The sequence below is a fragment of the Punica granatum genome, chromosome 8 (assembly GCF_007655135.1).
Source record: "Punica granatum isolate Tunisia-2019 chromosome 8, ASM765513v2, whole genome shotgun sequence".
Classification (NCBI taxonomy): domain Eukaryota; kingdom Viridiplantae; phylum Streptophyta; class Magnoliopsida; order Myrtales; family Lythraceae; genus Punica; species Punica granatum.
Genome location: NC_045134.1, coordinates 12,050,835 through 12,118,550, shown reverse-complemented (window position 1 = coordinate 12,118,550; position 67,716 = coordinate 12,050,835). Strand labels below are relative to the sequence as shown.

Here is a 67,716-nt window from a genome sequence, read left to right as displayed (position 1 = left end):
CCCCAATTAGGGGAAGGTGGCTGGAATCGAGGCCCCCAACCCCCGGAATTGAGAAAACCCTAAAATTGGAGATTTTTCTGATTTCGGCGGGTGAAGACACGACCCCAGTCATCACCCCTGATTAGAGTCACTGGCGCCCTCCCCATGATTGGGGTCACCGGTACCTTTTGTGGCCCCGATTCCATCCAAATTAACAAAAAAATTAACATTGAGTTAGAATTGTTATCAAATCGAAAGTTTGTGCATTTTTAAATTAAGGAAAAAAGTTTGTGTTAGAATTGTTAAAATGTGAAAATTTTGTTTTTTTTTTATTAACCTTAATTTTAAATGCTAATAATTGGAGTTTTAAATCCATAATGTACTCGCCACGGACACAATAATTTAGGGCCTACTCACATCATTTGTGTCAAACATAATTACTCCAACAAAAGACATAATAATTTATATCATTTTGGCCGTACCAGATAGCAAATCATGAATCACTCTCCCTACACCGAATGGTCCCCTCACCAATCCAAAACACCCCCGTGACATTGTTCATAACCTGGACCGTGCGCTAGCTGGTACACTTTCATTTCCTTCTAGTTGTACTTTTCTATGCTTCGGAGGCAGCTTCGGTTTCAGCGATCGAGTGACCTAACCCAAAGTTTGGCCTCGAGAAATTATTAGTAAGGTGTCGAACGCTGCGTTGACATGCATGATTAGCAATTATAATCTATTATATTATGAAATCGTGGGGTACATATGGGCTCCACTCCGATAGCATTCAAAAATTACCAATATATTCTCATGAATGACAATATCTAATCTCAAATATCTCAAATGATTTTAAATTAATTTCGAGACTTGTCATTTTAATCTGATCTAGTATCTTATGAGAGACGGTAAACGATCGCCTATATTGACTTAAGAAGACTCACAATCTGATGAAATTAATCAATGGCAGTGATTGATCGATCGAGTCAGACCTTTAACACATGAGCTGAAATCTTTTGGTGGAGGGTGCAAAATGAAAGAGAGAGCCGAGAAGGACAAAAGCAGAATACAGTTGGGCCGATGTGGGCCCAGCCCAGGAGAAGGAGAGAGATGGGCCGTCGCATGCTGAGGGGCATGCGCTGCCCTGCTCTCACCGGGCAGAGGGCCCCACAGCACGCTGGTTGTCCAATCGCTGTCGACATATTCAGTACAACGAAATAAGACAAAAGCCAGTGCCGGAAGTGAACCGACATCGTGAGATGCCACGCCCTGCTCCCACTGCTCCTTCTCCAATTCTCACTGATTGTCTACTAAACCCGACTTATTAGACCAAGCATCGATCGAATCATACGCTTCGGGGCCATTACGCGGTTCACCAAAGTAGATAATGTTTACTTGACATATGTTTGAGGACCGGCCAGTGTGGGATCGGATATCAGATCTCCGTTTTCTCATTCATTGGATCGGTGTTTACTTAGCTCCACACTTGTTGAACTGGAATGCCTGATCCATCTCGTCCAAATCGATCAGCAGATGTGTGCAAATTTACGTGCCGAACCGAGATGACGCTTTTTGTTGATCGATGTGTTCACCAAAGTAGATAATGTTTACTTGATATATGTTTGAGAACCGGCCAGTGTGGGATCGGATATCAGATCTCCGTTTTCTCATCCATTGGATCGGTGTTTACTTAGCTCCACACTTGTTGAATCGGAATGCCTGAGCTATCTCGTCCAAATCGATCAGCGGATGTGTGCAAATTTACGTGCCGAACCGAGATGATACTACCAGCAGATGTGTGCAAATTTACGTGCTGAACCGAGATGATGCTTTTTGTTGATCGATAGAGATTGGACTCTCGAAAACTCAATAAAAAGGTCAAATCGACAAGAGGGAAAGAGAAGTTTGCACCTTCGCGCATGTAGTTCGGGCCGGAGATACGGTAGATGTACGTCCACGTGCAAAGGAGGACTACATTATTTGTTTTAATAAGATGTATTGTGATTCGAACCCATCTGTGTCCATCTTCGAAATTTCTGAACATATCCGTGAATTAATTGTATGCCAATGCAAAATTTTCATAAGTTTAGTTCGCCGAAAAAAAAGTTTAAATAAACAAATATTATATCTGTAAATGAAGCTTTTTCTTTTTGGGTAAGGTGATAAATAAGGAAGTAGAAATATAGGGATACGAAGATAATGCGATCGCAGCAAACTCCCTTTTTTGTAAATGCAACTACATGATGTGAATTTCGAAAAGCAAACGGCAAAAGAATCTTTCTAAGAAGAAAAGCAATTTGCCTTTTTTTTTTTTTTTCTGGTTTACTCTTTTTCCCCCAGACGAGCGTTGTCTGGTTGACAAAATTTGCAATAAGATCCTTTTTCTACTTCTTTTTTTTCGATGAATAAAAAAAAATCCTTTTTTTTCTATTGTAAACATTTTTTACACCACTTCTAAAAGTTGATATTTTGAAGAAATTATTCCATGCATCTATATATAAGCTTTTCTCAAAAAAATAAAGATAGAAAAATAATTTCCCCCCGGCACGTTTTTGTCAGAAAGCACAGATGCCTTTTTCCAATTATTTGCCGAGACAAACTATAGGTTCATTTATAGATTTTCTTTGTCTAATAAGAATTAGGTATAGTGCAGTAATAAATACTTTTACGTGGAATGAAGATGTTTTTTTTGCTCAATTTTATTAAAAAAATAGAGTAAACTAATAATTTTGTCCCCGAATTATCGAGTTTACGTCACTTGGATTCCTGAATTATTTTTTCGATTACTTAGATCCCTGAGTTATCGGTTTTACATCATATAGGTCCCTGATCACATTAGTTGGGTCATTGTGACTTCAGTTAGGTCATTGTGTTCATTATTTAGGTATTTGTGATCATCACTTAGGTCCCTATGTTCATTAGTTAGGTCCCTGAGTTATCGAGTTACATCCATATGATACTTTGTTAAATCATTTCAGTCGATACTAACATCAGTTGAGTCCCTGCAATTTTCCATATTAACGTCGTTAGGGACCTAAGTAATGTAACATATTTTATGACTTTTTTTCCCCATTGGTTTTCAAGAACATTCTCTCTCTTGCTTGTACAGTATATTCTCGTCATTACACTCTCATTTCAACTTTTTCCTATCGACTCTTCATCTTCTCTCCTCTATTCAACCATCGCATGAACAGAGCTTGAGCTCTCGTTGCCATTGATCATGGTGAAGTTCTTCCACTCTTACATTGTGGACACAAATGATTGGAATGACAAGTTTGTCTGCAAGCCCAGGAAGACCCAAGCAGCAGAGCAGGAAGGCACCAAAGAAACATGCTGACCTTAACAAGCTAAAAAGGAAGTTGGCTCAAATAAATGTGTTAGGTGTGAAGAAATTGACTACAACAAGAGAAGATGCAAGGGACAATCATCACCTACGGGAAAAGGGAGGCAATAAGCATAGCCCTTCTTCATTGGGGGAAGCTAGCACCTAAGGGAAAGGGAAAAAGAAAGGGAGGCAGTAAGCATGGTCCTTCTTCATACTGTGTGGGAATATGCAAGCGGAAGAAATGGAGATACCATGACTCAAGCCTACCCCCACTATCATAGTCATTACAACCATCCCAAATGCAAATACAAAAAAGAACATTAACTACTTGAGATTCTTAAATTCATCATAAGGGCAAATATTGAAATAGACTAATAAATGCACATACAAAATAGACAAGCATTCACAATTTCATTTATTAACTATTACAGGAACAAAAGATATCATTAACTATCACAGAAACAAAATAAACATTAACTATTACTGATATAAAAGAGAATAAAGGATTCACTAATCCTTTTGACATGGTCACTTTTACACTAAATCCTAAAACCATCATATGCCCCACTACTTCTTAAGAACACATTCAATCAACACTAATAATAACAAAGATGCCAATATCAAGCATCCATTTTGTAGCATTTTTATCCTGTCTTGATAGTTCAAAATTTTCTTTTACTTGTCAATAACCACTTTATCAGTTGCATTTATGGTGCCCTCTTCATCAGCATCGATCACAGAAATAGGCACATCACCTGACTTATCTAACAAAATGAAAAAGCATAATAAACGTAATTATTAGTAAACCCATTCAAACCAAAAAAAAAATTTCACTAGAAAGGGAGAAAATCCCCTTCCCCTTCCCAAGCCTTCAAATTTGAGAATTACCTCAAAGAAGGGACACCGAAGAAACTATCTGCCATAGTTTTCTACTGTTCTCGATGTGAAAATTGACACGTACCTCTCGTAACCACATATGAATTGTGAACTATCTCTCTAGTTGGTCATGCTCAAACCACCAGACCGACTCAATTTCACAATCGAGCTTGCTCCTTGCCTTTGCAGTCTATATGTCCTTGAATCAGCGTTCATGGGTCTCGATTAGGTTTAGATGAAGGAAACAAAGGCGTAGAAAGGAGGAGGGTAGTAGAGAATGAGATGATGAGGGAAAGAGATGGTGAAGATAGAAAGAGAGATGTGATGGATTTGGGATTGCGGATGATTTAACCATTTAACATCGTTAGCCTCTCAATTTAACGGAGGGACCTACCTGATGTAGCAAAAAGACTTAATTGATATAGCAAAAGGATTGCATTGATTTGTCATGAACTTTAGGGACTTCATTGATGTGGCAAATGACTTATATGACGTAGCAAAAGACCTAGATTATGTAGTAAAGGACCTATATCAAGTCAATGGATTGACTTGATATCGTTAAAGGATTTAAGTGATGTAAAAAGGACCCAACTGATGCAAATATCATAATTCAGGGATCCAAGTGATGGAAAAAATAACTCAGGGACCCAGGTGATGAAACTTGATAACTCATGGACCAAATTGTTAGTTTACTCTAAAAAAAGAAGAAGCTCATATTCATTTATTTTCTTTTTCTTGTCCATTTACTAATTTCGGTATATTTTTATGGGTAAATTGCACTGGTGGTCCAAAATTTTTACAAATGTTTTATGATGGTCCAAAAAGTTTTTTTCGCTACATGATGGTACAAAATGTTTCAAAGTTGTTTCATGATGGTACAAACCGTCAACTCGAGCTTGACGCCGTCAAGCCGACGCTGACGTGGCTACTACGTGTCACCCCCTTACTGACGTGGCCGAAAAATTTTAAATAATTCTAAAAATTTTAAAATTTTAAAACTTTTAAAAATAATTTTAAATTTTTAAAACTTAAAAATAATTTAAAACTTTTAATTTAAAATTTAAATTTAAAATTTAAAATAATTTTAATATTAAATTTTTATAAAATTATTTAAAATTATTTTTAAAAATAAAAAATTTAAAAAAATTAAAAATTTTAAAAAATAATTTTAAAATTTTCAAAATTTTAAAATAATTTTTATTTTTTTCTAAATTTTTACTCTTTTTTTGTTTTTTAATTATTTTTTGTATTTTTTTGGACTTTTTAAAATTTTATTTTGTCTTAAATGACGTGGCGCACTATGATTGGTTCCACGTAACAAAAGTGACACATAGGACGCGCCAAGTCAGCAAAATGTTAACGGCGTCAGGGCCAATTGACGGTTTGTACCATCATGAAACAACTTTGAAACATTTTGTACCATCATGTAACGAAAAAAACTTTTTGGACCATCATGAAACATTTGTAAAACATTTTGGATCACCGGTGCAATTTACCCTATTTTTATTGATGTATATGTGCTTGGTCCTTTTGGATATGTGAGTTTATGTTTGGTTTGCGCAATTTCAATTTTGTTCATTATCATACAATTTAAATCTCACTCATGAGAATTCAGTTCTCATGAGTGAGATTTTACTATTAGTATGGGTTGGTCATTAGTATAGATTTTTAAGTATAAGCAACCCCTAAAGATCCATTGGACTAATCCTACACCGATATAATTGTTTTCAATTGGTTACTCCTGACTGAAGGCATAGCCTAAAATAGTGTTTTACCGACGAATATCCTATAATTGCAAATAAAAATTGCTTGTTAGTGTGTACATGTATATACATATATACACACGCGCGCATATATATGTACGATATATATTTTAGTGTAACTGACTTATTCAAAATGTGCTTCATAAGAAATGGGAGATTAAAGTAGGTCAAAAAAGTAAAAAATTTGAATGACATAAATTGACCCGACCTTCTTTTATTTAAATTGCTTTATAAATTTTTGGTCTCGATTGCTATGATGGCAAGCAGAGTTCGAGATTTAATATTTTATAATTTCTATGTAAATGGGAGATCCAGACTAAATTAAAAAGAGCTATGATTCTATACAGTGAGCAAAGGAGTCTTTCTTGTTGGGCGTGCCGAAGAACAGAGCAATGATCTTTGTTCAACCTTTTGGGTGCATCTCCAAATTAATCCGTGCAGCATAAATTCATTAGAATGCGATGCCACATACACCCTCCTTATTATTTCTAAACATAGGTTCTTATCGGGTCATAATAACTCCAATAATTAAGTTAATTACTAATGGCCCTCCATCTAGTTCACCACGTTTTGCTTCGTAGAAATTATCCCCAAAATAATCTAATAGAAATATAAGGGCGGTATTCACCAAAAATAATATATATATATATATATATATATAGTCACCCAATACATACATATATATATATATATATATATATATATATATATCAAAGGGCGGTTGATACAGTAATTAACACTCCACCCATCCTGAACTAAAAGAGAGCGGATTCTCGTTAGCGGGACTCTTACTCTGCTTTAATTTCTCTTTTTTTTCATTAGATCATAACCCTATCTTATTAATGAAAAAATGACTTAGTTGATTCGAGAAAGGGAATTTATAAGATAGCTAACTCTCAATCAGGAACCAAAAAGTTATGTGATTTGATTCTCATGAAACAGACGTTTTCTCTATTTTTTACGTTGCGTTGATGATTAAAATTGAAAAACGAAGAGAATTTGAAAAATTAAAATTGAAATTCTGATTCAAAAACATTGTTCGATTGACCCTCATAATTAGCATGGAATAGAATCGAAAAATTATAAAAGGATTAAAATACGCACATTTTCAAAAATTAAAATGTAAAATTAATAAATTAAAAAAATTTTAAAAGGGGCGGTGATCATCTTTATGCGCAGATGAACAGTGTAGCAGCTCCATTCTTCCATGGAATGCCATGGTTCCGGGAGCCACGTGGATAGCGCGCACCAAGGGTGGGTTCGCCCAGCCCTCGTGAACCAAGACCAAGGGTCCGACCCTCAGTCTAGCGACCCACTGTTCTCGGCGGAGGCAGGAGCACCACGAGTGGGTTCTGGAAGTTTCAGAGGTCTCAACAAGGTCAGGCCCTCGACGAGCCTCGCCGGTGGGCTCGAGGACCTCGTCCAGTGTCGACCTGCCCTCGCGAGCCATGGGCTAGCCTCCAGGACCCTCGCCGAACGTCGCCCCGGTGAGGCTTGCGATGTTAGGGTTTCGAGCCGACCTCCCACCGGTCGAAACTCACCCTTGCCGGTGAGATATGGTGATGGCATGGCAGATTTGGTCTCTTCGTGCCGAGGCTGGCCCGAAGATGTCGGTATGATGGTCGGGGTTGCAGATCGGGCGGCGGGGGCGGCGATGGGCGGTGGCAATTTGTGTAAATAAAACAAAGACCCAATTCTTGATGGGTAAGAACTGCAAATATGATTGAAATGGGGGGAGTTACAATTCCCCGTTCCTACGGAATCGGGGTTCCTTCGGAATCGCGTTCTGACCCAATTTGCGCCAAGGAACGCGGGAATAGGAACGGACCCGGAATCAGAATTCCGATTCCCTGTGATTTCCTTGAACCAAACGTCACGTTAATGTCCTTCGAATCTCCTACTAAACTCATGGATCATTTTTTTGACCAGTTATAAGAAAGGTCAATGAGTCTAATATAATGATTTTTTTTAAAAAAAGCTAAATTAAAGTGAAAGAGATAGTTTCATTACAAATATCAAAACTATAAATTTTTTTATTATCGAACAATAGCGTGCTCTACTGTGTTACACTCATGGACTTTTTTATAATTGCGAGCGAAATGCTAGTTTAACTAATGTTGATTAATTTCTTTTTATGAAAATTTACTTTAACCAAAATTATAAAATGTTGTCGTTGTTGTTCATTAACTAGTCAGGATGTTTAGGGTGCGTTTGTTTTTCGAATCAAATACTTATTCTACCCAATTTAACTCCATTTTTTTCCAAATTCAACACTGTAATCATTACTGTTTTATCTTTTTATCTCATTTAATAATAATTTCTCATTTATACTTTTTTTCTAATTTTTTATAATTAAATTTTTAATAATAAATTTGAAACATACTATCACACATATATATACATATATATTCTCGCACATCCATAAATTTATCATCACTTACAATAATTATTTTTTGTATTTTCTTATTCCCTAAACTAAAGTTAAGTTGAGTTGAGATGAATTCTTATTCAAAAACTAAACACAAGCTTAAATTTTTATGACAGATGTGGAGCTCCACATACCATATATGATTTTCTCAAGACTTTTGTATAGGAAGAGAGTATAGTACAATCACACTTGTTGTTGCTTGTAAATTAAGATATTTCAAGTTTGAGTTTTATTATTGGACTATCTGTGCCCTTTTATTTCTCTTTTTCTTCCATTTACTAGGACCATGAGTTTGCTTTATAATAAAATAGAAGAATTCGGTAACTCTGAGTTAATGTTATGTAGCTCAATTCTTTTGGGTTATAAGGGACGTCTATAGACATAGTAAAAGATATGTAGTGAAGCATCAATAAAATGCCTTGATAAAGAGAATTTAGTACAGTGACATTCCTCTCCACTTGAAGTCTCAGTATCATTCTCATTAGTATAATTTGGTGCAAGAATTTGGCTCACTGTATCCCTATATTTTCTTCCCCTATCTATCATGTTCTAGGTCGATAGACCAAGTAAATGCCAGAAAGCCATGGTAGCTGATCTTTGTTTAACAGCACAATGCTAATATACGGACTATGACACACTGTAATTAATATTATGCACCGTTGCTATCATAATTAAAAATTTTCAACGTGGCAAAATTAGACAAACTCTAGTTAGATGGTGCCTAACAACCTTAATCATCAAGCCCACCAACCGCAATTCTCCTAATTAATCAACTGCAAAACTGTCAAGCAAATTAAGCCGACTTTATTATAAAAAAAACTAAAAATAATTATTCCAATTTCTACTGGGAATTTTCGTCCGGTAGCTCTTTCTATATATATAGTAGCCTCATTCACCATGCACACTTCCCTCTCATACATTACATTCTCTCAAACCCTCATAGACACTTTCTCTTCGTCTGCACAGACAAGGAAAAACTGTGCCAACAGAGCGGAAAACAATGATCACCTCACAAGATTTCTACAATGTCATGTGCGCCATGGTCCCGCTATACTTCGCCATGTTCGTGGCTTACGGTTCTGTCAAATGGTGGAAGATATTCACGCCTGAGCAGTGCTCGGGCATAAACCGGTTTGTCGCTGTGTTCGCAGTCCCGATCTTGTCCTTCCACTTCATATCCCAGAATGACCCCTACCAGATGGACACGAGGTTCATACTGGCCGACACGGTGTCAAAAGTCCTCGTGCTCCTGATCCTGTCCGTCTGGGCCATCGTTTCCAACAGCGGGTTGGACTGGGTGATTACGCTGTTCTCGGTTGCGACGTTGCCGAACACTTTGGTGATGGGGATCCCTCTGCTGAAGGCCATGTATGGAGATTTCACTCAGAGCCTCATGGTCCAAGTTGTTGTGCTTCAGTGTATTATTTGGTATATTCTCTAGCTCCATCACCATAATATTGCCATTTTAATATGATAAATTATTAGACCATGATCTAAACCCTTAGGATCGTGTTTGTCTAGTTAAATTTCGAGATGTGCAAATGTGTAACTCTCACTCGAATGATCTCCACATGTTCTGTTTTCGTGCTTAACGAATTTTCCCATTTAGCCAATTGATACATAGAACTTGTGTATATGATCGAGGAAGTAATAAATACATCTCATTCTCATCTTTTTCGACGCAGAGAAATTATGTAAAACAGTTGATATATGGACTATTTCTAGGGATGGAATATACAGTTTTACTAGTCGAATACGAAAACTTGCTTAAAGAATCAAGATGGAGGATAAGGTTCATTCATCAATAGTAAAAGAGAGAAAAATAAAAGGAATTATTGATAAGACCTAAGAAAAAGATAATTATATATAAATATATATTCTTTTCTTCTTTTTTTTTCAGTGAACTCACGTCTAAGACAAATATAATTCGTGCTTCAAGTAGCGACGAAGTGCTTTTAGTGGGTTTAATTATTGCCATGGTCAAATAATTATATCCTTTCTCTAGATGCCAATGTAAAGTAATTTTGTAATGCAAGCAGGTATACTCTTCTGCTGTTCCTGTTCGAGTACAGGGCTGCAACCCAGCTGATCAGAAACCAATTTCCTGGCCCTGCTGCCGCGGCTATATCGAAAATCGAGCTCGATGGGGATGTGATATCACTCGATGGGAGGGACCCGATTTGCACCGAATCTGAAATCGATGGAAATGGGCGCATCCGGGTCCGCATCCGACGATCCACATCGTCTGCCCCCGACTCAGCTCTATCGTCCACTGTAGCTCTTACTCCCAGGCCATCGAATCTCTCTAATGCTGAGATCTTCTCAGTGAACACCCCAGCACATAACCATGCATACAGTTATGGCGACAATGGCATTGCTTTTGCTAATGGGGATTTGGGTTTCGGGTACCGGGCCACGAGCCCTAGGCTATCTGGTTATGGGTCATCTGATGCATACTCACTCCAGCCAACTCCGCGGGCATCGAACTTCAATGAAATGGATGCTATCACAATCGCTACTACAGTGAATAATAATGGTACTCCAGTCTGGATACGGTCTCCAACCACCGGAAGGGTTTTGCAGAAGGCGAGTTCTCCAATGTTTCCTAGCGTGAAGATGGTCTGGGAGTCACCCGGCAAGGGTGTCAATAGTAGCCTTGACCCCAAAGACATCAACACTCCAGGTGCGTGTAAGGTTCAAGTTTGCACTAGCTATGATACGAAGTCTGAAATATGGAATTTGCAATTGACGCACATTCTCGTCAGATTTAGAAAAACTTAATTTCGTATGTTAAAAACTTAATTTCGTATGTTACGGAGTTCGAAATTTGGAATCTGGGACACCTCGTGTTAATAAAGGGGACAAAGCAATAGCTAGTAGGGCATGCAAGGGCAACATCACTTGCATGCAGCAGAACTGTAAGAGACGACATCATCTGAGGCATTCACATACGATAGATCCCCATCACAGGCATCTCAAAGAGACAAAGCAACTTTTCAGGGTTTGCTTGTACAGATTGTTATGATAAAAAGAAATCTCATTTGTCCTTTCCAAGCACACTCTCACCTGATCATATTTTCCTTTCCTTTATTAAATTAAAATAAGAGTTATCGTCAATCTATTGATTAAAATGTTATTAACTTAACCTTATTTACGAGCCTATTTTCATTGAATTTTAAAATTTCATACTGCAAGTAAAGCTTGCTAACTAATTAACATGTAACACACTTTGCCAACTGAATGAAACTTCTAAGTATTATTATTATTATTATTATTATGCCTATGGAGTGCAACCAATAATGATTAGACAAAACCTATTGAAGGGAGTTGGCAATTGAGCAATTTAGGGAAAATAGGTGATCTCATCTGCCATAACATCTGCAGTACCATCGGGAAGCTGCTCGGGAACCCTTCTTTGTCCTGTCTGATTATATGACGTATCAATTTTATCTTCTAGCTTGAAATTCTTGGACTGTAGCTTGTAAAAAAAAAAAAAACAATTCACTTGACCATGTTCCTTAGCTTTGACTGATATTAGTGAAATGTTTTGTCCTTTGCAAACCCTACGGATTGTAAATGGGATAGGATATGTATGCGTATCGTTAGTAGCTACTAGGGTTCCTTCACGCGTGGTCTTTGGTGACCCGAGTGACATGTGTGCTTATGTACAAGAACTTATACATGTGTTCATGTACTTATATGTGTTTTATGGCCAAGGGACAGTAAGCATTTCACTATTGAAAAAACTAAATAAATAGAGTAAGACTAATTGTTCCGGAATAAAGAAAGAACCGGAGCGGTATTATTGACCTTAAGATATTGGCTTTATAAAATTAAAAGAAAAAATAATTTTTATTAGTTAAACAAATCAATGATCTCAATATGAGATTTTGGTACAATTGAATGAAGGTTAACCTGTAATTAAGATCCATCCATGCAATGTATTTAGAAATCTATGTACACATACTTTTCGTGTTCCTCATAATAAATATGACCTAACTCTTTGGTCAGTGCCTCCAATAATACGGCACCTTCTACATATTGTGTACATATGACTAAAAGGGTGCAATTCAATTTCATATGTACATCTGTGACTTCAATTATTTTCACTTTCGATACTTTCACCCGAACTTTCATTTACCTCATGAGACACCATAAAGACAACCACTGGTCCACCACTCAGAAAAGAAAATTGGAAAGGCCAAATTGACAAGGAGGTCAAAGTTTCATTGGATCTTGTCGGGCAGTCTTTCCAATAAGTCAGAGCCCCAATTGATAGGAGCTATCATTTGGTTAGAGCACGTGTGTCATGATGAAATTTGTCTATAATTTGATTCCCTGATTGCATTCAATTCATAGTGACGATTCCTAATAATAAGGCCGCAACTAACTAAAATGATGCCCATATCTCCACGCTAGCACTCGTGCAATAATTATGTTGCCATAACCCAAAAAAAGATTGAAAAACCATGAAACTTTTGAAGTGGATGATTACCATTTGCCTGTGCTTCTTCATTCAGGTCGATGGTGACGTAGTCATCGGGTAGGTGAAGATCTGATGGTTGAATTTCGACGAAATTGACTGATAACTTTTCCGTATCGTCACTGTTGAACATTATTTTTCAACCCCATTTTTTTTTATCTCTACAGGGTAGTCTACTAATGCCCTAGGTTAATACCTAGCAATTTGTTTTTCGATTAATGTAATGTCTATCCCTATATATTGAGATGAATTTTGTAAAAATATTAACAAATATGAGGCTTTCGAGTATTTGGTTTTTGACATAATAATGTTGTGAATTTGTGATATTAGTGTACATTGAGGCAAAATTAGATAATTGAAAGTCATATAAATTGACCAAGGGATTTTGATTGTGACATTCTTACCGGCAGGATTTCCTATACTCTTTCTTTCTTTTTATTTACCAACCTACTATTAAGCTCATGAAACTCTTTTTGAAAAATAAAAAAATGGCCCATCAAAGCTAAACCCAGTGAGATAAAAGACAATACATTCTGCTTATAATACCTGAATTAGAAGACTAATTAAGATGATCCTTTTTTTTAATCACGAATGATTCAGAGAATGACATTGACTAGCTGGCTTGCTCATTTATAGGCAAGGCATATGCAAACCAATTTTCGAGCCGGTATATTATTAATACTTAATTTCCACCATGAGATAAGCTTACTTAGTTCGAGTACTAAACATCAAAAGATAATGTCTCTTAAAGTTTCTTTCTTTTTTCTTTTTTTTGGACGACAATATCCTTAACTTATTGACTGAAACTATTCCCGTTTAAACACACCCATCGACTTAACTTTGTCCACGAGGATTTAGAGTGTTCATTTCGGCAGTAGAAAAGCAGAGTCCTAAACTTTGTGACTAAATTTAATTACAGTTTAAGTTGATAATACAATTTTGTTTTGTTTTTTGCAGAGAAAGAAATTAGTTTTAGGGAAAATGTGAAAATTCCTGTGCTGGACCAAGCTGATAACACTGAAGCAGCAGCTCAACAAATGCCAGGACCCTATGTTATGCTGAGGCTGATACTCACCGTGGTTGGTCGAAAGCTCTCTCGAAACCCTAATACATACTCCAGCATTCTGGGCCTTCTCTGGTCTCTTATCTCTTTCAAGTGAGTCACAGTTTAATTACTAATACTCAGGCATCAACTTTCAATTTTTCTCTTTCAAAGCAGTTGATGGGAGATGAATTGGTTTAGGTCACATTCGTAATGGGTTCAATTTGATCGGTTTTTCAGGTGGAACGTGGGGATGCCAAGCTTACTGAAGAACTCAATAAAGATAATCTCAGATGCTGGGCTTGGGATGGCCATGTTCAGTTTAGGTAAACACGAAATCATCTCTTTCCTCTCTTCGAGGAAATGCTTCGCCCGATTTGTTTCATCATGAGTGATAAGGCCCCAGCCTATGCCCCGTATGATCTTGTAACTTTGCACTAGATTTGTTTATTACTCAAACTGTATGCGAAGTCGGTATACATAGTTTACTTGCTTGCAATCTAATGGCATGTTAAATGAAAATTGTAGGTTTATTTATGGCTTTACAACCTCGGATTATTGCTTGTGGCGGGAAAATGGCAACAATCTCCATGTCTATTCGCTTCTTCTGTGGGCCGTTGATGATGTCAGCAGCATCTATCGCGGTTCAGCTAAAAGGGGTCCGACTGCATGCTGCCATTGTGCAGGTCATTGCCTCTCTTTACTTCATTTACGACATTAGTTCTTCATTAATTCTCCCTCTGTTGGCACTTTGAGTAATCATGATTGACATGGTTAGATACTATAATACGACAATAATATCATTTGAATTTTAATAATGTCTGACCTAGTTAAATTAATTGATATATGTCAGGCGGCTCTTCCACAAGGGATTGTACCATTTGTGTTTGCAAGGGAATATGGATTGCATCCTGATATTCTAAGTACTGGGTAAGTAATTCATAATAAAAATTATTAATATTAGTAGAAATTTTATGCACATCTAATTACTTTACCACTATGAATTACATAATTTGGTGCACTAGCATCGTTTTCTATATGGACCGAAAAATCTTGAATTCAATTCTCACGAGCATGTAGGACTCCACATGCCCCGTTAATACCCCTTCCCCCGTTTCATTCCAAGCTCATGGCTCCCTTTCTGATTGGAATTTTCTTTTTAAGAAAAATTTAACATCATCGAGTTTCTTCTTTTGCAGGGTAATTTTTGGCATGCTGGTTTCCCTACCAGTCACCCTTCTTTACTACATTCTATTAGGCTTATGAGGATGTTCAACAACCATTAATTGGAGAGAGGAAGGAAAAAGTAGCTTCAACTAGAAAAATGATGAGAAAGACAAATCTAATTTGGGCAGCAACTATTTTACGAGCTAGCTAGTCGACGGAAGATCTCGGAGGAAGTTACGTCCAGAAAGTCGAGGATCCAACGACCTTACTTTGACTAGGTATTGTCAGATTGATGAAGCACCATATTTCTCCGAGGTGATGGTTCAACGCAATTGTGAGGGTATTCCTGGTGGTTGTAAATGACTTCAGTAGCTTGAAAAGTTTAAGGGGTTGGTTAACTTGCAAGCTATGTTTTGCTAGCAAATTATTAAGCTCTTTGTAGAGTACATAACGTCGAGTCGATCGATGGATAGAGTTAGTATCTGCAACGTGCACAAACCCAAATTGGATTGAGAGAAATCTGTAACATTTGCATTAATTCCTTGAAAGCAGATTCTTATACAAGATGTCAGTTATGTGCCTAACATGGCAAGTGTTCTAGCCTATAAAGAAAAACGATAATTCACTAACATACATGATCTCCTATAGTATGATACAAGGAATGAAAAACTCAGTCATTAGTTCCATAATACTCCCCCTCAAGTTGGAGAATAAAGGTAATGAATTCCCAACTTGCTAAGGAGAAAAATGAGTCGATCACATCCCAACACTTTGGCGAAGATATTTGCTAGCTGAAACATAGTGGATATGTGAGCGGTGTTCACTACGCCTGACCGAATGTGTCGTCGGACGAAGTGACAGTCTATTTCTATATGCCTAATGCGTTCATGAAACAACGGGTTCGACGCTATGTGGAGAGCTGCTTGATTGTCATAAAAATAACTTCATCGGAGCGGACTGAGAAATGCCTAGAGAAGCGAGAAGTGATTGCAACCAGAGAAGTTCACTGACAGTGGCAGTCATAGCCCGATACTCAACTTCAGGTAAGGACCATGAGACAATTGTCTATTTCTTAGTTTTCTAGGAAACACAACTATCGCCAAGAGTCACAAAATAACCGTGATGGACCTCTTGGTCATTGGACAAGAAGCCCAATCTGAATTAGAATAAGCCGCCAATGATAACAAAGACGGACATAGAAAAATGTCTTGACTAGGAGATTGCTTGAGATAGCATAATATGCGAGTGGCTGCATCCCAGTAGCATTGTCTAGGATCACGCATAAATTGGGACAGAATGTAAACTAGATAGCATAAATCCAACCTAGTAATAGTTAGATAGATAAGTCGCTCAATAAGTCAGCGATATTGACCCACATCCGAATACTTGGACCCTGAATCGATAGAAAGACCATGTTGTTGCGCCATGGTAAGAAGAGCAAGTCGGGCTCCCAACATGCCTATCTCAATGTGAATATCGAGTGCATACTTGCGCTGGCTGAGAAAGAGATTGCCATCCATACGAATAACCTCAATCCCGAGGAAATAAAAGAGAGGGTCGAGGTCCTTGATCTTGAAGTATTGGTGATGACATTCCTTGAATAGTTGATATTGCCGATCATCATTACTGGCTAGTATTAAATTGTCGACGTAAATCGGGACGGTGAGAAAATTATCTCCACTTGAGTATGTGAACAATGAATGATTTGCCTCTGAATGATGTAAGCCATAATGGAGAAAAGCTTGGGCAAACTTAGAATACCAATTGTGCGAAACTTGTCCAAGACCATAAATTGATTTACAGAGGCAACAGACTTGCCCTAGAGTGGACGAAGTGAAACTAGGAGGTAGAGACATGTAGACTTCTTTCTCGAAATCCCCCTGCAGAAAAGCGTTATTAACATCCATCAGTGTAGAAACCAATACTTTACAACAACCACTGTTAACAGACATCGGACCGTAACAAGCTTTGCGACTGAGGCAAGGGGCTAATGAAAACCAAGTCCCTCCACCTGTGTAAATCCGTTGGCTACAAGCCAATCCTTGCATCATTTGATGCTGCCATCAAACGCAACGGTTGATTTTATGGACCCACTTGCATGCTATGGGTCGTTTACCATCCGGTAGAGAAACTACTATCCAAGTCTCATTGTTCTTGAGAGTGCGTATCTCTTCAGCCATGGCTTCATGCTAATGAGGATCTTGGACTACCTAGCTATAAGTTTGGGGCTCAACAGTAGAATCAACAGCAGTAACAAAAGAGAGATAATGTTCATCTAGATCAGAATATGTTAAGTGATGTTGAATTGGATAAGGCATACTTGGGGAGGACGGAAGAGAGGAGCTCGAGGTAGGGGTGTCATATTAGCCAGTAGAGTAGTAGATAAAATCTTTGAATTTCCCAGGAATAGTGTTGCACGATTAGACCAACATAGTGGACGTGTTGCAGCCTCTGAAATTGAATCATTTTGGATGATGTCGATCTGAGTGGGAGAAGTGGACTGATCTATTGTAGAAGGTGCATTGGAGTCGAAGTGGGTTAGTCTATAGTCGAAACCTAGCAAACACCGAGTGAATCAACAGTGAGTAATCGACTGACAGAGGAGGGATGAGAATAGCTCATCTCAGGACCAGAAGGCTGCCGGTCCAGAGAACTCTGAGACGGGGGTTGAGACAACTAGCTAGAAGGTTACGGAGCTGAGAAGCTTCGGGACATGAGCCTGGGTGATTCTGACCAGGAGAGAGCTGGCCCAACAGAAGCATTTGCTAAATCATCCATAAGGAAAGGTGAATGCTCCCCTTGAATAGAATTGGTTCCCGAATCCGCAAATAACTGCTCATATTGTCTTGATTTTGGTTTGATTGCACGGCCGCAAATGGAAACTCATTCTCACAAAATCGAACATCTCAGGAAATAAAAACTTCATGATTCTCCAAGTTGTAAACTCTCCATCATTTCTTCCCATATGGGTATCCAAGAAATATGCATCGCCTCAATCTTGGAGCAAATTTGTCCTTTATTCTAGGATTATTATGAGTGTAACAAAGTAAGTCAAAAACCTGAAGATGTTCATAGTTGGGAGATTTCCCAAATAACATCTCATACAGGCTTTTGTTAGATAAAATCGGTGTAGGCGATTAATGAGATGTGCTGTAGTTGTCGCGCATTCTCCCCAAAACTTAACAAGTAGTGCAGCTTGGAATAGAAGAGCCCAAGCCACATTGAGAATGTGCCTGTGTTTGCTCTCCACTTTCCCGTTCTACTGCGGAGTGTCAATACATGAGGTTTGGTGAATTATTCTATTGTCGAGAAAATAGTCTTACAGCTCCTTAGCCAGAAATACGAGGCCATTATCACTTCTAATTGTCTTGACAGTTCGATCAAAGTGATTTTTAACCAAATTACAATATCCCATAAAATGTCGACAAGCCTCAGATTTATCACGAAATATATATAACCACACTCATCGAGTATAGTCATTGACTACAGTCAGAAAATAATGTGCCCTCGATAATGATTGAACTTTGTACGAGCCCCAAAGATCGTAATGCACCATTTCAAAAGGAAATTCGCTTTTATTAAAGTTCGATGAAAACTTATAATGAGTTTGTTTCGCTCGATAACATATGTCACAATTATTCAGAGAATTATTCATACTCATAGGAAAACTAAAACCAAAATCTTATAAGAAAGATGTCTGAGTCTCCTGTGCCATAGCTCGCTTTTATCGCCTTCGTTAGCTCCGAGAGCACAAACATTAGACTTCACATGGTGAGATATTACACGACACAGGTACCAGAACCCCTGCCCCTCGAGACTTACCCGTAGCGATCGTCCTCCCCGAAGTACGATCCTGTATCAAACATAATCCCAATATCTAATGAACATTGCCATCAAAATCTCTCAGTAATTGGGCCAAAAATATAAGATTGTAGCTAAAATTAGGGACGAATAAAATGTCATTGAGTAATAAGTCAGCAAACCAAGCCCTGCTAGACTGGGTGGTGCGTGTAGATCCATTGGCACATGGACCATAGGTCTCTTAATCTCAACCACATCGAATAATTGAGATATATCACCAGTCATATGGAGTGAAGCATCATAGTCAAAGATCCATTTCACATAAGAATAGATAGTTAGAAAATCATTATTGGAGAATGGGCTCTGATTGGACATTATCACTACTTGCCAGCACGAGGAGATGCTGCAACTGATCATCCAAAAGCATGGACAGCTTCTCAAGTGCATTGCTTCCTGTAACTATTGCTGGATCTGAACTGCTAATGGCTATGTTTGAGAGTACAGAGCGCTGTTGCTGCCTAACACTTTGCCTCCAACTCTGCTAATTGGTTCGATTGGTCGACCCGCCTAGTTTTTGTCCTTTCTTTCCGCCACTCCAAGACCTATTTTGACCAGAGGATTGTCTGCTAGAGAAGCCGGGCTTATTCCTTTGCTAATATGTTCCAGACTGCCCAACTGAATCTCCAGAACTCGAGTAACCATTTAACTTGTAGCAAGTGGCTCGATAATGACCCATCTTGCCATAATAATCACGATAGGGTCTCTCCCTCTAATTTGTATTCAAGTTTCCTCCCGATTTTGCTATGAAGGCCACGCCATCTGAGTTGGAGCTGGATTCTCTCCCTCGAACTACTACTTGTTGAGTTTCCTCATGGAGAACTGTAAAATGAATTTTGTCCAAAGAAGACAGTTGTTTTTTACTAAGGATGTTTGTTCTAATGGTTGAGTATTCTGGACGAAGGCCAATCAGAAAGCGATAAACCTTATTTTCCTCATGTTGAGCAGCAAGCAGTGTAACAGCTTGACATGAGCATATAGGAATGTCCAAAAAACTTTTAAATTCGTCCACAACTTCTTAAGCTTTGAATAATAACCTAAAACAACAAGTTTATCTTGCCGCAATAGGTAAATGTCAGCCTTTAATTGATAAATTCATGCCTTGTTACCTTGACAAAATCTCTATTTTAAGTCGTCCCAAAGCAGCTTGGCATCCTTGACATGAGTGATCGTGTTCTGGAGGTCTTTGTCGAGATGATTGAAGATCCAGGTTAGAAGAGTAGAATTGCAGGTTTCCCAATGTAAGGCTAGAGGATCGTTCTCATCTGGCTTGGTGATAGTACCGTCAAGAAACCTGAACTTGTGCTTGGCTTTGAGGGCGATTCGTGTAGCACGAGACCATGTGATGTAGTTTTTCCCATTCAGCATGAAATTGATCGGCTGAATGCCTAGACCATTGGAGTGATATAACTACTATGTGGGAGGAAGCCCTATCATGGTTGGGCTGATGATGCTAGTCGAGGACATAGTGATAGGTGGGGTTGGATTGATGACACTAATTGATGGATAGGTGGGAGGAGGGGGTAGGTTGTTGATGTCGTCCATGCTTGAATTCAGTTCATCACCGGACATAATGGCTGATGATCAGGAATCCAAGTGATTTGATGACGAGAAGCGGATGGCCACAGAACCACCGCATTGATACCATGAACAAACCCAAATCGGGTCGAGATTCTGTAACATTTGCATTAATTCCTTGAAAGTAGATTCTTATACAAGAGGTTAGCTATGTGCCTAACATGGCAAGTGTTCTAGCCTAGAAAGAAAAATTATAATTGACTAATATACATGATTTCCTATCGCATGATTCACTTAGTCATTAATTTCCTAATACAATGAATTGGATATTTAGGTGTTAGACTGCTTCTCATTTCCTTTTCGAAGTGGGCAAAGTAAAGATACTGCAAACTAGAAAAAATATTAGGTGATTTGGGTTCATGGTGGACTTAATTGCAAGAATAGTCCAAGGAAGTGGAAAATTTTAAGTCGACTTGATGTTATGGAAAAAGCCAAGAAAAGCCAGAAATTAATCAAACTTTCTAACCAAGATCGGAAACTGAAAAAGGCTTGGCAAAAGGCCAAGACCCCATGCATCCTTGATCCAGCTAGAAGAGCTACTAATGAAGGAGCAATAAGTTCTTCAACTAATTTGGCGCAAGATCTTAGGAGATCCCTGGGATTGGTGGAAGAAAACCGTATCAATATTGATGATAAGACATTCAATGAACTTCTTACCACAAAAGGGCTGGCTATGTATCAGTCTAATTATCCCTATAGAACAAAGACTGAGTTTGTTCCGAGAGATAATTCTCTAAGGTCGATATTAAATCATTGTGCTTTTCTAGATCTTGATTGTGAAAAGCGCGCATCCGAGAGGATCAATGAGTGGTTCACTCTGATTCTAATGACAGCCAAGGTAGGTGGCTATTAAGCAACTGCAACTTACGAGCCGTGTAAGGCAACTTTAGTCGGTAATGCTTAGAAATTATGGAAAATCTTGTTAGAGCATACCGAAATAAAGAAGCACATAGATCGAGAACTCACTTCATATTGGGGTTATGGTTATTGCGGCTGATGTCTTGAGAAGAGAATTCTGTGGATTATCTCTTTCTATTGTAACGATAGAAGTAGATCAATCCTTGAATGCTTTGATAAAGTTACAAATATGTGATATGTGTTATTTTGACAACTATGCTTGTCAATTACAATCATACTACTACAATCTGGATGTAGCATCGCAAAGGTTCATCTCAGAACTATTTTTCGCGAAGCTACCAGAGCCATGGCCAGAAGTAGCAAAGAAAGCCTTCGATCCACTCCTCAATGAAGACAAGATAGTTGATGGCCTTGGAGGAAGAATAGAAGTGGTCAAATATGCTATGCTCAAAGCATGGACATAATTGCAAGTGAAAGAAGCCGCCAAGAAGATTCCTTACTTGAACAAGGGTTGTTGTTCTTAGATTGAATATGTTCTAGGAAAGTATGGTTGCGACACTTATAACATATTTAGGAAATGTGAACATTGTCCTCGTAGGCCTAAAAGAAAATTCATAGGATACAAGAGGAGGAATGTGTTTCAACTTAAAATGAAAAGGTTGTTTAAGCTTGATAGACCTTCAAGGTTTATAGGGAAAGAGACCAACCTAAGAGACAAGAGCGAATCGAAGCATTCAAGAAGAAGCGTGGCAAAGAACCCAAATGTTCTAAGGGAAAACCCTTGAGCAGTTGTTATTGTTACTAGATTTGTAAGTCGAAAGCCCATAAAGTCAATACCCGTCCTCAAAGAAATTAGTGCTGAGAAAATCTTCGAATAATCTTTTGTCAAGATGAGGAGCTAGTCCATGAACTCGTCGAAGAAGACAAGATCTATGACTTAGATTATGAAGTTGAATCTATTTACGAAGTAGTCTCTGAATACAAGACTAACTCCGATGAAGATTCATATCTATGGATTGCATCAATGTTTATGATACACATGGATGAAGAGTTAGTTCCAATCAACTCTGTTCCAGCAATAGATGAATCATTCCAACATGAAGATCCATTTGAATCTGCATTGGAATGGAAGTTGCCGGATATAGACATCAAATCTGTTTATAAGACTTAGAGGTTTAACTTCAAGTCTATAGTGGATGTCTCACAGTTAGAAGTAACTTCGCAGGTTTCTAGTACTGAGCTAGAAACGCTGGATGTACCCTTGATAGATATGGCTAAAATAAAAGAAACTATGAGAAAGACAAAAGGAGACTTTAGCTATATTCATATTGGGTTAATCTGGGTACGACTAGTGTCATTGTTCCACCTACCGGCAAACAGTCCTGTGATAGAAGCTGTTTTAGATAAAAGATGGAACAATTTCAAAAATTAGCTGATATCTGTGAAAAAGCTTTTAAAGTCTGGGCCCAGCATGGTGAAGTATGGGAAGACCACTTATTTGGAGAGAAAAATTTGCCCGAAAAATCTCGAGATGATACTTTATAGTATGAAGAACTGACCAAGCAAGAGGTGATAAAAAGACATGTTTCTATCATAAGGAGTATCAACTTACAAGGAACTAGATGTGATAAGTTTCTTATGACTCTAGCAAATGATTTTAGTGAGGATCCACTGAAGTTATGGAGTTTAAACAACCACAAAGCCAGACTTGAGTTGAAAGATCCAAGTACCATCATCAGATTAAGAAACATCACCTATATAGAAGAGATGGTTGAGGAGTTTGGAAAACAAATTCCTGAATTGCTCTCAAAATGTTTGATAAGGGATAGCTTCAGTCCTCATTCCAGTCCGGCCTTCATGATGATAAACCATGCAGAACATGTCAGGGGAAAAGCTCGGATGATTATAAACTATCGTCAGCTAAACAATGCAACCAAGGACAATGGCTGTAAGATTTCCACTGCGGGAGATCTCATTGACATGGTAAGTCCTAGAAAACCTTTCATTTTCTCTAAATTTGATTTAAAGAGTGGATTTTGGCAAGTTAAAATGGAAGAAGAGTTTATTATATGGATAGATTTCAATGCACAACAACAAATGTATCAGTGGATGGTTATGCCGTTCGGGTTGAAGAATGCTCCGGGTATTGTCCAGCGCAATATGGATGAGGCATTCAAACATCTCTAGAAGTTTTGCGTAGTCTACATAGACGATATGTTAGTCTTCAGTTACGGTGAAGAAGAACACATGAGTCACTTAGAACAAGTAACTGATGTCTTCAAAAAGGAAGACATGATTCTATTTGAAAGAAAAATAGAATGGTTCAAGGAAAGGGTAAACTTTCTTGGTATGAAAGTAAAGAAAGGAAAAATTCGTCTACAAAGCCATATTGCCGAAGGTATTATAAACTTTCATGACAAACTTCATGATAGAAAGTAGGTTCAGAGATTTTGTGGAACTGCTAACTATGCTAGAAATTTCATGAAAGATCTTTTCAAACATCTCACTAGATTGTCTAAAAGGACGTCTAGCAAGGTAAGCTAGTTTTGGGAAGATGAGGATACTCAAACAGTAAAGAAAGTAAAAGAAAGGTAAAAAACTTACCGCCTTTAGCTTTATTACTCGGACACTGATGAGTTAGTCCTGGAGGTCGACGCTTCAAATGAGTTTTGGGGAGCAGTTTTGAAAATAAATCAAAGGAAACCTGAACCTATTTGTAAGTATTGGTCTGAAGCCTTTAAGGGGTATGAGTTAAACTACTCGATCCATGAAAATGAAGTACTTGCTTTGACAAATAGTATAAAAGCTTTCCATATCTTCCTTGCCCCTAAAAAGTTCGAGGCAAGAATCGACTCATTCTTTGTCAAAAGATTCATGGACCTGAATCTAAAAGAAACCTGACAAACCAGTCTTCTGAGATTGCAAGAATGGTTTAGCTATTACAAGTTTGATATTAAATATATTCCTTCAGAGAAAAATGTAATAACAATTATCTCTTACGTGAATTATCTTGTCTCGTAGATGGATCCCAGGACCGACCCCGAAAAAGGGCGTGCTGGGAATGCAAGAAGGTGTGATACTCCCACCAACAATGTCTTAAAAAGAAGAGAATAATCGAGGGCTCTAGGAGCCTTGGTCCCCAAAAGGGGGCGCCTGGAGTAATGTTTTGGAAATGTCTCAAGTTAGGACATTTTGTAGCATATTGCCCAATGAGAAAGAACCATGACAGAAAGAACGAGAAGGCTCTCCGAAACAAGGAAGCCAGAAAGGCTAGGAAGGACATAGTCGAGGAAATTACAATTCCTAAACCTTCAAAAGGAGTAAATCCTCGGTGTCTTCAAGAACATGATCCACAAACCTGTGCCAATGTCATCAGAAACAATGATGACCAGACCACCAAGATAATCCCTCGAAAGAGGAGATTGATTCTTGAAAAGGAGTGTCATCTCCTTGATGAGCTAATGGCTCATGCTATGATGCCCAAGACTAAGGAAAATTGGGATCAGTTGGGAGAACCATCCGAAAAGTTTGACTAAAAGGTCAAATATTCCGCTCCTCTTAGTTTTTACATGACCGAACCCCTAATTCCAACAGGATGGGGATCTGAGGGTGAAAGCCTTGAGAAACCAGAAATGGTTGATGGTTAAAGCCATGAAGAACTCGAGAGGTTTGATGGCCAATACCATGAAGAAGATGAAATTCTAGGAGACTATCAAGGATACTATTTAGACCCTGATCCTAACCTTAGAAAATTTGAAGTTTCTAAAGATTCAACGCTAATGTTTTCTGGATTAAAAGGAGGGATAACTAAAAAGGACTTCAGCCAAATTGAATATTTTATGAATGAAGCCTTTTGCAGGATCAGACTGCTGGAATGTATCCTGCAAGATGTTAAATGTCTTGTTCCCCTAGAAATCCAATGGGTCGATCACAAAAAAGAAGTGGACCCCGTGGATTTAAAAATTCAAAAAACTCACTTTTAGGAATCAGTATTGCCTTGGAAGAGGTAGGGGAACGGTCGAGATTAAGGTTTGGTAGCCTCTCAATGAATCAAGGTCTCCTTTTCATAGAGAAAGCCCTGACATACATTTTTCAGATCAATAGATCTGACTGTGAACTATATACATAGTTGCCTACTCCAATTAGGAGTGCATTGTGTTGCCTGGGATGCTCCCCAAGGTATGTGACAGCTCTTATATGCAGTAGTAACAAAGAAGAAGCCGGAGGACAAATCTATAGTTCTTATCAGTACTGAGATATCAATAGTAGGCAAGTTATAGAATTATTCCCTCAACAACTCCATCCAGATTTAGAAGTCACGGAAGAAACCTATTGGAATTCCTATCAAGTCCACAAGCTCAAGCAGAAGGCTGTGCGAATAGAGTATTTAAAGGCTATCTTAGAAAACCTTCTCTCCAAACAATGAGAGTACTTAATTTTCTATGATGGGAGTATTACAACCTCAATCCCAGCCAAATCAGTGGCATACTCAAACAAGGAAGTGATCAAAACCCACTGGAACAACGTAGAGGACTTGCTCCTAAAATTTTGGGATCAAAGTTCGAAATTGAAGATCAGGCCTAAAACTTTCAAGATCTGTAAGCAATTTGCAGAAGTCCAAGACAAGTATTTTGTTGGATCTAAGCCCAAAAGGCCATAAAGCCCAAGACTTAATGGCTCGACAAAACGTTAGCCATGACGTCACCAAAAGCGAATATATTCCCCGGTAGTGGATGACAACAATAATGATCGAGCAATAATAGCTAAGTGTGTGGTGTGTAATAAGTAGAAAAGCATCTGATGCTCTAGTGCTCTTCATTATTGTACCGGTGTGCACTTTTTCTTTTGTCACGTTGTAAACTTGTAATAATAAGACGTACGGTGCATCGTGTTGTGATAATTAGGCATGAGCTGGCTAACAGTGCAAAGGGCGCTAGCAGTGTTTGAATACATCTTCTCTCTTCCTAATTCGAGGAGGCAGAGCAAAAAGTAAGTGTGCTAGTAACATCAGTGTGCTTCAAAAATCCTCTCATCTCCCATATACCTTTATGATCTCAAAATGGTTTAATATTGTGAGGAATACTAGTAAGTCCTCTTGAGCGAGTAAGGCAATTGTGACCTAGAAGAACCTCCAACGCCGGTGACGAGCTTGAGGAAGAAGTGAAACCTTAGTGGACCCTGAAGCTTCAAACCAAGGTACATGATTATAAACGATTCCATCGTTTATGCCTTCTAGCCATAAATGATTGAAGGGAATTTCCCTCGAGCCTAGTCTTAGAGAATATTTGAGTGCTATCTTAGCATAGTGTGATTAGAAATATATAAAAATTTGCCAGGTAGAAGTTGAAACTAAAGATTCTGTCAGAAGGGTAGGACATTTAAATAATCGAGGATTATTCCTGTTTCAATTATCCCTTGAATGAGTTCGGTTCAAGAACTAGAAAGAGATGGTGCTTGTGCACAATACTTCAAAAATTATGAAGTAGAAATTACAAAATGTTATGTCAGAATGCTGTCCTTATTCTGAGTGTCCACACCGAGACCATGAAGAAGGTAAGGATATCGTTGTAGGATTACTTAATTCTATATCGGATCGATTGATTTCTTTAAACGATAAGGTAGATAAGCTATCTATAAAGATAGATCTTCTTCCTTTGAATTTAGAGGAATTGACTCTAAAACATAGTGAATTTTAGAAGTTCTTCTTCAAAGGCAAATCAAATCTCGAATTTGTGTCTTCATCCTTCTACTCAAACGAGTTCGAAAAGTTATGAAAGTTAAGGCAAGAAAGAAAAGAAAGAATACAATCTCTACAAGATTCTCAGCTCATTGAATAAATTTTGGGTCTATGAATTCAAGTGTTGAAAAGATAATAGATTCATTGAATGAGTTTCATTTTAGCAGCTTAAAACCCATACTTGAACTAAAAAAATGAAGTCATGTCCATGAAAAACGATCTCACACTTGAGTTAGAACAATTTACTCAAAATAACTCGCAACTTAAGTTGGAACAAGGTAACATATAAGATTTGGTGAATACGTTTGAAAATAAAATACAGTTTTGCGAGTTGTTCGCTGCAATGATCAATACCTTTGTTTATGAATGGTAGATCCAATGTTTATGTGAAATTGGTATAAGAGCATCTGAACATAATTTCATCGAGTTTCTTGCTCTTGTTATTCTATGTGTTTAAATTTGATATCAGAGCCTGATTGAGAGTTCTTTCTTTCTTCGAGCTCTTAATAGAAAAAGTCAAAAGTCTGGGGACTAGTTTGAAAAAATAGCTGGATAATTGAATGGTTAGTACATAGATGAGGTGGTGCACTGGGTTCATGTAATGCCATCTCTGCAAACTATGTATGTCTCACTGAGGAAAAGTTCTTTGAATATGCAAAAGGCAAAATGATGCCATGCGTTTCTTTTTCGGTGTTTTGTCTTTTCTATGTCTGATTCATGACAATTGACTAGCCTTGGTCTTGGAGTCCTGTTGCTATCATAGATTATTGAAACAAAATTGCAAAAAATTAATTACTCATTTCATATTCAGTTAAATATGTTTGGGAGATACTATAAACTTTTGAAAGTAAAATAGATAACGTAATTATACTAGAAATACAAAATAAGTAGAAATCCTCTTCGAAAAATTATCTATTAACCTGCTAAAACAAATCATTTTTTTACAGTATTATTTTACCCCAAATCATGATTTTAAAATTTTTCACCAAGTACGATTTATGCCGTAAATTAAGTGAAAAAGTGCTTACTGAACCTTCTTTGCAGATTCGTACTATTCTTTTTCTTCATAGTGCTTTTCCATCTATTTTCAGTTTGAAGAATTAATTAGACAAAGATTGTCTCAAAAGTCTGCGAAGCGTGATCGTGTTTCCATCATTCCTTATATCCCCACGACTACGTGCATAAAGCCTTTTTCCGGATATGCAGAAGTCTAAGAGCATAATTATTTGTTTGCTTTTCTTTTATCTTTTTTCCTCTGAAAAGTTGAAATCCTCTTTTCTGCTGAAGTCAAGAAAGACAATGGCACCATTGGAAGTCCCTCATGGCAAGATAAAAATGCCTTTCGATATTAGAATAGACTAATCTGTTGAATCTTGGGACCTGCAAAGCAACGGTGAAGTAAGAAGCATCAACTTTTTTTTTTTGTCCTTAATTCCAGATACATTCTCTACAAAATTATTCATTGACAATCATATGTTTTCCACCAACAAAAATATTGGTTGAGTGGCAAGCAGCTCACTCCCGTAAGGAGGAGAACACAAGTTCGAATCTCGAGAAGCGCACTTGTTGGGAGGGAGAATAACCTTTAATGCTCGATCTCCCGACTAGATTAATCAGATCCCATTGGGCTCTAGATACCAAGGTACACACCGAAAAAAAAATCATATGTTTTCCTTTCAAAACTAGGCTATTTCGGTGTGAATCTTGTTATTCAAAGTTCAATGGGCTACGACTAATCCAGTTGAGCCTAGTTGGGCCCATTAAGGCGAAATGCTCTTCCAACGTGAATTTTCTCTATCCATAAAACTCGAAACTTTGCTTAAAGAAAACAAGCGTCGAACTGATTGAATCAACATGTGGTTCAAAACTGCTATTGACCTCGTGCATTGAACAAATTTTGTAAAGAAATTTATCATGAAATATTAGATATTAAGATAATTATTAATATTGATCTCTACATTTTTTATATTATATAAACTTTAATTTGATAACTTTCATATCCACGCTAGATAATAATAGTTTAAGAGCTCATAAACAAATAATTAATGTGCAATAAACAAATTTGTCGTCGTTACCTTGATCCTCAAATGATTTGTGCCACCAGAACGGTCCATAAATGTTCATTCCGTTGGATGAAATGGTCCGTCGTCAAATTTCTCTTATAGAGACGCTGGCATGGTGCGTAGCCATTAATTTTTAATCCATAAAAAATTTTAAAAAATAAAACTAAAAGCAATATTGTTTAGGAATTTTAATTTAATCTCATTTGAAAATAATTTTTTTTTCTCTGCCGAGATGGAGGCAGCTTGATTATGGGAGCTTCTTAGTTGGTAACGCCTGGGAGAATATTCTTGAGTCTTGCAAAGAGGGATAGAGGGTGCAGCTCGGTTGATGGTCCCCAGTCGGCGACTTCCCTATAGATGAGGCTGCCGGAGGCCAGAGAGAGACCAAGGGAGGCAGCTAGGGTGGGGTCTCCCTGACCAGCAACCTTCCCCCATGCAAGGTCGGCCGCCCTCACAACCGAATTGCCCCCAATCGAAAAGAAAAACTTTTTTTTTTAAAAGAAAAAAAAATTCTTTTTAAGTTTTTGAAAGGGTATTTAATAAAAATGGCTAAACCGCGTTGTTTTTAAAATTTAAATTAATTTTTTTACGGATTAAGTTAACATCGTTACTCACCACGTTAGTATTTTCATGATGATCATTTGACTAAAGACTATTTTTCCGTTGGAATGAACATCCAGGAAACATTCTGATGGCAAAAATTTTTCAAGTGATGGACGGTGAAATTTCCGAGGACCAAATTGATAGTTAACTCATCAAAAGATAAAGTCGTTCTGCATTTTGGTCTTAAAAATGGTTTTCTTACCGCCGTAAGCTTTACGTCTACTTCCGCATGAAGGGAATTAGCAGTTGACGTGCCAATTACCCGCTTAGGACCGAAATGACAGTGTTTACTCTGAAATAAAATTGAGTTTGTCAATTACCTTTGTCTCTCTTAAAATTTATCCACCTTCCCAATCCCAATTGCACCTGCCCTCTCTATGGGCCTAACGTAACGTGCATATGATTTATAATTAAATAAATCTTAAATGTTTATCTTTACGATAATACTATTCCTTTTATATGTAGTATTAGATGAAATGATATATTGTCTTGAACGTCAATTTTATTTAATTAATTATATCATTTTTCACATTTAAATTAATAATATTTTATTATTATCTATATATCTATAATATCAATTTAAGTACCATTTATTTTAAAATAATATATTGTTTTTTAAATGTGTCATAATTATAATGTAGAACTATATATTGTCTTTGCACTTTCAATGTTATTAACATTCCTATAACTTTTGTGAATGCAATTTGACCTTATATCCTTACAAAGTTCCGTGCAACAGTATGGGGGTATCAACTAGGAATTGCTTGTACCTCCATCCCTATCAACATGGAGAAAATATTAAGTGAGACTACCACACCAAGGTGAAAGATGTAAGTCTGATCAAATGTCAAGAATTTTTTTTTTTAAAAAAGGAATAAGTGTTATGAGTTCCACATGATGATGTATCAATTCTAAATGGAGAGTTACATGATACAGTGCATATGTCAGTCTCACCTATTATTTCTCAGCTACTGAGCCCGTAAGCGCCCTTGTAATAGAAAAAGGAACAAAAAAAAAAGACAAAATAGAAAAGGTAAAGGGAAATTAAATTGTATGAAAGATTATATATTTTGAGATGTCCTTATATTGATTGAGTAATTTTTAATTTTTTAAGAAAGATAATCAATAAGTAGTTATTAATATGTGCTGATAATATGGACTAAATTAGGACGACTCGATGAACTTAAACCAAATGAGAAATATCGATAAAATTCGTTTAATCTTAGAAAGATAGAACTTAAGGGACTCTCGATGTGTCATTAAGGGTTTCATAATGAAGCTTAAATAGCACACCCATATACCGCTGGTCAGTTTTTATATATTATAACAGATGGATGAGATTAAAAAAAAAAAAAAAAAAGTAGTCTGTCACGCAATTAAATATCAATGAAGCCCACGTAACATCGCAGGCCTAAGTTCTTCTCAAGGCTCAGTTTTGGGGTACCCGCATTACACTCAGGCCGCCTTTAATGTTGGTAAAAGTAGGCCCAACAATTCTATAGTGGGCTTGGTCCATGGGCTTTTTGTCTTCAAATTTTCTTCTTTTGCGGGGTAATTTTTTGTCATGTTGGTTTCTCTACCAGTCACACTTTTGTATTACATTCCATTAGGCTTATGAAGAGGTTGAATGCAGACAATGATTAAAGAGAGGAAGAAAACTAAGCTTCTTGTAGAAAAATGATGAGAAAGACAATCTTTAATTCGGGAAAATATTTTACTTGATCATATGAAGCAAGCACATCAAGTTGACAGAAGACTCCGAAAGAATGCATGTCCAGAAACGCGATACAAGGAACCAATGACCTTACATCAACCATGTTTACCAGATTGATAAAACATAGTACTTTTCTGCGTGGTCTGATGATTCGACATTTGTAAGGGCGGCTGAATACTTGTGGCTCAGGTTACAAGGCGATTACAAATGACTTCCCTGCCTCGAAAAGCTCAAGAGGGCTAGGTTAGCTTGCAAGCCATGTCATGCTAGCAAATTATTGAACTCAATTTAGCTCAGTGAACCGTTAGGTTCAGCATGGATATGGTCAAGTATTGGGGATAGAAGATTGTAAGGTATTAGAGTACTGTTTCTCATTTCCTTTTCCAACTGGGGAAGTAGTAAAGATGCTTTTGGCTGAGTAAAGAAGTTAGGATATTGCCAACTATATGTATTACTGAGGAAAAGTTATGCGAATGCAAAGGGCAATTTTTCATAAGCATCTAGTAACATATTAAAAGAGAATCACGTTTTCAATCCTAAAAGTTCAAATCCAAACTATGGCATTAAAATATATCACCAAACAATGCCCTTTTTTTATTTTTTGGTAAATCATCCAAAAGCGTTTGTTAAATAATCTCTTGCCTGCACTCCAAAACTCTCGTCACATTCTCAATTAATTCGCTGTATTCCTTTTATTATTTCCTTCTTTACTTTTCCTCGCAGTACGAATTTGTAGAATTAATTGGACGGCAAGGTTGCCTTACAAGTCTGCCAAGCATGAGTTTGTTTGTTTCAATTTCAACAAAAAAAAAAAAGAGTTTGTTTGCATCATTCCCTATCCCTGGAAGCGTTGAACCTTTCCTGATAATTAGCAGAAGTCCACAAGCACAATTATTTCTTTGCTATTTTTTTCCCCTTTTTCCCCCTCTGAAAAGTTAAAATCCTTTTCTAGACTAAAGACAAGACAATGCCTCCATTAGAAATTTAGAAGCCCCAATTGTTGATATAATTGTAGAACATAGACCAAACTTTGAGATAAGTGAAACATTTGGACATAGAAACAATCATATGCCAGAGACTACAAAAAATCATTAATGTTGATTGACTCATCCAACTAGAGTCACATACAGTCCTGGGTATACAAACCCTACAAGCATCCCTCAGAAAACGTAAACTTAAGGATTCAGGAACATACAGCTATGTCTCCTCTTGGTCCCCACCTCTCCTAGCAAGATTGCAAAGCAGCAGTTGGCTTCACGAAAGATATGTCCGGGTCGGAGGTGCGTGAAGCGTTTGCTCAGCATCCCACAATCATCAATAAGTGATTTGAGAGGAGATTTTCGGGAGTCCGTACCCCAAATCCGATCCAGTAGTAGTATTGCATCAAATTCGACATAGAGTTTGTCAATTCCCGAGTCAAGTGCTAGTTTTAATCCTTGTCAAATGCGGCGTTGCATCTATGATGTCACTTATTTATTTCTTTATTGATTCTTTTATCACTGAGAAAAGTAGTACCTGATTAAAAGCTGTCATTGTCAACCAACCAAGAGATAAAATGCACCATTATTTTGAGACCGATTGAATTTCGATTGGTTCATTTGAACAGAAAACACGTCACACGACCAGCAAACCGTGCTCTTCTTCTTCCTCTTCGAAAATTTTATGAGGCAATTATCCAAAATGGGAGTATTATATCACAACTAATAGATGGAGAAGGCGAAGCTACCCAGCTGATCAAATGTCTTCCTCCTCAGAGAAAGGGAATCTGGCACCCATTGATTTTTAACACTAGGCAAGACATGGAAAGTTTAACCTCTCATATGACAGCAAGCAGTACAGCGGTAGATGATCTGCATATTGAAATGAGATGCTTCCGTGTATGCGCAATATACTGTGAGCTGTCGATGGTTTCAAGTGTCAAAATGCCCACTTCTTATGTTTCGCTACACGAGAACTCCATATTTTCATGCGTGCTCTGAATGATCAATTATCCAAAGTGTTGTGTTCATATATACCTACATATATTTCTATCAGTTCCAACAGCTTCAGTGCAACTCTTTTGGAATTGAAGGAAGAGAATTTCAGGAAAAGCTGTCGACAGTTTCAAGCTTGCGTTTCACATCTGACGGTTCATTTGGTAATGAAAAGAATTGATCGAGAATACGAATCTAAGCTACAAGGAAAAAAAATATTGATGGAGAATTGTATGGAATATATTTTGACTAGTATGGTAATGGGGATTAGAATTGAATAGAACGGGGCCCAGGAGGACCAGGACATGATTGCTTGGAGGACGAGCATTGAAATGTATGGTTGATCATGCCAGTGACTGCGAAGAGAGCCTTCTTAAGCTTACATACGAGATCGCAAAGCTACTATTTGGAATAGGTACTTTAGAATTGCATCCACTTGGCAAGTCTCGTAATTGATAATTTGGTAGCGTATCCTGAGAGATATTCTTGAAAATTATTTCAAGATCCTCTTTCCCTGGTAGAGAAGGCATTAGTATATCATGTGTAAGCAGTGGTCCCCCAATTAATCTAAAGATCAATTTGAGTGAGTGCCTTTTGATGAGGGGAAAGTAACGAGGACGATATGCTGCATCGACCAAGGGTAATGCTCTCATAACCCCAAGTATTCGGCCTAGTGGTTAATGTGCACTTAAGTTTGTACTGAGACCCGGGTTCGAATGCTCTTGGGGCCACCGGAGCGCTTTTGGCGTAATTATCCGCTCCGTGCGCCGCCGGGAGTTCACGGAGTCCCGGGAATTAGTCGGGTGAAGCCCGGACACTCCGGGTTAGAAAAAAAAAAAAAAAAAAAAAGAAAAAAAAGAAAAAAAAGGGTAATGCTCTCATCCCTATGAATAAGTCAATTATGAGAGTTTATCTGGCAAGACTAGGACAGGCTAGTCTCAAATTAAACATCAGATTGAGATCTACATTAGTATTGTAAAATGTGATTACATATGGATTAGTTTGAAGTACTGTTAATAGTCCAACAGTGACCTTAGCCTCGTATGATATCCTATATCACGATTCATGATCGATGTCTCAAATTGAACTGAATGATATGAATCAATGCAAGCTACTTCACGTTTCTTTGAAAAGATTATGATCTTCCAAATAATACATCTAATGGAACTCCGTTTTTCTTATAATTTCAAGCATATCCTAATGAGATTTGAGGTTAGCATAGACATACAGCCCAGCCAGTCAGGTTGGTCCCTGCAGTACCAAAAAGAAGCTAGCGACTTTAATGACTGCAGAGTACATAAATTGGACTTTCTCGTCATTTTCCCGACAAAGTACCTAAAAGAAGCTAGCGACTTTAATTACTGCAGAGTACATAAATTGGACTTTCTCGTCATTTTCCCGGACTTAAACGGTGTTTTCACACTGTCCATTGCTGCCAACAGACTTGGTCCAAAAGATAGACGAAGATTAAACAAAAGTACGCATAAAAAGAAAAATAGGAGAAGTTCATCATATGTAATTGTTTTCTGCTTTCTTTGTGCCAAATTCAAGTACATATAAGTTGGGCAAAGCACTTTGCGCTTGCCCCTGAGATCTCTCTCTCTCTCTCACACACACACTCACACAAACATGATTATAAACAGGCCAAGTTTCTTTCTCATCCTAGCTCACATCATAACGGCGACTGAAGCAGCATTTGTTTCTACAAATGAAACCGAGTACAGGGCATTACTGGCCATCAAAAGCCAGATAATTTCAGACCCATTCAGTGCCCTCAGCTCGTGGAACGATTCGGTCCCCCTCTGTGCTTGGAATGGAGTTACATGTGGGAAGAAGCATCAACGAGTGGTTGCACTTGAGCTCCCATCGCTTCAATTGATGGGTTTCTTGTCTCCTTACATCGGGAACCTTTCTTTCCTCAGAGTGCTTAACCTCAACGACAATGGCTTCCATGGGACACTATCCCAGGAATTCAGTCAGTTGTCGAGGCTACGGGCCCTCAGGATGGCAATCAATTCTTTCCAAGGAGAGCTTCCAACAAATATAACTAATCATGCGTATCTCTCGTTCCTAAATTTGAGCAGAAACAATTTTCATGGAAGAATTCCAGGAGAAGTTGGGTTTCTTGGAAAGCTCATTGAAATAGATTTATCTCTCAATCATTTCGCTGGTACCATCCCACCTTCTTTGGGCAATCTCTCAGCTCTGAGTGATCTCAGTTTACACAGCAATAACATCGGAGGAAGCATACCACCAGAACTCGGGAAGTTGTCCAACTTATTGTTTCTCCGGTTATACAGCAACAACCTCTCTGGTTCCATTCCTACAACCCTTTTCAATATCTCATCTATCCTCACATTCACCGTTGGTGCCAACAATCTAAGCGGGTCTCTTCCTTCTGATTTATTCATAACATTACCCAACCTCCAACTGTTGCTCCTCCGCCGTAGTAAATTTTCAGGATCAATTCCAACTTCGATAATGAATGCCTCGCAGCTGGAGATGATCAGTATACTTGGAAACTCCTTTACGGGACCAGTTCCAGTGGATTTGGGAGGGCTTAAGAATTTGGAGGTACTAGCTTTTGGTCTCAACCCCTTGGGAATTGAAGGACGAGACGATTTGAGATTCTTTACCTCCCTTGCCAACTGCACCAAGCTACGCGTACTCTCATTATACCAGAATGGCCTTAAAGGCACATTACCCAATTCTATTGCCAATTTCTCAACGAGTCTTACCATTCTCCAGCTGGACTTTAATTTCATATCAGGAGTCATACCTTCAGGGATAGGGAACCTCGTGAACTTGCAACTTCTCTCCCTGAACTTTAACAAGTTTGTAGGGAGGATTCCTGAATCCATCGGTAAAATTCCCCAGATGCAGGAAATCTCGATTGCTTTTAATAATTTCTCCGGAAAGTTGCCACCCTCCATTGGCAACATGACTGCACTCTCCCGTCTAGACTTAAGCAGGAATATGCTGGAGGGCACTCTACCCAATTCATTAGGGAACTGCACAAATCTGAACTTACTAGATCTCACTCAGAATCGGCTTGTTGGCCCAGTTCTGGACGGTCTCCTCCGTCTTACTTCACTCTCGCTAGGTCTGTCATTAGCGAGTAATGATTTCTCTGGTCCAATTTCCTATCAGGTCGGTAAATTGGTCAACCTCCAGGCGTTAGATCTTTCGGAGAACAGCATATCTGGAGAAATTCCACCCACTTTAGGTGATTGCCTGGTGTTGGAATCGCTCCGTCTGGGAAATAACCAATTCACTGGGACTATTCCACCATCTATGTCAAATCTAAGAGGCATCGAGGTACTTGATGTTTCCCGGAACAACTTGTCTGGGCCGATTCCACCGTTTCTGGCTGAGCTCCCTTTCCTCAAGAATCTCAATCTTTCCTTCAACATGTTCGAGGGAGAAGTGCCAAAGGGAAGAATCTTTGGTAACCTCAGCGCTGTCTCAGTTGTTGGAAATGATAAGCTGTGTGGAGGACCTCCCATGTTGCAGTTGCCAACATGTAAAGATGGAGCTCGAAAGAAACGCCGAAATGGATTTTGGTCTCAGAGGATAGTTCTGATAATTAGTGTGACTGTCCCTATTCTTCTTCTGTTAGTAGGAGGGATCATCACAACAGTTCTTTGCCAATCAAAAAGGTCGAAAAGGGAGACAACTCCAGCTTCTTTGATGGAGAATCATTGCCCTAAGCTTTCTTATGCAGAACTTTCTCAAGCAACAGATAGGTTCTCTCCAGCAAACCTGGTTGGAGAAGGAAGCTTTGGTGTGGTCTACAAAGGGGTCTTACCGAGCAATGAACAAATTGTCGCCGTGAAGGTTCTCAAACTTGAAGAAAAGGGATCAATCAAGAGCTTCATGGCTGAGTGTGAGGCCTTGAGGCAAATTCGGCATCGGAACCTGGTCAAGACTATAACTTCTTGTTCGGCCATTGATTTCAGCGGTGATGATTTTAAGGCTCTAGTGTTTTAGTACAAGCCCAATGGGAGCCTCGAGAAATGGCTGCATCCGATCCTGAACATGACAGGAGGAATTGACAATCACACAACATTCAGTGTAGCGCAGAGGTTGAGCATAGCCATTGATGTGGCTACAGCTCTGGACTATCTCCATCATCGGTGCCACGATTGCATAGTCCACTGTGACTTGAAGCCGAGCAATATTCTCCTTGATAGTGATTTTGTGGCACATTTAAGTGATTTCGGTCTTGCTAAGTTCCTCATGGCCAAAGCATCAAGAACACAGTCCAGTTCGATTGCGATCAGAGGAACTGTTGGCTACATTCCTCCAGGTAAATTGATCTACTATGAATTCTGACTGCCTTTTGTCAAAGCCACTCAAGACAATCTTGTTCAAGTCTTAATAGAAATTTGTTCAGTCAGCCTGTCCTGTTATTTTGTACAGAGCCAGATTTATGGTTCAGTAGTGTAGCCAGCGTGAAAGCATTATATGGGAGGAAGAGGCTGTCTACTAACAGCAAATTGACTTCATTTCCAAAAAGTGCAGCAGTGTCGTTACCAAGCTTGACAATATGGAGAGTTCTGATTGATTCGTAAAATGTATCTGCAAAAACCTGAGTCCAAAATCCTATGTACTTGTACTTTGAATCGTAGATCACTCCAATAAGTAGCAATAAGTTGTTAAGTTCTAAAGGGTCTCATCCTTGATGCAGAATACGGCATTGGTCGGGAGGTGTCGACACAAGGAGATGTGTACAGCTTCGGGATTCTCTTGCTCGAACTGTTCACGGGAAAGAGGCCCACTAATCCCATGTTCAGTGGCGAGTTCGGACTACATGAGTTTGTTGACAGATCTCTATCTCATGGGCTGAATCAGGTTCTGGACCCATTGCTCTGCTTGGAAGAAGTACAAGGTAACCTCCACCATTGCTTGGTCTTGATCCTCAGAGTCGGGCTCATGTGCTCAGCTGCACAACCGAATGAAAGGATTGGCATTGAGGAAGCAGCTGTAGAACTGCAAAAGGCACGGGATGTTCTACAAGTTTGCACTAAATGAAATTGAGGGTGAGTTCCATATGCTCGCTTCATGATAATAACAAAGAATCGAGCGTTCGATTGCTTGTAGATCTCTTTCATCCTGTACTTAATGCCACTAGAATTATGTAAATAAGTTTGGCGTGCTCTCCTTAGCTGATAGTTAGCAATCCACATGAATTCTGCTTACTGATAATCCCACAAGAAGTCAATTTGGTATATCACGTGATTACAAACAAGAGGGCGTACACAATGCTTAATTATGACTTAACCACTATATGTACACGACTTACTGAGTTAGATTATATAGGAGCTAGAGAAATAAGCTAAATCGGGTTGGCCGCAAACCTGCAGTAGTTGCAAACACTTCGTAAAGAAGCTCGTGATTATTTCTGGCTTCGTCTCTACTGGCTGGATTCCCACACGACAGCCCAATCCTTCGGCCAGAAGAGGATCATCTCCTGTTTCACGCTCCACACGTACTAAATTATGTCAACCCCATTTTATCGTAAAGAATCACAACTCCAAAAAGTTGCACCTGTTGCTCCCTACAAAAGACGGCTCTGCCCACCTGAAGATGGCATTCCCTCTTCCTGTTGTTTGATATGAAAAAAGTCCATGTTGCTATTTGTATTGATGAGCCACCGGGATGGGCCGAACAGGGTGCGAGGGCCGAACAGGGTCTGAAATACTAGGGGTGGCAATTCGTATCGTGTCATGTTTATACGTGTCGTGTCTAAACGGGTTCGTGTCATCGAAGTCATAACCCGTACACGACACGATTATTAAACAGGTTAGGTTTTGGAAACACATACACGACACGTTTATATCCGTGTCAATCCGTTTAAACCCGTTTATTGAAACGTGTCATAATAGGTACACGTATATACGACACGATTATAAACGTTATCAGGACACGTTAACACAACTTGTTTATCCGATTAACTTAGTTACCTGAATACATTAACACGACATGTTTATCCAATTAACTCGTTTATCCGAACACGTCACCACGACATGTGTTGGATTGGGTGAAAGAAAGGAAAGGAAATTAGGTTAGGCACTTAGGAAGTTAGAATTACATGAGGATATTTTGGTAAATTCAAATATATAAACGAGTTAATGGGTTACATGATTATAGTAACACGATTAAACATGTTTAATCGTGTATAATCGAGTTACACGGGTTCAACCCGATAAGACACGCTTATTAATCGTGTTTAAACGGGTTGGACCTGTTTAGACCGATCATCAAAAATGTCCAACCCAAACCGTTTAGCTCCGTGTCGTGTTATCGTGTCGTGTGAAATATTGCCAGCCCTATGAAATACATTGTTGGGGCAACCACTCAGCCTGTAAGACGTTGCACTGTATATGTCTATCTATCTATCTATCTATCTATCTGTCAATATATATCGATCTATCTATATATATCTATATCTATCTATATCTATATAAAAACAAATTTTCAGCTAAATTTTCACGCCGCCACATTATCAAAAATAAAAAAACGAAACTCTTACGTTGCCACGTCATCGATTTATATTAAGGAAATTATTATATTCTTACAAAGGAATGAAATATTCTCATATAGATTTTTTGAATTTGATTAATTAATTATGAAATAATAGAATATATAAATTATATGTATAAAGCTCATTGAAATATATACCAGGGAAGAAAATATGCAATAGAATATTTGCATTTTATATACATCAGCCAATATATAGATTATCTATAATGGAATGTAGTCTAATAGGGCATCACAATAACTTACGGTATAAATAATATAGTCTATATTTATTAATGTGGTATTTTAAATATTGTATTTCCTTTTATTAAATTTAGACATCTCTCTTTAGTTGACTATAAATATGTGTTAATACTACTCGAGTTTTTCGACAAGTATAAAACGGTAGTTTCTCGAATGAAGATTGTTTCTTTTCTCATCTTTTTTATTATTGAATCGTCACATGCAGATTTTCTCCTCTATGATTGAAGATCCCCAAGTCCCAATCCATATTCAAGTGGTAAGGGATTTGATGGACCCTATAGATTCAATAAACGGTAAGTTCTCGAATGAATGTCGAATTTTCTTTTTTTGTGATGAATTGTCACATGCGGATTTTCTCGACTATATTTAATAAGAATAAATAGTAGGTTCTTGAATGAAAGTTTTTTCTCCTTTTTTTCTTTGATGAATTTTAACATGTGTATTTTCTCCACTGTGTTCGAAACTCCCGAGTCCCACTCCAAATTCAAATGGTGTGGAATTTGATTGACCTTATAGATGTTACCTATAATGAGATGACGCCTTACTTACATAAGAAAAATGTATACAAGAGATGATCCAATTATATATATATATATATATATATTATTTAGGAGTTTTTATCAACAACTTGAAATTTTCATTAAGGTTTTTGTTGCGATAACAATAACTATTCACATGGAGAAAATATAGTATGAGCAATTAGTATTTATTATTATTTATTATTTTGTCCAAAATTATTATTTTTATAGAATTATTGCATTTTTATTTATTAAGAATCCAAAAGTTGTTTATTTTAATATTTAACTGTTTCATAAATAATTTTCTCACAATAATGAGATACTACATAAATATATTGAAATACTGATGTTTGATATTTTGAATTGATGATTATTTTAATTTATTGGATATTGTATAGTTTTGGAAAATTTTATTTTGCGTTATATATCATATCCAAGAGACCAAGATTTGATACACGTATGGAAGTTAAAAATATATACAATTCCAATATACACTATCCATTAAATATTGAATAGAAACATGTATTATTTCTTATGATTTTATTTTTTATAAAATAAAATAATCATATATATATATATATATCCAACTGCAAGATATAAAATATTACGAGTAGGTCTTATTTTCCTAAACTAATTTCTTAAATTTGTTTCTTCTTTTTTCAATTTAAATAGACACTTTCCAATTGTTTTACTTTTCTAAAATAATATTGTAGATTATGTGATCCCAACCTGAACCAAACAAAGTCGTGGAGGGGTAATCAACCTATATTAAACTTTTTTTTGTCACTTTTGCGGAATAAAGGTAATACTCTCCAACACAAACTAAATTATAACAATGTAATCTGATTACTATCAATATAAATATCATAACACAATCATTTTAATTGAGAAAATTAGAAACATTTCCCGTGCAACAGTGTGGGTTTTCATTTAGTATTCCAGTCGAATTCTCACGCCGTCATATCATCACAAATAAGAAACGGAGCTCTCTCACTTTGTCACGTCATCACTTAAAGGAAATTTTTTATCATTAATTATACAATAGAATATATATTAGTTGTATATAGCCCAATAAAATATATACTACGTACATTAGCTGCGATTCATGAAATTTTTTATATTGTAGCAATTGAATTGTTCATATATATTGTAGCAAAATATAAAGTTGGAAACCAATATTAATGAGTATTTATAATATTTATAGAGTTGCCCTTTGCATTATGGGAAAATATATTCTTATAATATTAACCACAAACAAATTCCCATTTATATAATAATATTGTTTGTTTATACAATCAAATATATTTATATTGTTGTTTATATAATATTGTTTGTTTATTTATTTTTACTAATCTAACATTAAATATTCATAATATTTTATTATCTAATAGATATAGTAGAATATATAGATTATATTTTCTTCATTTTAGAATATATATATATATATATATGTATTTGCAGTATATATATTATATATTGAGATTTGGGCTACTATTACCAATTATATATATGCCGTATATATCGTATAGTGGAACTTAGACGATTATCTCCTAAGATAAAATTTTCATTATATTGGAACTTTTATATTCGATGGAAAATTTCCATATTAATTTGTATGACGTTTGCTTTATATATATTGTGCATGTTTATTCGATATACTACCATCAGTATCTTACATCAATTTGGTCAATTTGCAATACTTCACCAACATTTTCACTAGGTTTTGCCAGGATTTTCCAAAATCCATAACCGTCAAATTCATTTTTTTTTATAAAAGTAATTTTTTTAGGATGTTATTTGGATGTTAGTTTATTTGGTGCATTTATTGCATGAAAATTTCTCTTTTAATCTATACCTTAATAAATTATGATGTGGTACAACAGTTTATCATATATTAAAATAATTAGGACCGAAAAAAGTATCAAAATTATCAAATTTGATATGATTTTCCTTGATAAAAAAGTATATTTTACGTGTTTGACGAAGTATATTATTTTATTAATCAAAATTAAATTTTTACTAATTTATTGTTTCTAATGAAATTAGGATTCATTGATGCATGTAACGTGAAAGTGTAAGCAAGTCTCAAATTGATCTATTTCGGGCCTTACTTTTAGTAGAAGCTTATACACAATTAATAATTATAAGATAATTACACTCTCATCGAAGTATCGCTCAAGTAAAGATATCGTTTTTGCTTAGTCGATATGAATGATTTATGTAAATTGTTGATATCCTTAACATAATTCATTCGGTTTTGACTAAATTATATTTATGCATACATGTAGAATTATTTAGATTAGTTGCAACAAAAAATTTTTCAATTGCACCTGCACAACACGGGAAAACTGCCAATCACAGATATGGATTATATATGTCAGATCTGTTTATAATCTGTCTCTAATCTCATATTAGATACGGATTATAGATAGATTCACATTCGTTCGAATAACAGGCATTGCAAACTAGTATCAGTCTATAATCTCGGCTATATTTGTTGAGACGAACACATCCATCTATATTCCGTCTCTAGGAACATATTACAGACTGAAAGAGAACCGTCTATAATTTTGTATGACGATCAAGGAGTCCGTCTGAACTTCCGTCTTCACAGACATAGACGGATTAGGGACGGGTACCTTCCGTCTCAAAGACCCTCCTTAATTTGTCTAAATTTTTTTAAAAAAAAATTCGTTAATTTTTTTTTTTTGGTTTTTCCCTGAGAAAGCGCCATCCTTGGCATATGCAGAACACGAGTTACAGATCTCAGCAAAGTATATATTGCAACGGCAACGCAACAAGAACAAAAAAGTTGCATAGATCTCAGCAAATACAACAACAAACGTCAGAAAATCTACACATTTGCTGTGGCATTCCCCAATTCACATGTAACTTGCTGTATACAACAACAAAACATCAACAAATCTACACACTTTCTTTTGGTTGAAACAAATCTACACACTTACTGAGGCATTCCCCAGTTTTCAAGTAATTTCCTTTGTCCCTTTGCACAGATTCTCCTCTGCAAGTTTTTCTACACCAAGAAGCCTGCAACTAATAGCAGAGCGGTTGTGAGAAGAGCGAGAGAGAAGCAGAGGAAAAGGTCCTTCGTCGGGGTAACAAGTGTCTACAGAGGATGAGGATGACAAGCTCATGTACAGAGGAGGTGCTTCTCGTCGTGGGGCAGCAGGTGATGCACGGAGGATGAGCAGGAGGAGAGGGCCGAGATGGAGGTTGAAGGATGGGAGTGAGGATGGCTGAAGTCACCGCGGTTGCTCTCTGATGTTGAAACCATAAAATGAACTTGTGCGGAAGAGGTGATTAGAGAGAGAGAGAGAGAAGATATACTGCTAGAAACAAATGAGGTGGTTGAGATATTAATCGAGTGAATAATAGGGCACGAAAATGGAGGGATTTTCAAAACACAAAAGTGGCGCGAGTGATGATGGGGTTTGTAATGGGATTTTGGGGTTTCGCGGGTGTTCAGTTTTTCAGTTTGAGATGGATTAGAGGCGGACCGTTTCCATCTCAAGTTACAAACGGACCATAACCCGTTTGAAATGCTGTCTCAAATTACATACGCAAAAGAAGCTCGTCTGAAATTCCGTCTGCCAATGTTAGAGACGTAAATAACTCCGTTTATACCATCCGTCCATTAATTTTAAGACAGAATGCTCGGTCTCTAAATTAGACAAGAATGGTGCGTTTGGTTTCAGAATTAAAGTAACTTTGATTTTGATTGTGGAAAAGAACAAATGATTGTGTAGTGTATTGAGTTAAAGTTAAAGTTAAAATTTTTGTGATTTTAACTGTGAAACCAAATGGAGCAGAAGCTTTTCGTCTCAAAATTCATCTATAATATTTACAGATGGACTATTCGTCTCGAAATCCGTCCCCAAACGTATCATTCGTAAACCGTCTATATTTCTGTCTCAGTTATAGATGGATTCAAATTCATCTATAATTTTTCGTCTCAAATCGACTATTTTCTAATAGTGCAATACACGGGTCATCAACTAGTTTGTTATGATAGTTATTGAACAGCTATAAATACGATAAGGAATTTTTATATGAGTTATTTTTCAAATATTATAGCTAGTGACAACTTTTTTTTTTCAAAATTTAAATATTTAGTAGCCAAAAGTTCAGGGCCTGTTTGGTTTCTCAATTGTATTTTAGAATCACAATTCTAACTTAATTCTACCCACTACAAAACAAAATAACTCATACAAAGTCAAAGAGTGGATCCCATTTTTATCACTTTTTCCCACAACAAAACAACATAACTCATACAAAGTCAAAGGGTGGACCCCATTTATACCACTCAAAATCAAAATCAAAATCTGATTTTAAAATCCTACTATGAAACGAAACACCACCTCAGATTTTTCTTTCTTTACACTTAATTATACGTAGACTCTTTTTATGGCAATGCTTGATTACATAGCAGAAAATTTTTCGCACTTCTACTTATACCATTTTATACAGATTTATATCATATATATATATATGCAATGGAAAGTTTATCATTATAAATGTATTACACACACATATATAAATATATATAATATATGGCATGGTTCTAATAAGATTGTTGAAACGTTGCTATACAAATAATAATTTAGTATGAAGCCGTAGTTATTATTATTTTTTGTGTGTACATCCTGGTATTTGAAAGTATAATATTAGATTCCAACTAATTCAGTTCCAACTTGATCGGTTCACTTGGTGATGAAATTATTTTAATCCAATTGAATTTATATTTGAATTCCATGCTGAATGCGTTCCAAAAAAGGTTCCAAAAATACTCAGGTTCTCTTTTAATTTTTTTAAAACTATATTTTTTTTATTCATGGTCTTCAAATCTTACCTAGATAATATTGACCATCACTCTACTTTTTCATTTATCGATGTACAATTAACTCGGTCTTTTTATTTTATTTATATAATTACATTGATAAAATGAAAAAGAATATAGTTAAAACTTAACAGAAATTTTCTGCTATCATATAAAAAAACATATAAATGAAATGGCACTGTTTATTCCTTTCGAGTGTAACAAGTGTATCGAATAATTTATACATACAGGGTTAATCGCTTTGAACTTTTGATTAAATATTTTTCTCAATGCATCTCAAGTAGGCTTTTTGCTCAAAGGTGGTGATGGTGTTGGTGGTGGTGTTCTCCAGGGCCAGCCGGAGCTCCTCCCCCGCCTTCAACGGTGGGGCCTGAACCCTCGGAGCTCTCAGCAATATCCAAATCCCTAGTATGGCTTCCTTTGCCAACCTTCTCAGCCTTCTTGACCTCTTCATCGAAGTGGACATCATCCTCGATCGATAGAACGAGCGCTTCAGTCCCATGCGGTCCTTTCACAATTTCCTCCTTGACCTTCCAGTGCTCGTCGAAGTGTATGACCTCGGTCTCTTGGCAAGTCTTCTTCTTCCGCTTCTTGAGGAAGCAGAACAAGGCTGCCGCGAGGAACGCACAGAACAGGAGGCCCCCACACGAGATCACTACGATGATTATGATCGTGTGGTGGTGGGGGTGGTCTGGTGCCGGCGGTGGTGGCAATGGGTGCGGAGGTGGGTGGACATGTGGCGGTGGTGGAGCAAATGGGTGGGGGTGGGGATGGGGTTGGGGTGGGGGAGGGAGGAAGTGGGGTGGGGGAGGGAGGAAGTGGGGTGGTGGGGGAGCCATGGGATGGGGGACTGGTGGCGGTGGAGGGAGGACATCAGGAGGAGGAGGGGGTGGGTGAGTGGCGGCCGGTGGTGGTGGTGGTTGGAAGTATGGGAAGTTGAAGGTGATGCCTTGAGGAGACGACATATTAAATTTCTTAAGTTCGATTAGTGTTTTCGTTTATGTTTGATGTGTGAAGAATGTGGGAGTCCAAGTGTCTATTTATATTGTTCGTCATTGAAATGAAATATCTATTTTTGTGTATTTCTTGTAGAAATGGTTCAATTTCCTCTCTAGTCATAGAATGACTTAGCTGCCATTCTAAGATTGGGTAGTAAGTTGTTTGCATTGGAAAACACTTCTCTCTTATTGGTTTCCGTAGTGTGTATATGTATATATTTTCTCTTCTTAATTTGGATCCAAATTGCCCCACGGAAATTGGGAATTGAAGGATATAAATATATATGCTTGCCCTTCACAACACACAAGCGCTTCATAGGTAAGACAAGGATGTTTGCTTACTTGGCTGCTCATAGTTTGCTGAATTTCCTGTTCTCACTATACGTAATGCTTGGCACGCGAACTATAAATGCAAAGTTCGTAACATTTCTTCTCGTTCCAAATATGGGACAGAGAGAACAATGGCAATATGGATCGATTCATGTGATTCAACAGTTTATTCATTTAAATATGATGTCAAGTTTGAGTCTTGTGTGAGTGAAGAGAATTCATGATTGAAGAGTTTTATTTTTTAGCAGTGGCTAATCAGGCATTAATCTGGAGAATTTTATCATTTGCAATTTTGAATATCAGGTGATCCAGATTGAAGAGAAGGATATTGAGGGACACAAGAAATTCCATCCGTAACAAGTATTAATTTATATGGTAAATTAAAATTGGTAAATTAAAAAGGTCCAGAGATGGGATCAAAAAATTTAGAAGATTCATCCTTGAAATGAATATAGATATTCTCGTTTGTAAACCGACAAAAAGTTCACGTTTCTATCCCGTTATACATCCTTGTTATGCGAATGAGACGCAGGAATAGTATTAACAGTTTTTTCTTTCGGTTAGTTTTATTATAATCACTTCTCACTTAAAACTTAAAAGTAATCAATGATAAAGTAATTTGCCGAAAAAAATAATCAATGGTAAAGTACAAAATTAATATTTTACCCTTTGTTTGAATAAGAGCACACGGAAGATTAGAGTAAATGATTATCATAACTATGGTGTATTTTGTGACCAAAACCGTTTGTTTGTTTATTTATTTATTTTTTAATTATAAAGGAGGCCCAAGACCTATAGTTAATAAAAGAGAAATTCTAAATAACTAATAAAGTAGTACGGATAGTCCCACAATGTATCGAACCTACGACCTCTAGATCAACATGTAAGGGCACAATAACGACATCAGTTTGTTTTATTATTGTAATTTGCTAAATAAACATACAATTTCAAAAAAAGATCATTTCCCTTAAATAAAGTCTTAGGTTCGAGTATTCTAAGTGGAGGAAATCCACGCTCAGAGAGTTAGGGTGTGTTTATTTTTCAAATCAAATAATTACTTTACCCAATTTAATTCTATTTTTTTTCCTAAATTCAACTCTATAATCATTACTTTTTTATTTTTTCTCTCATTTAATAATAATTTTTCGCTCATACTTTTTCCAAACTTTTTATAATAAATTTCAAAAAAACTTTTACACACATATATATACATATATATTCTCACCTATTCATATATTTATCAACACTTACAATAATTATTTTTTGTATGTTTTATTCCCAAAAATAAAATTGAGTTGAGTTGAATCCCAGTTCAAAAACCAAACACGAGCTAACTTTTACTCATTAGTAGGCCGACTCAAATCAATTCTAGATTAATCGATCCACTAACAGGCTTTCGGTTACAAGGTAGTGGGCACCGAAGAAAAAAGCAGGGTTATTGACTTAGTATAAAAAATTAAATGCTAAATAAAAAGGACGTTAATAATTCTACTGCAGAGAGTCAAACCGAGACCTATAAAAAAATTGAATCTATAATCTTTTGATTTTCTAAAAAATAACGTGTATTATTACATTATATTTTCTTTCTCTAAACCTTTCTTTTGTTTTTTTTTTAATTTTGATTTACCAAAAAGGAAAAACATTTGGATAATAATCTTTGACGGATATATGTATGATTGCCCTTCACATCACACAAGTGCTTCATAGGTAAGACAAGGATGTTTGCTGACTTGGTTTCTCATAATTGGCACACGAATTATATCCGTAACATTTCTTCTCGTTCCATGAAAGCCTATTTTACTTTATCACCAAATCAAGCTAATTATGTCTCTCTCTTTTTTTCGGTGTGAACTCTAATATCCGGAAACTCAATTGGGTTCAAACTAATACAGTCGAGCTGGGTTGACCCACTAAGGGATAAAACTCTCTCGATGTAAATTTTTTGCATTCACAAGGACTCGAACCTGAGACTTTACTTAAGCGGAACAAAGTCGAACCATTTGAACCAATTCACGTGGGCAGCTAATTACTCATCTAATTCTAGTTTTAAGACCAATAGTACTTTCTTCTTATTTTTGGCATTAGAAATATTCTTATTTTTTGGTGAATAGTTATGTTGCGCAAGCCTAGTGTCTGAGACTGATTCTCGATTAAATATACTTGATTGTCACCGCGAGATGCTTTTAATGAATTTTGAACCCTTATTACAAGTAAAGTCCTTCCACTTAAAATTAGCGAGTCACTTAAGAGCTATTATGTTGCAATCATGATTTTCTAATTAGAAATATAAAAAATTCAAATTAAGATTAATTTGGAGAAATGTTGGCTTTTATACCGTACAAAAAATTAATTAGTAAGTATTTTGAAAAATCTAAATCATTTAATATCGGTCGAAATTTCATAATTTTGCACATAGATAGTTTTATCACTAGTTTCACTTATAATCTGCTTTGGTTATTATAAAACTACTTTGATAAACCAAAAAATTGAAGAAATTTTTTTCGACTCGCCACATCGCGAGGATGTGCACCCTAGTAAGTATATGGTAAATGGAAAGATTTTATTAATATGTATTGATACAAGTAGTTCGGTAACTTTTTCACTTAGGTAAGATTTCAAATTCGATCTTCTAAATGGGATGAATCCACAATTGGGAGAGTTTTAGCCCTTTGGGAGGTGACCGGACTCAAACTTAAATTAGTTGATGATGGCGGTAAGGAGAGAAGAGAGGACCAAGCCCCCAAAACAACGAACGAACGACCCAAAGAACCTTAGGAATCCACCTAAGTTATCCGAAGTCAGAAAAGAACAACTCAAAGAATGAGTTACTCTAGAATATAAATTGATTACTTCAAAGATGACTTGCCCATATCCTTACACGATCATCCTATTTATAGAACAAGGACACAAGGACTTTTTAGCTTTCCAAGACAACCCATTAACTCTAATTCTATCTTCTCGGATTTTTCTGGACACAACTCACGAAAATGACAAATAACTTTTTCTAGACAATTCCAAATTACGAACAGTTTAATTCATTAGAAATTAGACTTCTAGGGCTTTCCAATGACATCTTATTTGACCCTATTTAGTGCAGAAACGACTCAGAAAACTAAGCACGAAATGACTCTTCGGTTTCAGTCCAACAGCCTTTAATTATATTCTAGAACCATCAAATGGTCTTCTCGTTTTCTCCATCATTCTCCTCCGGTTGGAAGAGACTTGTCTCCAAGTCCTCCCTTGTGAGTTCTTTGATGATGGCCTCCCTCAAAGAACATTGAGGAATACACAACTTATTGGACTTGAAAAGATAGCCATCATGTACGAGAAAGTCCTTCCAAGGGCCTTTGGAACATTCACGCCATGTCTTGGAGAAATCAACATCCTCCTCATAAAGCTCCTTGATGATCTCGAACCCCAACACTGTTACTTGCATAGATGAAAGCAATCCACACCTCCGACTCAAAGCATCAGCGACTTGGTTTTGAGTGTCGCTCTTATGCTTGATCACGAACGTGTAGGCTTGTAGGAACTCCACCCACTTGGCATGGCGATTGTTGAGCTTATGCTGGCCATTAATGTACTTCAACGCCTCATGGTCCGAGAAGAGCACAAATTCCTTCGAAATAAAATAATGCCTCCAATTGGCCAAAGCTCGAACAATGGTATAAAATTCCTTGTCGTACGTCGAATAATTCCTCCTCGGTCCATTCAACTTCTCACTAAAGAAAGCAAGTGGTTTGCCTTCTTGAGATAAACGGCTCCAATTCCCACATTCGAAGCATCGCAACATACCTCGAAGACTTTCTCAAAGTCAGGCAAGGCAAGAAGTGGTGCCTCCGTCATCTTCTTCTTTATTAGCTCGAAACTCTTTTGAGCCGCCTCGTCCCACTTGAATACACCTCCTTTCAAGCACTCCGTGATAGGAGCGACAAGAGTGCTAAACCCCACAATGAACCTCCGATAGAAAGAAGCTAGCCCATGGAAACTCCGGACCTCTTGGAGAGATCTTGGAGTCGGCCAATTTACGATCGCCTCCACTTTACTTGGATCCATGAGAATGCCTTCTTGAGAGACAATATAACCCAAGAGTGACACTATTTGTGAGGAAGTGACACTTCTTGAGGTTGGCATATAGGCGTTGCTCTCGAAGCACCTTAAAGAGCTCTTGAAGATGCTCCAAGTGCTCCTCCACGCTGGTACTATAGATCAAAATATCGTCAAAGTAGACGACCAATAACTTGCCGATGAAAGCTTTCAACACATGGTTCATGAGGCGCATGAAAGTACTCGGGGCACTAGAGAGGCCAAATGGCATAACTAGCTACTCGTAGAGACCATATCTCGTCTTGAATGCCGTTTTCCACTCGTCTCGGGACGCATTCGAATTTGATGATATTCGCTCCTAAGGTCGATTTTGGAAAAGACCGAAGCTCCATGAAGTTGATCAAGCAAATCATCAAGTCGCGGGATTGGAAAGCGATACTTGATGGTGATCTTATTCACAGCCCAACTATCAATGCACATCCTCCAAGATCCATCCTTCTTTGGCACGAGAAGAGCGGGAACCGCACAAGCGCTCAAACTTTCCCGAATCAACCCCTTATGCAAAAGTTCGTCGACTTGACATTGAAGCTCCTCATGTTCCTTTGGACTCATTCGATACGCTGCCTTACTTGGTATAGCAGCCTCGGGCACCAAACCAATATGATGCTGCATATCCCGCATGGGAGGAAGTCCCGACGGAATCTCATCGGGCACCACATCCCGAAATTCTTCAAGCAAAGACTTCACTACGGGTGGAATATCCCCTCGTTCTTCATTCTCCTCCAAGAGCACGAGTGCATAAGCCTTCGAAGAACGATCCATGACTTGGAGAAATTGGGATTTGGAGAGATAAAAGCTCCCTTCTCCCATGACGGTGTTAGACTTGTCATCCATTCTACAAGGTGCTAGAATAATCTTGACACCTTCCTTGACAAAGGAGTAGGTGTTCTTAAAGCCATCATAAATCACCCTTCGATCATATAACCACGGCCGTCCAAGAAGTAAATGACACGCATCCATGGGAACCACATCGCACATAATCTCATCCTTATAATGCGTGCCAATAGAGAATTGTACCAAGTAACGTTTATTGACATGAACGTCGTTACCTTTCTTGAGCCAAGAGAGCTTGTATGGATCCGGATGAGGCTCCACCTTGAGGTGCAACTTTTCCACCATGGTAGTGGAAATGACATTCTCACAACTCCCACTATCGATAATGACCGTGCACACTTTACCATGGGAAGTGCATCGGGTGTGGAAGATGTTATGTGGCAACCACTTATCGTCCTCAACATGTGCGGACTTCAAGATGCGTTGAACGACGAGAGTCTTCCCTTGATCACCATAAGTGACCTTTTCTTGCTCAACCTCATTCTCCTCGTCGTCGTAAGTGTCGTACACCGGCTCATCATTAGCTTCCTCCACTAAGGAAATAATCTTCCGATTCGGGTACTCGGAAGCGATGTGACCAAATCCTCGACACTTAAAGCATTGTTTTGAAATCGTGCTTGAAGTGTTGCGAGAAGTGCCACCTTGTGCGGGTTTAGCCTTGGAAGAAGAAGCCTTACTAGTCGATGATGACTTCGGAGTCGGAGCACTCCCCCGGTTAGAGACCCCGTCTCTTCCCAAGATCTTATGAGTACTCTTCTCCTTAGATTGCTTCTCCACACGAATGGCCAGCTTGCAAACATCTCGAAAGTCCAATAAGGTTGCAATTGGACCACGTTACGAATCTCGGATCGAAGACCGCCAAGGTACCGAGCAATGGTTTGTTCCTCGGGCTCTACGATATCGCACTTCATCATGAGATGCTCAAACTCCGCGGTGTATTTCTCTACGGTCAACTCCTCTTGCTTGAAGTTGTAGAGCCGAGAGAAAATATCTTGCTTGTAGCTTGCGGGAAGAAACTTCTTCTTGAGCTCCCGTTTCATCTTTTCCCACGTCACAATCCTCCGTTTTCCTTCACGTTCTCGACGCCTCTTCAAGTTCTCCCACCAAACTGAAGCATGTTTTTCCAATTTGATGGCGACTAACTTCACCTTCTTTTCTTCGGAAATGTTCTTGAAGTCGAAGACTCGTTCAACGATAGCCAACCAATCAATGAAATCTTCTGGGTGCATTTGACCTTCAAAGTCGGGAATGTCGACTTTGACGCCATAATCCTCAAAACGATTCCTCCAGCCAAGTCGAGGAGAAGCTCTTTCAGTGGACAAATCGGAATCTTCGCCATGGAAAGGGTTAACCTCCCCAACCTTGCCAACATCCAAACCATGACGTGTCTTGTCACGATTTCTAGCTTAGAGATGCTCAAGTGCTGTTGGAGTTGTTGCACTTGCCTCTTCAGCTCATCCATCTCGACATCACGAAGGTCACGCTCCGTGGGAGCCACGTTGACGTCAGGTACTCTACGTCGACGGTTCGCCATGGAAAGAACCGTGGCTTTGATACCAATCTGATGGCGGTAAGGAGAGAAGAGAGGACTAAGTCCCCAAAACAACGAGCGAACGACCCGAAGAACCTTAGGAATTCACCTAAGTTATTCGAAGTCAGAAAAGAACAACTCAAAGAATGAGTTACTCTAGAATATAAATTGATTACTTCAAAGATGACTTGCCCATATCCTTACACGATCATCCTATTTATAGAACAAGGACACAAGGACTTTTTAGCTTTCCAAGACACCCCATTAACTCTAATTCTATCTTCTCGGATTTTTCTGGACACAACTCACGAAAATGACAAATAACTTTTTCTAGACAATTCCAAATTACGAACAGTTTGATTCATTGGAAACTAGACTTCTAGGGCTTTCCAATGACATCTTATTTGACCCTATTTAGAAACGACTTAGAAAACTAAGCACGAAATGACTATTCGGTTTCAGTCCAACAACATTTAATTATATTCTAGAACCATCATATGGTCTTCTCGTTTTCTCCATCATTATCCCCCGGTTGGAAGAGACTTGTCTCCAAGTCCTCCCTCGTGAGCTTCTTTAATGATGGCCTCCCTCAAAGAACATTGAGGAATACACAACTTATTGGACTTGAAAAGATAGCCATCATGTACGAGAAAGTCCTTCCAAGGGCCTTTGGAACATTCACGCCATGTCTTGGAGAAATCAACATCCTCCTCACAAAGCTCCTTGATGATCTCGAACCCCAACACTTTTACTTGCATAGATGAAAGCAATCCACACCTCCGACTCAAAGCATCAGCGACTTGGTTTTGAGTGCCGCTCTTATGCTTGATCACGAACGTGTAGGCTTGTAGGAACTCCACCCACTTGGCATGGCGATTGTTGAGCTTATGCTGGCCATTAATGTACTTCAACGCCTCATGGTCCGAGAAGAGCACAAATTCCTTCGAAATAAAATAATGCCTCCAATTGGCCAAAGCTCGAACAATGGTATAAAATTCCTTGTCGTACGTCGAATAATTCCTCCTCGGTCCATTCAACTTCTCACTAAAGAAAGCAAGTGGTTTGCCTTGTTGAGATAAAACAGCTCCAATTCCCACATTCGAAGCATCGCAACATACCTCGAAGACTTTCTCAAAGTCAGGCAAGGCAAGAAGTGGTGCCTCCGTCATCTTCTTCTTTATTAGCTCGAAACTCTCTTGAGCCGCCTCGTCCCACTTGAATACACCTCCTTTCAAGCACTCCGTGATAGGAGCGACAAGAGTGCTAAACCCCACAATGAACCTCCGATAGAAAGAAGCTAGCCCATGGAAACTCCGGACCTCTTGGAGAGATCTTGGAGTCGGCCAATTTACGATCGCCTCCACTTTACTTGGATCCATGAGAATGCCTTCTTGAGAGACAATATAACCCAAGAGTGACACTATTTGTGAGGAAGTGACACTTCTTGAGGTTGGCATATAGGCGTTGCTCTCGAAGCACCTTAAAGAGCTCTTGAAGATGCTCCAAGTGCTCCACCACGCTGGTACTATAGATCAAAATATCGTCAAAGTAGACGACCAATAACTTGCCGATGAAAGCTTTCAACACATGGTTCATGAGGCGCATGAAAGTACTCGGGGCACTAGAGAGGCCAAATGGCATAACTAGCTACTCGTAGAGACCATATCTCGTCTTGAATGTCGTTTTCCACTCGTCTCCGGGACGCATTCGAATTTGATGATATTCGCTCCTAAGGTCGATTTTGGAAAAGACCGAAGCTCCATGAAGTTGATCAAGCAAATCATCAAGTCGCGGTATTGGAAAGCGATACTTGATGGTGATCTTATTCATAGCTCGACTATCAATGCACATCCTTCAAGATCCATCCTTCTTTGGCACGAGAAGAGCGGGAACCGCACAAGGGCTCAAACTTTCCCGAATCAACCCCTTATGCAAAAGTTCGTCGACTTGGTGTTGAAGCTCCTCATGTTCCTTTGGACTCATTCGATACGCTGCCTTACTTGGGATAGCTGCCCCGGGCACCAAATCAATATGATGTTGCATATCCCGCATGGGAGGAAGTCCCGACGGAATCTCATCGGGCACCACATCCCGAAATTCTTCAAGCAAAGACTTCACTACGGGTGGAATATCCCCTCGTTCTTCATTCTCCTCCAAGAGCACTAGTGCATAAGCCTTCGAAGAACGATCCATGACTTGGAGAAATTGGGATTTGGAGAGATAAAAGCTCCCTTCTCTCATGACGACCATAGACTTGTCATCCATTCTACAAGGTGCTAGAATAATCTTGACACCTTCCTTGACAAAGGAGTAGGTGTTCTTAAAGCCATCATAAATCACCCTTCGATCATATAACCACGGCCATCCAAGAAGTAAATGACACGCATCCATGGGAACCACATCGCACATAATCTCATCCTTATAATGCGTGCCAATAGAGAATTGCACCAAGTAACGTTTATTGACATGAACGTCGTTACCTTTCTTGAGCCAAGAGAGCTTGTATGGATCCGGATGAGGCTCCACCTTGAGGTGCGACTTTTCCACCATGGTAGTGGAAATGACATTCTCACAACTCCCACTATCGATAATGACCGTGCACACTTTACCATGGGAAGTGCATCGGTTGTGGAAGATGTTATGTGGCAACCACTTATCGTCCTCAACATGTGCGGACTTCAAGATGCGTTGAACGACGAGAGTCTTCCCTTGATCACCATAAGTGACCTCTTCTTGCTCAACCTCATTCTCCTCGTCGTCGTAAGTGTCGTACACCGACTCATCATTAGCTTCCTCCACTAAGGAAATAATCTTCCGATTCGGGCACTCGGAAGCGATGTGACCAAATCCTCGACCCTTAAAGCATTGTTTTGAAATCGTGCTTGAAGTGTTGCGAGAAGTGCCACCTTGTGCGGGTGTAGCCTTGGAAGAAGAAGCCTTACCAGTCGATGATGACTTCCGAGTCAGAGCACTCCCCCGGTTAGAGACCCCGTCTCTTCCCAAGGTCTTATGAGTACTCTTCTCCTTAGATTGCTTCTCCACACGAACGACCAGCTTGCAAACATCCTCGAAAGTCCAATAAGGTTGCAATTGGACCACGTTACGAATCTCGGATCGAAGACCGCCAAGGTACCGAGCAATGGTTTGTTCCTCGGGCTCCACGATATCGCACTTCATCATGAGATGCTCAAACTCCGCAGTGTATTTCTCTACAGTCAACTCCTCTTGCTTGAAGTTGTAGAGCCGGGAGAAAATATCTTGCTTGTAGCTTGCGGGAAGAAACTTCTTCTTGAGCTCCCGTTTCATCTCTCCCCACGTCACAATCCTCCGTTTTCCTTTACGTTCTCGACGCCTCTTCAAGTTCTCCCACCAAACTGAAGCATGTTTTTTCAATTTGATGGCGACTAACTTCACCTTATTTTCTTCGGAAATGTTCTTGAAGTCGAAGACTCGTTCAACGGTAGCCAACCAATCAATGAAATCTTCTGGGTGCATTTGACCTTCAAAGTCGGGAATGTCGACTTTGACGCCATAATCCTCAAAACGATTCCTCCGGCCAAGTCGAGGAGAAGCTCTTTCGGTGGACGAATCGGAATCTTCGTCATGGAAAGGGTTAACCTCCCCAACCTCGCCAACATCCAAACCATGACGTGTCTCGTTACGGTTTCTAGCTTGGAGATGCTCAAGTCGCTGTTGGAGTTGTTGCACTTGCCTCTTCAGCTCATCCATCTCGACATCACGAAGGTCACGCTCCGTGGGATCCACGTTGACGTCAGGTACTCTACGTCGACGGTTCGCCATGGAAAGAACCGTGGCTTTGATACCAATCTGATGGCGGTAAGGAGAGAAGAGAGGACCAAGCCCCCAAAACAACGAGCGAACGACCCGAAGAACCTTAGGAATCCACTTAAGTTATTCGAAGTCAGAAAAGAACAACTCAAAGAATAAGTTACTCTAGAATATAAATTGATTACTTCAAAGATGACTTGCCCATATCCTTACACGATCATCCTATTTATAGAAAAACACAAGGACTTTTTAGCTTCCCTAGACACCCCATTAACTATAATTCTATCTTCTCGGATTTTTCTGGACACAACTCACGAAAATGACAAATAAATTTTTTTGGACAATTCCAAATTACGAACAGTTTGATTCATTGGAAACTAGACTTCTAGGGCTTTCCAATGACATCTTATTTGACCCTATTTAGTGCAGAAACGACTCAGAAAACTAAGCACGAAATGACTCTTCGGTTTCAGTCCAACAGCCTTTAATTATATTCTAGAACCATCAAATGGTCTTCTCGTTTTCTCCATCATTCTCCTCCGGTTGGAAGAGACTTGTCTCCAAGTCCTCCCTTGTGAGTTCTTTGCTGATGGCCTCCCTCAAAGAACATTGAGGAATACACAACTTATTGGACTTGAAAAGATAGCCATCATGTACGAGAAAGTCCTTCCAAGGGCCTTTGGAACATTCACGCCATGTCTTGGAGAAATCAACATCCTCCTCATAAAGCTCCTTGATGATCTCGAACCCCAACACTTTTACTTGCATAGATGAAAGCAATCCACACCTCCGACTCAAAGCATCAGCGACTTGGTTTTGAGTGTCGCTCTTATGCTTGATCACGAACGTGTAGGCTTGTAGGAACTCCACCCACTTGGCATGGCGATTGTTGAGCTTATGCTGGCCATTAATGTACTTCAACGCCTCATGGTCCGAGAAGAGCACAAATTCCTTCGAAATAAAATAATGCCTCCAATTGGCCAAAGCTCGAACAATGGTATAAAATTCCTTGTCGTACGTCGAATAATTCCTCCTCGGTCCATTCAACTTCTCACTAAAGAAAGCAAGTGGTTTGCCTTCTTGAGATAAAACGGCTCCAATTCCCACATTCGAAGCATCGCAACATACCTCGAAGACTTTCTCAAAGTCAGGCAAGGCAAGAAGTGGTGCCTCCGTCATCTTCTTCTTTATTAGCTCGAAACTCTTTTGAGCCGCCTCGTCCCACTTGAATACACCTCCTTTCAAGCACTCCGTGATAGGAGCGACAAGAGTGCTAAACCCCACAATGAACCTCCGATAGAAAGAAGCTAGCCCAAGGAAACTCCGGACCTCTTGGAGAGATCTTGGAGTCGGCCAATTTACGATCGCCTCCACTTTACTTGGATCCATGAGAATGCCTTCTTGAGAGACAATATAACCCAAGAGTGACACTATTTGTGAGGAAGTGACACTTCTTGAGGTTGGTATATAGGCGTTGCTCTCGAAGCACCTTAAAGAGCTCTTGAAGATGCTCCAAGTGCTCCTCCACGCTGGTACTATAGATCAAAATATCGTCAAAGTAGACGACCAATAACTTGCCGATGAAAGCTTTCAACACATGGTTCATGAGGCGCATGAAAGTACTCGGGGCACTAGAGAGGCCAAATGGCATAACTAGCTACTCGTAGAGACCATATCTCGTCTTGAATGCCGTTTTCCACTCGTCTCCGGGACGCATTCGAATTTGATGATATTCGCTCCTAAGGTCGATTTTGGAAAAGACCGAAGCTCCATGAAGTTGATCAAGCAAATCATCAAGTCGCGGTATTGGAAAGCGATACTTGATGGTGATCTTATTCACAGCTCGACTATCAATGCACATCCTCCAAGATCCATCCTTCTTTGGCACGAGAAGAGCGGGAACCGCACAAGGGCTCAAACTTTCCCGAATCAACCCCTTATGCAAAAGTTCGTCGACTTGACATTGAAGCTCCTCATGTTCCTTTGGACTCATTCGATACGCTACCTTACTTGGTATAGCAGCCTCGGGCACCAAACCAATATGATGCTGCATATCCCGCATGGGAGGAAGTCCCGACGGAATCTCATCGGGCACCACATCCCGAAATTCTTCAAGCAAAGACTTCACTACGGGTGGAATATCCCCTCGTTCTTCATTCTCCTCCAAGAGCACGAGTGCATAAGCCTTCGAAGAACGATCCATGACTTGGAGAAATTGGGATTTGGAGAGATAAAAGCTCCCTTCTCCCATGACGGTGTTAGACTTGTCATCCATTCTACAAGGTGCTAGAATAATCTTGACACCTTCCTTGACAAAGGAGTAGGTGTTCTTAAAGCCATCATAAATCACCCTTCGATCATATAACCACGGCCGTCCAAGAAGTAAATGACACGCATCCATGGGAACCACATCGCACATAATCTCATCCTTATAATGCGTGCCAATAGAGAATTGTACCAAGCAACGTTTATTGACATGAACGTCGTTACCTTTCTTGAGCCAAGAGAGCTTGTATGGATCCGGATGAGGCTCCACCTTGAGGTGCAACTTTTCCACCATGGTAGTGGAAATGACATTCTCACAACTCCCACTATCGATAATGACCGTGCACACTTTACCATGGGAAGTGCATCGGGTGTGGAAGATGTTATGTGGCAACCACTTATCGTCCTCAACATGTGCGGACTTCAAGATGCGTTGAACGACGAGAGTTTCCCTTGATCACCATAAGTGACCTTTTCTTGCTCAACCTCATTCTCCTCGTCGTCGTAAGTGTCGTACACCGGCTCATCATTAGCTTCCTCCACTAAGGAAATAATCTTCCGATTCGGGTACTCGGAAGCGATGTGACCAAATCCTCGACACTTAAAGCATTGTTTTGAAATCGTGCTTGAAGTGTTGCGAGAAGTGCCACCTTGTGCGGGTGTAGCCTTGGAAGAAGAAGCCTTACTAGTCGATAATGACTTCGGAGTCGGAGCACTCCCCCGGTTAGAGACCCCGTCTCTTCCCAAGATCTTATGAGTACTCTTCTCCTTAGATTGCTTCTCCACACGAATGGCCAGCTTGCAAACATCTTCGAAAGTCCAATAAGGTTGCAATTGGACCACGTTACGAATCTCGGATCGAAGACCGCCAAGGTACCGAGCAATGGTTTGTTCCTCGGGCTCTACGATATCGCACTTCATCATGAGATGCTCAAACTCCGCGGTGTATTTCTCTACGGTCAACTCCTCTTGCTTGAAGTTGTAGAGCCGAGAGAAAATATCTTGCTTGTAGCTTGCGGGAAGAAACTTCTTCTTGAGCTCCCGTTTCATCTTTTCCCACGTCACAATCCTCCGTTTTCCTTCACGTTCTCGACGCCTCTTCAAGTTCTCCCACCAAACTGAAGCATGTTTTTCCAATTTGATGGCGACTAACTTCACCTTCTTTTCTTCGGAAATGTTCTTGAAGTCGAAGACTCGTTCAACGATAGCCAACCAATCAATGAAATCTTCTGGGTGCATTTGACCTTCAAAGTCGGGAATGTCGACTTTGACGCCATAATCCTCAAAACGATTCCTCCAGCCAAGTCGAGGAGAAGCTCTTTCAGTGGACAAATCGGAATCTTCGCCATGGAAAGGGTTAACCTCCCCAACCTTGCCAACATCCAAACCATGACGTGTCTTGTCACGATTTCTAGCTTAGAGATGCTCAAGTGCTGTTGGAGTTGTTGCACTTGCCTCTTCAGCTCATCCATCTCGACATCACGAAGGTCACGCTCCGTGGGAGCCACGTTGACGTCAGGTACTCTACGTCGACGGTTCGCCATGGAAAGAACCGTGGCTTTGATACCAATCTGATGGCGGTAAGGAGAGAAGAGAGGACTAAGTCCCCAAAACAACGAGCGAACGACCCGAAGAACCTTAGGAATTCACCTAAGTTATTCGAAGTCAGAAAAGAACAACTCAAAGAATGAGTTACTCTAGAATATAAATTGATTACTTCAAAGATGACTTGCCCATATCCTTACACGATCATCCTATTTATAGAACAAGGACACAAGGACTTTTTAGCTTTCCAAGACACCCCATTAACTCTAATTCTATCTTCTCGGATTTTTCTGGACACAACTCACGAAAATGACAAATAACTTTTTCTAGACAATTCCAAATTACGAACAGTTTGATTCATTGGAAACTAGACTTCTAGGGCTTTCCAATGACATCTTATTTGACCCTATTTAGAAACGACTTAGAAAACTAAGCACGAAATGACTATTCGGTTTCAGTCCAACAACATTTAATTATATTCTAGAACCATCATATGGTCTTCTCGTTTTCTCCATCATTATCCCCCGGTTGGAAGAGACTTGTCTCCAAGTCCTCCCTCGTGAGCTTCTTTAATGATGGCCTCCCTCAAAGAACATTGAGGAATACACAACTTATTGGACTTGAAAAGATAGCCATCATGTACGAGAAAGTCCTTCCAAGGGCCTTTGGAACATTCACGCCATGTCTTGGAGAAATCAACATCCTCCTCACAAAGCTCCTTGATGATCTCGAACCCCAACACTTTTACTTGCATAGATGAAAGCAATCCACACCTCCGACTCAAAGCATCAGCGACTTGGTTTTGAGTGCCGCTCTTATGCTTGATCACGAACGTGTAGGCTTGTAGGAACTCCACCCACTTGGCATGGCGATTGTTGAGCTTATGCTGGCCATTAATGTACTTCAACGCCTCATGGTCCGAGAAGAGCACAAATTCCTTCGAAATAAAATAATGCCTCCAATTGGCCAAAGCTCGAACAATGGTATAAAATTCCTTGTCGTACGTCGAATAATTCCTCCTCGGTCCATTCAACTTCTCACTAAAGAAAGCAAGTGGTTTGCCTTCTTGAGATAAAACGGCTCCAATTCCCACATTCGAAGCATCGCAACATACCTCGAAGACTTTCTCAAAGTCAGGCAAGGCAAGAAGTGGTGCCTCCGTCATCTTCTTCTTTATTAGCTCGAAACTCTTTTGAGCCGCCTCGTCCCACTTGAATACACCTCCTTTCAAGCACTCCGTGATAGGAGCGACAAGAGTGCTAAACCCCACAATGAACCTCCGATAGAAAGAAGCTAGCCCATGGAAACTCCGGACCTCTTGGAGAGATCTTGGAGTCGGCCAATTTACGATCGCCTCCACTTTACTTGGATCCATGAGAATGCCTTCTTGAGAGACAATATAACCCAAGAGTGACACTATTTGTGAGGAAGTGACACTTCTTGAGGTTGGCATATAGGCGTTGCTCTCGAAGCACCTTAAAGAGCTCTTGAAGATGCTCCAAGTGCTCCACCACGCTGGTACTATAGATCAAAATATCGTCAAAGTAGACGACCAATAACTTGCCGATGAAAGCTTTCAACACATGGTTCATGAGGCGCATGAAAGTACTCGGGGCACTAGAGAGGCCAAATGGCATAACTAGCTACTCGTAGAGACCATATCTCGTCTTGAATGTCGTTTTCCACTCGTCTCCGGGACGCATTCGAATTTGATGATATTCGCTCCTAAGGTCGATTTTGGAAAAGACCGAAGCTCCATGAAGTTGATCAAGCAAATCATCAAGTCGCGGTATTGGAAAGCGATACTTGATGGTGATCTTATTCACAGCTCGACTATCAATGCACATCCTTCAAGATCCATCCTTCTTTGGCACGAGAAGAGCGGGAACCGCACAAGGGCTTAAACTTTCCCGAATCAACCCCTTATGCAAAAGTTCGTCGACTTGGTGTTGAAGCTCCTCATGTTCCTTTGGACTCATTCGATACGCTGCCTTACTTGGGATAGCTGCCCCGGGCACCAAATCAATATGATGTTGCATATCCCACATGGGAGGAAGTCCCGACGGAATCTCATCGGGCACCACATCCCGAAATTCTTCAAGCAAAGACTTCACTACGGGTGGAATATCCCCTCGTTCTTCATTCTCCTCCAAGAGCACGAGTGCATAAGCCTTCGAAGAACGATCCATGACTTGGAGACATTGGGATTTGGAGAGATAAAAGCTCCCTTCTCTCATGACGACCATAGACTTGTCATCCATTCTACAAGGTGCTAGAATAATCTTGACACCTTCCTTGACAAAGGAGTAGGTGTTCTTAAAGCCATCATAAATCACCCTTCGATCATATAACCACGGCCATCCAAGAAGTAAATGACACGCATCCATGGGAACCACATCGCACATAATCTCATCCTTATAATGCGTGCCAATAGAGAATTGCACCAAGTAACGTTTATTGACATGAACGTCGTTACCTTTCTTGAGCCAAGAGAGCTTGTATGGATCCGGATGAGGCTCCACCTTGAGGTGCGACTTTTCCACCATGGTAGTGGAAATGACATTCTCACAACTCCCACTATCGATAATGACCGTGCACACTTTACCATGGGAAGTGCATCGGTTGTGGAAGATGTTATGTGGCAACCACTTATCGTCCTCAACATGTGCGGACTTCAAGATGCGTTGAACGACGAGAGTCTTCCCTTGATCACCATAAGTGACCTCTTCTTGCTCAACCTCATTCTCCTCGTCGTCGTAAGTGTCGTACACCGACTCATCATTAGCTTCCTCTACTAAGGAAATAATCTTCCGATTCGGGCACTCGGAAGCGATGTGACCAAATCCTCGACACTTAAAGCATTGTTTTGAAATCGTGCTTGAAGTGTTGCGAGAAGTGCCACCTTGTGCGGGTGTAGCCTTGGAAGAAGAAGCCTTACGGTCGATGATGACTTCCGAGTCGGAGCACTCCCCCGGTTAGAGACCCCGTCTCTTCCCAAGGTCTTATGAGTACTCTTCTCCTTAGATTGCTTCTCCACACGAACGACCAGCTTGCAAACATCCTCGAAAGTCCAATAAGGTTGCAATTGGACCACGTTACGAATCTCGGATCGAAGACCGCCAAGGTACCGAGCAATGGTTTGTTCCTCGGGCTCCACGATATCGCACTTCATCATGAGATGCTCAAACTCCGCAGTGTATTTCTCTACAGTCAACTCCTCTTGCTTGAAGTTGTAGAGCCGGGAGAAAATATCTTGCTTGTAGCTTGCGGGAAGAAACTTCTTCTTGAGCTCCCGTTTCATCTTTCCCCACGTCACAATCCTCCGTTTTCCTTTACGTTCTCGACGCCTCTTCAAGTTCTCCCACCAAACTGAAGCATGTTTTTTCAATTTGATGGCGACTAACTTCACCTTATTTTCTTCGGAAATGTTCTTGAAGTCGAAGACTCGTTCAACGGTAGCCAACCAATCAATGAAATCTTCTGGGTGCATTTGACCTTCAAAGTCGGGAATGTCGACTTTGACGCCATAATCCTCAAAACGATTCCTCCGGCCAAGTCGAGGAGAAGCTCTTTCGGTGGACGAATCGGAATCTTCGTCATGGAAAGGGTTAACCTCCCCAACCTCGCCAACATCCAAACCATGACGTGTCTCGTTACGGTTTCTAGCTTGGAGATGCTCAAGTCGCTGTTGGAGGTGTTGCACTTGCCTCTTCAGCTCATCCATCTCGACATCACGAAGGTCACGCTCCGTGGGAGCCACGTTGACGTCAGGTACTCTACGTCGACGGTTCGCCATGGAAAGAACCGTGGCTTTGATACCAATCTGATGGCGGTAAGGAGAGAAGAGAGGACCAAGCCCCCAAAACAACGAGCGAACGACCCCGAAGAACCTTAGGAATCCACTTAAGTTATTCGAAGTCAGAAAAGAACAACTCAAAGAATAAGTTACTCTAGAATATAAATTGATTACTTCAAAGATGACTTGCCCATATCCTTACACGATCATCCTATTTATAGAACAAAAACACAAGGACTTTTTAGCTTCCCTAGACACCCCATTAACTATAATTCTATCTTCTCGGATTTTTCTGGACACAACTCACGAAAATGACAAATAACTTTTTTTGGACAATTCCAAATTACGAACAGTTTGATTCATTGGAAACTAGACTTCTAGGGCTTTCCAATGACATCTTATTTGACCCTATTTAGTACAGAAACGACTCAGAAAACTAAGCACGAAATGACTCTTCGGTTTCAATCCAACAACCTTTAATTATATTCTAGAACCATCATATGGTCTTCTCATTTTCTCCATCAGTTGAGATATAGATATTCCGAACGCTTAGATGATGTACACTGAAAGTTAAAAAGGCTTAATGTAGTTCGGCTTAAATATTTTGATGGTCCCCCTTAAAATAAATCTATAGATATTCTGCTTTGTGAATCAGCAAAATATTTCAATTTCCATCCCATTATATATCCCAAGTTATGCAAATCAGACACAGGAATAATATTGACAAATTAGTATCACTGGCTAGTTTTTTTAAAAACCAATTCTTATTTATTAAGTATTAATGAATAATAAAGTACAATTAATCTAGAGTAAAAAATATGTTGGTTGAAACGGATTGGTGTTGGTTTCTCTTAAGTAAGATATTAAGTTCAAGTCTTATGAATGGAGAAGATTCACGCTATGAGAGTTTTACCCTTTAATGGACCTCCCCAGCTCAAACTAATATATTGGACCTTTGGATACTTGCAGAGTGCACATTGAAAAACTAATTATCATAACTATACGTATTTCTATGACTACAATTGCTTTGTTACTGTAATTTGTTGAATATAATATTAGCATGAAAGGCCTATGGACTATAAGGAATACTGGAGATCAAATATATAATGGGATGTGAAATGACGGTAAATTGAATTCAAAACTTCTTAGTTGTAAGTCATGGACAAATACTACAACACCGAACCACCCTTTTTTTCTTTTTCCTTTTCTTTTTATTACAGGAAAACATCCATGGATATAGTATAAAAAAATGAAAAACTAAATAAAGGAGCATATGTGATCAACATAAATCGAATATAAAACGTATTGGTTTTAAAGAAGAGAATAATATCATTATATTACACCCCCGTCGTCTAGAAATCACGTCTTTGGCTCATTATTACTTTTTTGTGAATTATGCATTTACCATTTCCGAAAAAATATTTCAAGAAAAATATTGAAACTTGTGGATGGTTACTTCAAAATCACGTTGTAATGTTTGAGATACTCCACCGAGAAATACAAGCTTGAGATAAGCTCCAATATCCTTACTAAATATGGTGAATTTCTAATTCTAAATTTTGGACCTTTGGTTCTTTCTGAGTATAGTTCATGATTGTTACGGATTATCAAAAAGTGATACATCTAATTAATAATACATAATTTATTATCATTGATAAGGAAAACTCCGAATCCACTTGTTCACTAAAAAATAAGATTAATCACATCAAATATCATGAACTTTCACTAAATTCCCAAATCCAACATCAACTTTTATTTTCCCAAATCTAGCAGCAACAAGCCGACGTTAGACTAAATCTAACATCCAACCACAAGTCCATCAATTTGGTTGACGTAGCAAGGTAACGTCGATTACAGGCAAATAAGCATTTTCCTTCAATTTTTTATTATTCCTTCACAACCATCTTCCTCTCTCTTCTTCTTCCCCTTACCCTGTCATCACCTTAGCCCGCCTCTTTCTATCCTCACCACATTCCTCGGCCTCCTTCCTTCCTCACCATATCACAACCATCTCCATCTCCTCTTCTTTCCATAACTGCCACCATCATCATCTCCTTCACCTCTTCCTCTTGTCCTTCCACCAACACCACCACTTCCTCTTTCAGCTCACTGCCACGGCCATCACCCACTTCATCTAGTTGCTAGAAGTGAGGTGAAGGAAGATGGAGTGACAACACACTTGTGGCATGAAGCAGAAGAGCTGTAACAAGGCACGAGTTCAACCACAAATAACTCGAGGATGCTCGAGACATAGGAAAAACAACGGCAACAGCTTGAGGAGATCAAGAAAGGGTTGTGGGCTACTATGTGTTGTGGTCGAGAGTGTGTGTCTGTCAAGAGGAGCCGAGAGAGAAGGAGGTGATGGTGTATGCTGATGAGTGACAAAGGAAGAGAAGGTTGATGATGATGATAGATGGCAGGGATGCTAGTATGTCATCGAGGAGAGGAGTTGGCCGAGGTGACGGAGAGGAGAGAAGCTGAGAATGGAGGAGGGGAGAATGGTGATGGAAGGAGGTGAAAAGATAATAATGGAGGTACTTAAGAAGATAAAAGGGAGAGAGCCGAGAGAGAGGGAGGAGCCAAGGATGATTGTGCGCACCCGAATTTTCATCTCGTCGGGGCACGCGTGCACGAAGCCTAATGCAACGCGGCTTGGGAGTGTCCACCTTCCCGGGGATGTGCGACGGACGCACGTGAGAAGGAGTCGCCACTTGTCATTTTACGACCCGAAGGTCGAGGGCCAGCAAGTTACCCGGGTCTAGGGGTACAAGGTACACCTAATTGCTAATGCATATGGTCTACGAAATCCGAGGTTCCGAATTCGGGGATTCTGTTACATGCAAGCCTATATCTCGCATGCCCTATCGGTACTCTAGCTTGTCTAGGCTTGCCATTTTTTATTTAATTACCGCTTA

At 39.0% G+C, this 67,716-nt stretch overlaps 2 protein-coding genes and 2 pseudogenes across 2 annotated transcripts; 2 read left to right on the top strand and 2 right to left on the bottom strand.

Annotated features, from left to right (window-relative positions):
* The first annotated feature begins 9,267 nt into the window (after nucleotides 1-9,267).
* LOC116215901 (auxin efflux carrier component 6) lies at nucleotides 9,268-15,543 on the top strand. The gene is made up of 7 exons (XM_031551710.1): nucleotides 9,268-9,796; nucleotides 10,408-11,051; nucleotides 13,809-14,007; nucleotides 14,134-14,219; nucleotides 14,422-14,579; nucleotides 14,747-14,823; nucleotides 15,093-15,543. Exons 1-7 carry the CDS (start codon nucleotides 9,369-9,371, stop codon nucleotides 15,157-15,159), a joined length of 1,659 nt encoding a protein of 552 aa, XP_031407570.1. The 5' UTR covers nucleotides 9,268-9,368; the 3' UTR covers nucleotides 15,160-15,543.
* A 10,725-nt stretch (nucleotides 15,544-26,268) lies between these two features.
* On the top strand, nucleotides 26,269-38,675 carry LOC116189504 (annotated as a pseudogene).
* A 7,095-nt stretch (nucleotides 38,676-45,770) lies between these two features.
* On the bottom strand, nucleotides 45,771-46,611 carry LOC116189509 (homeobox protein Hox-A3-like). The gene has a single exon (XM_031519194.1). It carries the CDS (start codon nucleotides 46,569-46,571, stop codon nucleotides 45,900-45,902), a length of 672 nt encoding a protein of 223 aa, XP_031375054.1. The 5' UTR covers nucleotides 46,572-46,611; the 3' UTR covers nucleotides 45,771-45,899.
* A 3,495-nt stretch (nucleotides 46,612-50,106) lies between these two features.
* On the bottom strand, nucleotides 50,107-53,409 carry LOC116188748 (annotated as a pseudogene).
* Between the last annotated feature and the right edge of the window lie 14,307 nt (nucleotides 53,410-67,716).

Excerpts from the sequence above, each read along its gene's own strand:
- LOC116215901 (XM_031551710.1), top strand. The coding sequence starts at position 9,369 with ATGATCACCTCACAAGATTTCTACAATGTCATGTGCGCCATGGTCCCG. Across the intron at positions 14,008-14,133 it reads TGGTCTCTTATCTCTTTCAA|GTGGAACGTGGGGATGCCAA; the intron begins GTGAGTCACAGT and ends TCGGTTTTTCAG. Across the intron at positions 14,220-14,421 it reads GATGGCCATGTTCAGTTTAG|GTTTATTTATGGCTTTACAA; the intron begins GTAAACACGAAA and ends TGAAAATTGTAG.
- LOC116189509 (XM_031519194.1), bottom strand. The coding sequence starts at position 46,571 with ATGTCGTCTCCTCAAGGCATCACCTTCAACTTCCCATACTTCCAACCA.